This window comes from Symsagittifera roscoffensis, chromosome 10, assembly GCF_963678635.1.
Source record: "Symsagittifera roscoffensis chromosome 10, txSymRosc1.1, whole genome shotgun sequence".
NCBI lineage: Eukaryota > Metazoa > Xenacoelomorpha > Acoela > Convolutidae > Symsagittifera > Symsagittifera roscoffensis.
Window position 1 is genome coordinate 27,981,288 of NC_087071.1, and position 72,089 is coordinate 28,053,376.

The 72,089-nt window shown below is 36.1% G+C and overlaps 1 protein-coding gene across 1 annotated transcript; it reads left to right on the plus strand.

The window, feature by feature from the left end:
• The first annotated feature begins 19,537 nt into the window (after positions 1 to 19,537).
• LOC134855558 (uncharacterized) lies at positions 19,538 to 51,689 on the plus strand. The gene is made up of 6 exons (XM_063872100.1): positions 19,538 to 19,547; positions 46,028 to 46,274; positions 47,456 to 47,615; positions 47,815 to 48,117; positions 49,161 to 49,407; positions 50,905 to 51,689. Exons 2-6 carry the CDS (start codon positions 46,035 to 46,037, stop codon positions 50,990 to 50,992), a joined length of 1,038 nt encoding a protein of 345 aa, XP_063728170.1. The 5' UTR covers positions 19,538 to 19,547; positions 46,028 to 46,034; the 3' UTR covers positions 50,993 to 51,689.
• Positions 51,690 to 72,089: the final 20,400 nt, after the last annotated feature.

The following is a 72,089-nucleotide window of genomic DNA, read 5'->3' on the forward strand; positions in this document are numbered from 1 at the left end:
CCGTGACTGGCTTTTCCGTCCGAAAAAGTCGTCGCCGGTACGGTAGTCGTCGAAATAAGACTCAAAGCTACCGTTGACGTTGTTATTGATACCGCATCAAAATTCGTCACAAAAGCGGCCCCAACCAGAGCCGTCATCAATTGGCTTCAATATAGCTCTTTAATTATGCTGTTGCGCACCGTATAAAATTTTAATCCGAAACCTACATTTGGATTACTATGAGTCTGCTGTTTTACGATAAAAATAAAATGCAGAACGTAAAAATTCGACAAGCGTTCTATCTACCGGACCCGAAATGATAGAAAATATAAAGACAGAGAAACAGGTAAGCCTACATACCTGGATAAGAATATCAATACACGGCCAGTTAAATACATACCTACCTGGATACCTACCTGGATACCTACAAAATTTTTAGGAGAAAATTTACAGTTTTTCAAAACGCGTGAAAAACAGTCAAAAGAACGTATGGGTTGCGTGACTTTACTATCTGATAGAACCAAAGCCTCATATCAATTCAATCTCTTTGATTTTCTTTCAACTCCTTTTTCTTTTGCACAGGTGTTGAATTCTCAAAGTCTAGCTGAATTGATTTGCATCCTTTCTCTTTTTTTCCGGTTAAATTATTCCAAAATTGACGAGAAATTATTTCGACGAAACTGACAAAAATCAGATCAACGAAACTATCATCTGTCCAAAATTAGCCTAAAATGGATATTAAATTAACTAAAAAGGCGAATGAACAATTAATAATGAAGGCGAACCGAACCCAATATTGACCGATGCGAACATTGAAAAATTGACTATTACGGAGAAAATTGACCAAATGCGAACAGAATTCTCGGTTTCCAGGTAAAGGAAACTGCCGAAACTCAAATCAAAAAGATCATAGGCCTGTTCACGTACCGAAAGAGGCCTTTGCAAGTGTCGAGTGAGAAGCTTTTTTAGGTGTCCAGTGATAGGCTTTTTCAAGTCTCCAGTGAGAGACCCTTTAAAGTATTCAGTCAAGGTCTTTTAAGGTGTCCAGTCAGAAGCATTTTCATTTATGCCATGATTTTTGGGGGCTTTTTTACGGTGTCATGTATGGAAAGCAGGCTGTGAGATGGATGCTCTTAGCAAAAAATTTTATGCCTACAACCTTGCAAATGAGTAGGTTTTTCGCAAAAAATCATTGTGTTAATTTAAATTTTGAAGCGTTTCATTATTGCTGATTGTTGTTAACTTATTTGAACCATAATGCCTAAATGTTAATGCTTTGATATAGAAATGTGAATGTTTTACAGCTTACCCGAAAAGTGGCCATAGATTAAGCAAAAAAATCCAAAAAATTATAAGCTTTGACTCAAAGTTGAATTTTTTTTTTCAACTGGGTATATACATTTGGTACAAACGGAACCCAAACCGACCATTAGAACCCAATATAAAAAAACTGAAACTTTTAAACATTTTTTGCAAAAGTATGAAAAAATTCCAAAATTTTGAACCTCTCCTCAAATTGATTTTTTTGATGCCAACGTGATTGAAATCAAGAACACAGAATATTTTTGGAAATCTTTATTGGAGTATAATTTTGGGAAATTTTTAAGAGAAAATTTACAGTTTTTCAAAACTTGTGAAAAACAGTCAAAAGAACGTATGGGTTGCGTGACTTTACTATCTGATAGAACCAAAGCCTCATATCAATTCAATCTCTTTGATTTTCTTTCAACTCCTTTTTCTTTTGCACAGGTGTTGAATTCTCAAAGTCTAGCTGAATTGATTTGCATCCTTTTTCTTTTTTTCCGGTTAAATTATTCCATAAATGTAAGTCCCTGGTCCCTGTCGTTAGTTTGCTTTGTCACGCACTCAAAGCAAACGCGAACAGAAAAATGACCAAATGCGAACAGAATTCTCGGTTTCCAGGTGAACGAAACTGCCGAAACCCAAATCAAAAAGATCATAGGCCTGTTCACGTACCGAGTGAGGCCTTTGCAAGTGTCGAGTGAGAAGCTTTTTCAGGTGTCCAGTGATAGGCTTTTTGAAGTCTCTAGTGAGAAATCATTTAAAGTATTCAGTCAAGGTCTTTTAAGGTGTCCAGTCAGAAGCATTTTCATGTATGCCAAGATTTTTGGGGGCCTTTTTACAGTGTCATGTATGGAAAGCAAGCTGTGAGATGGATGCTCTGAGCAAAAAATTTTATGCCTACAACTTTGCAAATGAGTAGGTTTTTCGCAAAAAATCATTGTGCTAATTTAAATTTTGAGGCGTTTCATTATTGCTGATTGTTGTTAACTCATTTTAACCAGAATGCCTAAATGTTAATGCTATGAAAAAGAAATGTGAATGTTTAACAGCTTACCCAAAAAATGTCTATAGATTAAGCAAAAAAATCCAAAAAATTATAAGCTTTGACTCAAAGTTGAATTTTTCTTTTCAACTGGGTATATATATTTGGTACAAGCGGAACCCGAACCGACCATTAGAAACTAATATAAAAAAAACTGAAACTTTTAAAAACATATTTTGCAAAAATATGAAAAAATTTGAAAATTTTGAATCTCTCCTCAAATTGATTCTTTTGATGCCAACCTGATTGAAATCAAGAACCCAGAATTTTTTCGGAAAATGTTATTGGAGTAAAATTTTGGAAAACTTTTAGGAGAAAATTTACAGTTTCTCAAAACGCGTGAAAAACAGTCAAAATGACGTATGGGTTGCGTGACTTTACTATCTGATAGAACCAAAGCCTCATATCAATTCAATCTCTTTGATTTTCTTTCAACTCCTGTTTCTTTCGCACAGGTGTTGAATTCTCAAAGTGTAGCTGAATTGATTTGCATCCTTTCTATTTTTTCGGTTAAATTATTCCATAAACGTAAGTCCCTGTCGTTAGTTTGCTTTGTCACTCACTCAAAACCCTGCTTTTAACATCGCAAAAACGAATTTCTGGGATTTGCCATGCTGTTCTTGGTTTAAGTCTAAATTACAGCACAAAAATCCAGACAAAACTTGTTCATTTTTACACAAATAATTTTTGTCTAATAGAACTAATATAGTGATTCGGCAAAATCTTATCAGAAAACTTTTCAATCGACATTATAGTAATATCAAACGAGGTCTTTTGCAAATTGAAAACTTTTTACCCTGACACAATATAAACATAAAATAACCGTATTTATCTACTTTCAGATCATAATAACATCCAGATCTTACTAACATCATACAGTCGTAAGGTTATTTAAGTTTAAAAGGCTGATCAATCAGTGCAAAGTAGCCTTAGAAAAGGATATAGGAAAAGTTGATGAATTAATTTCTGAATACATTAATTTTCCGAGTAAAGCGCTGAAGACTATAACTGATGCCCAAGACAAGCTGCTGGAAGAAACACAGAATTATTTATTTCCAGTCAAACTTAGCGTTTGCATTCTGGAGATGAAACGCCTTAATCATCTTAAGCATCGAAACCTTTTTCCATCTTAATAACCGATGCGAACAAGAAAATGCAAAACTGCGTCGCGATGAAATTGAAAAGCGGAAATAGGCTGATGTTCATCATAAGCAAAATGCAAACGAGTTGGATTTTTGGAAATTGACGACGAGAATCGAAGGACGTTGATTGAGGCAAAAACTGTCAAAACTGAGCAAGAGACGTTGAGCTGGGGATCAATTTTGACCTTATTAAAGTTTTTTGGCATAAAGCAGCACTCCCAGGGTTTCTCCCCAGGTAAGAACGAAAGATTGGGTGAATGCCGCCGTCGAGGTATGAAAAAGACTCGCGACGACTGGTATGCCGACAACAAAATATACAGGTTAATTCGGTTGGTTGAATCATCTCATTTACCGGTTACAACTTATCCGAACAGTACTTCCTTCTTTGTCCCATTTTTGTTCAACACAACAATTGCTCCCACCTTAGTAGAATAGACCCACTATTCTGGAAAAACCTAGTCAGCAGAATATCCCTCCTAGTCCAATTATTCTGGAATCACCGCTTCCATCACCGCTACCGCCCTCTCCCCCGCTTGCTCCGACGAAATTTATTTCTTCAATTGCAAGAATCTCATTGAAACCTCCGCCCATTAATGCTCCAGTCAACCCACCTGGATTTCATCTCCAGTCAACCCACCATATATGTCATCTCGGCCATTGAATCTAAATTCAACTATCCCTCCGCATTCAAGTCTCGCCCAACCGACAAGATTTGCGTTTGCGTCTTTACATACCGAACATGACTAATTGGTTTGCTCCCTGAACACTTGAACTTGGTTATGTTGCCACTACATGTGCACCACAGTTGGGACCTTTTGCCTTCTTCACACCCAAAATACAGCCTACCGCTTTAAATTAGTAATACAACACTGGTTGACCTGTTTACAATAAACCACGAAGCAAGGCTAACCAGCCCAAAATATGCCACAAACATTTCCTGCATTGCTTTAGTACCATCAACCTACCTCTGATTGATAGGCGTACAGGTTTTAAAAGACGTCCTCAAGTTACTCGAAACAATCCATTGCCGCAATGGAAACTTGCCTATTTCAAATGTGATCCCCTCCAGCGGTACAAATGAACTGGGCAGTTTAAAAGTGCTGTGGAGTTACAAACTTTTTCCGATGATGTTCAATCAACATACCTCAAAACATTACATTGATCGCCGGCAAAGCAAAAATTTGCTAAAGCGCAATTTGCATTTAGTAGTGCAATGTACAAGGAGACTCTCAAGAAACTTGAGCTAAATTTTGGTCAACCACAACTAGTCGTCCATACATACCTGGATAAGAATACCAATACACGGCCCGTTAAAATTCTTATCTCCAAAATCATCTTATGTTTTGCATTTATGATATCAAGTACATTTGGTATGTTCCAGTCCAGTTGTTTTCGTACACCGCTGGCCTTCAAAGTGTCACCAAGAAGCTTTCACCTAAAGTGAAAGAGTCTGGGTCGCTCCATCTTCAATAGAATTCAACGGTGTGTCCATCTCATATACCGGAAGATAACTCTTTACAAACAAATACCGCCTTTAGAGTATTTTCAGTGAGTCGAATTTTCATTATAGTACCTATTTGCGACTTACAGGTAAGCATTCACTTTAGAAATGTAGCGTCTTCAAATCAATGAGCTAAATTATTTGCCAGGGCTTTTTTTCTTGTCTTCAAGGAAAACAGAGTTTGAGGAAAAGCCCCAAGCCGCAAAGCTGTTCAAAACTTAAATCGATGAGCCCACACAATGTGTTAATGCATGAAGTTGAGCGCATCTGTCCAGCCCGTGAGATTATTGTACAGGCAAGAACAACGAGAGATTATTGAGCAGGTTGAATTAGACTCTGATGATATCATAAACTTTTCTAAACTTATCATAAACTAATGTTCCACTCAACGACGCTATCAACATTGCACTCAGAAAACATTATGAGCGAGAGAAACCCGCCGACATTGCACGCAACACTATGGAAAGATTACTAAATCTTGCTGCAGGTCAAGTACATTTTAAGTGCATTGACATGTGGTATACAAAGAGGAAAAATTTGGCTATGGGAACTTCTCTTGCAGTCATGCTGTCTATTTTGTGGACGAAATAGCTCGAACCTAAAATGTTTTCTAAGATATGTAGATGATATTGTGAGAACTGTGAAAGGGTTTACCAGAGAAAAAACAATGAGTGGAAAACCAATACCTAGAAACTTGGACTGATAAAATTGTTTCAAGGACCCAACTCACCAAATCAAAGGAAAAGCTAACAACAGCACTGGTAAGGACCTGCATAAAGAGAGTATTGATAAAACAGGCAAACCACCCATGATGGTGGTGCAGTAACGAGGAATTGAAATCTGATATTTGCGGATAAGGTGCGGAATATAATCAAGGCACTAACTATTTTGAACATTAGAAAGCTGAAAACCTGTCTATCATCCTTAAAGTCTTCTTTTTCGCTTGAGTTAAGATTAAAAGTGGTTTACAGGATTTCATGTCGCGGATGTAACTCCACCTCTGTTTGCCAAACGGTTCCACATCTAATGACTAGAACCGATGAACACTGAACAGAGGGCTCACCCATAGGACAGCATCTAAGGCAGTTCGGAAATGAGGGCACGAGCGCGGTAAAGTCATGGAAGGTTAAAGACCAAGCTAGCACCAACGTCAAGCTTCTCACATTAAAAACACTTCACATCTAGAGAAGAGACCGAATATAAACACGCGCGATGATTAGGAGCAGGGAACTGACCCTTAAATTATAGTTCCGGAAATCAAGTTTTGGCTAATACAAAACAAATTAATTTCGAAAGAAAAAATTGACGTGTTTCGAACTTGGAAAATGAGAGAAATCAAAAAAAATTAAACTTAAGTTTAGTTAAAATAAATGGTAAGGTTTAAAACAAAATGTCTCAAAAACCTAAAACTGATGATTTAGTCATGATGTAAACTCGGCGTAAATTTCAAATTCGCAAATTTTGATTGGTTCAATTTTTATTAATTTTAATAGACATTGTCTTATGATATTTTTAAGATCAATGATCAATTCATGAAATTTTAATACTTTTACAATTGATGATCCACAAAGGTGTGAAAACGTATAAAATTGGCCTTTTTAATTCCTTCTAAACAAAACACAAATTTTTTAAGTTTGCTTTTGTAAAATTAGTTGATGCAAAAATAAAATAATTGGAAAGCAGAGGTAATTTGTTATCGTGTCTGAAGTATACTGCCATCAATTAAATTTTTTCAATCTTTCTTAAATGCAAATCCGTTTTCATAATGTCGCAACTCTATAGATGTGGAGATTTTTGATTTAAGAAAAACTTCATACGTGTTCGCAACAATGTGCATCGTCAGGATTCTTACAATAAATTTAACTGAATGACGATAAAACATCACTTTTCAAATGTTATTTACAGTATTTCACATACATTTTGGTTAAGATCATGTTAAGAAATGAGTCAACCACAGTCATAATTTCGGTTGAGACATGTACGATTTAAATAAGAAACCAAAACTGTTTCGGGAATAAGTTTTCAGTGTTAAGTCCCTACTCCTAAACTCATCGCATGTGTCCACTAGCGTTAACAGTTTTCTCTAGTTGTTTGATCTATCTATATTTGCCCAACTAAGATCTGCGCTACTTCCCTCAAGACTGCCTTGCTAAAGGCGAAGGCTGTATTCAATTCAAAATTTTTTTAAATGCAATTCAGATTAAAATTTTATGATTTTTTCATGAAGTTTTAACACTAAAAATTTAGTTCATGTATAACATGGCTAAATTTCAGAAAACTGATAGGTCAGAATCAAAAAAATTCCCAAATCGATTTTTTATAACAATGAAAGAACAAATTTCGCTGAACAAAGTTCGGGCATTTGCGCTGTAAGCGCCTTGTGAATTTTTGTTTCTCGCGGTCAGCAGTGCAATGAACAAAAAGCATTTACCACCGCCGTTTCTGGCTTTCATTCTCAGAAAAAGACTGTTATGGAAAATTGTATTGAACTATGCAAAGTACCTAAATACATTTAACAATAACCAATATTGCCTTAATTTTCCTGCTGAGCTGAAGTCAGATATTATAGACCAAACAGCCAGCACTTAAAAGCTACTCACACTAGAGGCTTTGCATATTTGGAGGAAGAGTTCGAGAAACAACACACGCGATGAATTCAGGAGCCGGGAATTAACACTAAAATTATAGTCCATGTTTAACATGGCCAAATTAAAACCATGCTAGCCATCCCTCAAAACTTTGCTTGTGACCTGAGTTCCAAAGTGGCGTATAAGCTTACATGTAGTGGATGTAACTCCTCCTATATTGGCAAGACGTCCGACATTTAGTCACGAAGGTCGATGATCACCGCAAAGAGGACTCCCCAGTAGGGCAACACTTGTTAGAATGTAATAAGGAGGTTGGCGGTTTTGCTGAGCTGAAGTCAGAGATTATCGACCAAACAGCCAAAACTCAGAAACTACTCACACTAGAGACTGCAAATTTGGAGGAAGACGCCGAGAAACAACACACGCGATGAAATCAGGAGCCGGGAATTAACACTAAAATTACAGTCCATGTATAACATGGCTAATTTTTAAAAACTGACATGTCAGAATCGAAAATATTCCCGAATAGAAATTTAAAAACAATGAAAAAACCAGTAAAAAAAAATCTCAGAAATTTAGAGGAAATTGCTATTAATGATTACGTAATATAATAATTTATTACAATTATTTGAATTTGATTGGTCAAAAAAATTTAGAGCATTCTAGACCTGTTTCTCATTTTTACAGATTTTTGATTGTTTTGTAAACCTTGTAAGAAAATTAAATCCTGATGATGCACAAAATGTGAAAAAATGTTGGAAATTTTATTTTAAAATTTTTTATGGATTTTGTGAATCGATTATATTAAACAAGTTGATATGCAACAAATTATGGGGTGTTTTCCGACTAAGATAATTTTTCTTTTGTACTTGTCAAAATTGTTGAAAACACTACAAATTGTTAGCCTCTGCTGATCGTCGAAAAAGCTTGTTTTGAAAAAAGATGTTAAAGTCTATATTCAGGTTTATTGTGAATTGAGTCGTTTTATAGAAGAGTCGTTAATTTGAATATTCAAAAAACCAATCAATTCTGAAACAGTTATACGAAAAAATGCTTAGGTACCGATATAATACCAAAACTTTTGCGGTATAGGGTACCTGAAAATGGTGTGTTTTCAGATCAAGCGGTTCACAGCTTTCAACTTAAACTACTTAGACTGAAATCTAAGCGCTTCCAATGACATAAACATTGGGAGCGCTGCATTGTAGAAAACTGAGGCCAGGGATCATCATGCGGGATGAGTGCAGGAGCAGGGAGCTCACACTTTGTTTTTAGTTCAAAACATTTTTGGCTTAAAAAATTGAACATGTCCATCAAAAAATTCTAAAATTGAAAAATTAGTATAAGGAAACGCTGAGTATGGTTAAAAATCTCATAATTGTAAGGAAAAATATAGCTTACAAACTTCTGACGTAATAATGCTAAACTTTGATTGGTGGAATTTTTGTTTGTTTGTTTAGAACCACTTAATGGTCTTTTATGATGCTTGAACATCTGTAAATCAATTTAAACTAATTTTTCAACCTGACGATGGACATAATTCCGAAAACGTTCGAATTCACATTTTACTCATTTTTTTTCTTAACAATTTTTGTGTAACTTTAGACCCCAGAAAAGTTTTTTTTTCATATTTTTAGAATGCGTTAACATTGTAATTTCAAACAAACTTTTTTGCACATTTTTGTGCATCTTCAGTTTTTAAAAAACCAATTATCTGTACAAAATGATCAAAGATCATAAAAAGGTTCAAACACGTCATTATTTCAAAACTTAAAAAATTTAACTAATCACAACTTCACAATTATTACTAAAATTTTGTAACAACTTTTATTTAAACATTGTTTTTCATAGTTTTGGGGCCCGTAAGTTATGTGACATTCGACCAGAATGTACGAAAATGCAAAGTCGGAATCATTTTGACGAACGAACGCGGAAGGGTTAATTTGGACTTTCATGTTATTTTTTAAAAATTCGTTCAAAAAGAAAGGCACGTGACAATGTCAAGATTTCGCACCAAACGAAATGGCAAAAACTTAACAACCCTTAGTCTCAGACAGAACAGCAAGAGAATTCGTGAAGAAAAGCAGTAAACGGAAATTATGTGATACTGATCGAGATTGGAGAAAGCTTTACGAAGACCATTCCGAGTTGTAACGATTGTGCCGCTACAGTCGTTACAACGCGAATCCCGAGAACAAGGAAGGGTATTGGGACGGCGTATCCAGCCTTCCTGAAAGAAATAAGGACGTTATTTCCCCGGATTCCAGAATCCGAAGGGGTCTCGGGAGAAGAACTCAAACTGTATCTTATAAACTTTTAGCTTCCTGGAGATGTCCTGAGTTGAATTCAATTAATATCTAAATTCTTTTTCAGATCATGAGAAGCTAGGAGTTAAGGGAAAGGGTTGATCCATCTTCGATGGAGATGATGATCTTTATCTACTGAACAAAAACAATAGTAATATTATAAATAAGTAGTAGCCTGGTTTTAGGACTGATCTCGTGGTCTGGGGATACTGAGACCCAGCCATGAGCTTACTATTTTTGCATGTAATTCAGTTAGTTAGAGCGTTATGATCGAAGCCGGAAACAGTAACGTTTTTGTCGACCCGATGTTAGAAAGACCACAAAAAGAACTGCCTTTGGCAGAGACGGTGAAAAGCACGTAGAGCTGTGTTTAGACGCTAGCCAGTCGTTTTAGAACCTAGCTTTATTTTCCGTCGATATGTACTTCTGGGCGAACGTTACATAGCTGTTTTTATGGCGCGGACGGGTATATCGGAAAGCGGAAGCCTTCCGGGTTTCCGTGAATAGCTTTTTAACCTAGTTAAGACCGAAAATTCACGTACCAGTAAGGGTGCGGATATTGGCCGTCCCGTCGTTCCCTGAGAAGTTTGGGACCAAAAACACTAATGATAAACAAGAAATCAAACAGTTGTATAGTACCTAAGAAAAACAAAAAGAAATTAAAAAAACCGAAAAAACCAAAAACAGTAAAAAGTTTTTTTTCCGACAGACGAGATGTGATCCGACCCTACTGTTTGTTGTTGATAGATATATTTTTGCTACAGGCATTGAAATCAGTCAGGATTGTTACGATCAATTATTGGCCCGTTTGTGGTGCTTGTACTGAGTTTTTAAGAGCACTTTACTGCTAATTTGCGCTCAATCCGGAAGGGTCTCGGGATTAGAGAAGAAGACTGATCCGGCAAGCAGTGCAAGGAGCGACAAAAAAGGGCTCAAGGACGACAGCAATCGACTGTTGGGTATCCTTAACAAATTTTGTATCCCTTTTGGTACAAAAAGTAAGATATCAATCTGTGGGGGGCTGGACAGTGACTGCACTGAAGTGACCCTTCAACAAATTGCGAATTTCCGAGTTAAGCACCTTAATTCGGGTAATGAACAAACCCAGAGGGGTAAAATATTAATACCATTGCTATTTATACAGCCTATATTAATAACCCTACACCGTTTTTCTGTAGAAAACACAGTAAGCAGACCAATTTTCAGCGATATTTTGATCTCCCCACAAATCACGATTTTTGAGATATCGATATTTTTGGAAACGGAAAAAAAGCGCAAAATTAGTGAGTTACATTGTAATTGTACTAGTATAATAGGTAGAACCGGTTGAGTTTAGTTCAGAAGTGGTTGCAACTAATTGGCTAACAAAAACCGAAATTTCTTGAATTTTGAAAAACGAAACGCTACAAAATCAGAAAAACTTTGAAATTTTTAAGTTGTTACAGTAAAAATTGTTGTTCGAACAACGTTCTCTAGTGAATCGACAGGTTTTAAAATCCGTTTGCCAATAACCATCCGGGATACAGTGAAATCGGACTCAACGTGTTTGATTTAGTGGATTCATCAATCCGGAAGGGTCCAAATAGCATTGTTTTTGACAAATTTTTTCAACTGGAACGTTTTCGATCAAGTCTTCTGCATTGAACTAGAAAAATATAGACCATTTGAGCTCGGATCAATAATGTTTAGGTCGAAAAGATAAGAATTGTGAAAAAAGTCAGGCGGGACCTATAAGAGAGAAAATTTTTTGACTTTAGAAAAAAGACGTTTTGATTAATAACTTTGGAACTACTGGAGAGATCCAGTTGATCTTAGTACCATTTGATCAAAAATATGGTGAGCTTACTCATAGAACCTTCAATTTGTCCAAAATAGAAAGCGTAAAAGTTTTTTAAGATTATTTTTTAAGCAAAATTACCAGTTAGTGAAGGTACCCTTCCAACGTTTTGTAAAAAAAAATGGATCCTAACGTTTTGTGAAAAAAAATTTTGGAAAGCCTTTATACCCCTACCAAAGGATAGTAACGGTCGAATAAGGCAATTTTACGCCGTTCTAGACAACAAGGAAGAGCTAAGGAACCCAGAAAATCATAGTCGAGACGAGACTAGGCTAGTTTGAAGACCCTTGACAGTTGAGTAGAATAGTAAAATAAGAGGCTTAACTACGATCCGGAAGGGTCTAGGGACGGAAACACACCCTTCCCAGTTAGTTCCTACAGTATAATATCCGGAAGGGTCTCGGGTGAAATTTTTAAAATTCCCGGAGAAGCTAATTTTACAAACGCGGAGGGGTCCCAATCCGGAAGGGTCCTATTTTGCCAATCCGGAAGGGTCTCAATTTTGCCAACCGGAGTTTACCCAATTTTGCCAATCCGGAAGGGTCTTAATTTGGCAATCTGGTGAGGTCCTAATTTTGCCAATTCGGAGGGTCCTAATTTTGGCAATCCGGAAGGGTCCCTATTTTGCCGATCCAGAGGATTCCTATTTTTGCCAATCCGGAGGGGTCCTGTTTTGCCAATCCGGAGGGGTCCAATTTTAGCCAATCCGGAAGGGCCCCTATTTTGCCAATCCGAAGGGGTCCTATGTTTGCCAATCCGGAGGGTCCTATTTTGCCAATCCGGAAGAGTCCTAATTTGCCAATCCGGAGGGGTCCTAGTTTTGCCAACCAGGAAGGGTCCTAATTTTGCCAATCCGGAAGGGTAAAACTTTTGCCAATCCGGAAGGGTGCTAGTTTCACCAATCCGGAAGGGTCCTATTTTCGCCAACCCGGAAGGGTCCTATTTTGTCAAAACTTAAGTAGACAAATGAAAAGTATGTAGTAAAAAATATTAGGTTATTAGGTGTCAGGCTAGAAACCAGTGACTGCACTGGTAACTTTCCTTTTAAAGAGACCAGAGTAAAACAAAACGGGTCTGAACCGGGATATTCGCGACAATAAGTCTTAATTGAATAAGACCTTGTCACTGATTTGTGTGGATTAAAATCCAAATCATTTTTTGGAAAGTGATTGCCTTGAGGATTCTAGTAGGTCTAGCTCGGGCAATCCGAAGGCAGATAGGTAACACAGGACTCGGTGCGTTCAATATACGCCCACTTGAGAAAATTACTGCCTTAAAATTTTGCTTGTTTGGTGCGGCACCGAACAGGGAAAGCTCTTTCTTTAGAAACAAGTTCGACTATTGTATTGCGACTAACTAAAACACAAAACACATACGTTTTTAATTGAAATTTTTTTATTTTCCTTCATTTTTGGTTTTAAATCAATATATCTGTTCTTGATTGGGTAGTGAGTACACTATTTTTTAAATATATTGATATCATCATTTTGTGCTAGCTTCATACATAATAACCAATACTCAATTGTTGTGAATAAATTGTCTACGCGCTGTACTGTGATAACCTACAAAGATTCGTGGTCACTATTTAAATTAATTTTTTGGAATTTTTTGTGTTGTGTTATTATTATCAGTAGTCAAACATTAGGGACACTAGCAATCGAATTGAGTATATAGGCAGTAAGAAGTGATAAATCGAAAATGAGTATGGACAAGTCAAGGATACCTAAACTAAGTGATAGCTCTAGGAAATTCATACCAGAGAAGCAAAGAAAAGCAATGAACCACCCTTTTGTGGAAAGGATCGCACAAACCCGGACCGACAAAGGGAAGAAAGTTTCAGGCGGAATGGTTAAAACCAGGAGTCGAAAGTCCTCAGAAGGACAAAAGGCAATGCTAGAAGTAGAGGTCCATCCAGACCCTGCCATGGACGAGAACCGGGAGGGACATGGACCGGAAGGGAGTGGAGACCGAAGAATTGCGAGTGAATCTGTTCCGGTAGAACAAGGCCAAAATTTTGCCACTTCCACCGGGACTCTAGACCGAGCAGAGATGTCGGAACTGTCCGACATCTCTAGTGAAAACGTTGCGACTACAAGATCACCCACAGACAACACTGTGATGCATGGTGTGATGGAGAAACCGGCAACGTCTTCCTCGTTCTCAGAAAGACTGAAGAAGACTTTGGGAAACTTCTTTCCATTTACCATGGGAACAGGTACAGGCGATGATGCAGAAACCCAGGAAGAGGAGGAGGACGATGACGAGCAAGATGACTTCGGATTTCAAGTCAGCCTCAATAGTTCGACTCAGGAGAAAGATGCATACACCAATAGAGAGACGGGCTCTATGGACCAAATTGGTGTTGTCAGGACATTAAGCAAGACAACAAATGGATCAGGCCAGTCAAGAGACCATGACAAATTCGGAAATGCGAACTGGGAAAAACAGATACACAGAGTTATGTAATCCACCTGCGGATCCAAAAGTGGATCACGAAGAGACGTCGAGGCAGAGAACTAAGACTCGAGTCTCGACCTGCACCAAGCTACCTGGAACCGATAGGGTGACACCGTCTTTTGTGACGCCATTAGTGGACAACGGAGCATCAATCGAAGAAGCCTTGACCAACATAGTGGACAGCATAGGAAAACAGAATAAACAGATGTCCTTAAGAATGAGTGAGCTAGAGAGGGTAGTTCACGTCGAGAGAGAAAGCCTGCGGGAAGAGATCAACCGCAACAGATAAGAAGTTAGCAGAAGCGAAAACGCTTGAAGGAGAGGACGGATGAACAGTTGGCCAAAAACTTGTTGCGATTGACGAGTAAAGCTGAGCAAAGAGAGTTACGATTGAGAGATGACATTGAGAAGTTGAGAATTCAGCAAGAGCAGACTCTTGGGACTCTTGACACAAAGATAGAAGCGATGATGGAGATGCGAACTCAAGCTATCATGGATAGGTTGGATGGGCTACTAGGAAACAGGAGTGGATCGAAGATTGGGGAAACAAACTCAAGAGAATCCAGCAGGAGTCGAGAGTGAACCTCAAGGAACAACCCAATAGAAGAAGGACTTGTGGATTCACTAGAGGATGTGGCAGTTCATCCAGCTATGCCAGAGGGGACAAAAGGCCGCGGGGCCCAAACATCAGAGGAAGTTCAACTGGCAACAGACCGACCTCAAACGAACGACTGACGCAAGATACACACATGCGAGTGGGAGATGTGATTCCATGAAGTTGAATCATGCGAATCAAGGAAGAAGCCATCCGAGCAATTCGAACAGAAGGGAAAACCCAGAAACTCTATCAGGGGGCAATGCTGCTCAAGCAGGGCATTCAAGGACGCAACATCAATGGCCACTGCCTTTGAACCTCTGAACAGGTCCTTGGAAACATTTCTAACGAGGTTATCTAGAACCACTGAACGCAGTGAAAAGTCCAGAAGGGTTTTTAAGAAACCAAGATGCTATAAAGACGAATCTGATGGCTGTATTGATACCTGGATAAAGGTAATGAAACTGCATTTTGAAGACGAGGACTTGACAGAAAGACAAGAATGCAGTGCGCTCACCAGTAACCTGGAAGGGACAGCCCTAAACTGCGTGATGGCCAAAAAGCAGTACCAGTGGGACACTGCTGAGAAATTTTTTTGAATCTTGTTAAATTGTTTTGGCTCAGGGTTGCCAGGACACAAGGCGATGATGCGCTTCGAGAAACGGAGGCAACGTGAAGACGAGATGATACACAAGTTTCTAGACAATTTGGAGATGCTTAGAAGGCGTAGCCAACCAGATGAGTCGAACAGGAGGATGAACCTGGCATTAGCCTCAAAAATCATCGATGGTGTGAAGAATGATGAGCTTCGAACGATGTTAGCGACACATTACACACCACTTTCAACAAATGCGCCAACACCAGAGGAGATGAGACTCAAGTCAAAGAAAATCTTTTACTGAAGCCTCCATCGAGATCTGGATTTTACAAAAACAATTATGGCAATTTTAACAATGGACCAGCAAACCAAGGTAACAACTGGTACAAACCAAGGGACGATATGGACAAGAGACGCTCTTGTCCAAATTGCAGTTCGACGGACCATCATGTGTCAGCATACCCAACCTACAAACATGGCATGAAAGCAATAGGCTTTAGCCTCGAGGATGAAGATACGTCAGAGGTCGATCATGAAGATTTCATGAGGGGAGTAATTGCAAAATTTGGCCCAAAGTGTTTCTTTTGTAACTTGGAAGGTCATTTTAAATCAGATAGCGCACAATTTTGGGATGCTGTGGCAGGCATCAAGCATCCAAGGCATGAGGAAGATTTATCGGGTGTGAAAGCCAGCAAGGCTTGCCTGTTGAGTGAAGCGGAGGCACGTAGAAAGGAGAAACCGCAAGAGCTGGCAACAAAGAAGATGCAGGCAGTAACTGAAAAAATGCGTGAACCTGAACCAGTGAAGGCGGCAGTTGACAAAAAGATTGACTATAGGTTAGCCGCGAGAGATGCTTTAAACAGATTCCAGCAGGAGTTAGTGACGAAGGAGATCGAACAAAAGGTGAAGTTCAAACTAGAGAATGAGAAAATTCAGGAAAATCTAAACGCCTTCGAGGCATCAGAAGTCGAAGAAACGAAAGCACCAAGCAGTTTGAACATGAAACTAAACGTGATCTCTGGGCAGAAGTTCGGCATGGTGCCACAAGGAAGTAGAATACAGTCAATAACTTCAGTTGCGGAACATCAGGTGGTCAGGAACCTAAGTGAACCCTCAGAGTTCACTATGATGCATTTAGATACATATGCAGATTATCTGAGACAGGTAGAGCCACGCACTGAGTCGAGGGCTGTGCGAGCGTGGTTGACAACGGGTGGCCCTCGAACAAAGAAAATCCACGGGCGCTACGTGGAAGTCTATGGACCGTATCAGGTGATGTTGATCGTTGACGGAATCAATATCTATTCTAGGACCTACGTCACAACCGATAGTGACCAAATGGGGCAGATCTATTTGGGTCAGGAAGAACTCAGGTCCGTAGAATCGGCCACGATGCCATGATGGAGCAAGATGCTGAACACATAGGGTACGAGGCAGATGTGACTGCACATCTGCTAGACACCAATGGGAATAAAATTGGAGTAACAGGACTACTGGATACAGGAGCAGTGGTAAGCTGGATGCCAATAAAGACTTGGGAAAGAATGGGCTTCACGAGGGAAGATCTAATTCCAACGAACCTCAGACTTGCGGCCACCAACCGCGGAGCAATCTACGTGGCCGGAAGGACACCAATAATGGTCCTTCACATGGGAGGACGCGATCTTTGGATGAGCCTCCTGGTTGTTGAGAACTTAGACGACTCATAGATATTTCTTCTTGGGCCGTAATTTTGTCCGGAATTTTGATGTGATGATTGACTTAAACAACGGCCTAATAAAGATTAGAAATCCGGACCGAAAGTATGTTAAGAGACCAATTAATAGAACAATAACAGATGAAAACACTGTACCATTTTTTTAGATTGAAAGATAAAACTACATTCGTTTTAGTAATTAAGTAATAGTAAACAGGTTTGTCTGGTGCGCAACCCAAATAGCCAAAGCTCGGTGATTTTAGGCCGGAGCTTTTCAGTAACACGAAACGGGCTGTGTGCCAGTGGGTTGTTGAACACACTGGGCACCACGGTTTCGATCCAGAGTGGAAAGAAACTTGGTTACGCTTTGCCGACGAAGACCGACTATGAAGAGACACAAAACTTGAAGAGATATAACGTGAAAGACTGCCCGAATCACCGAATCACGTGATAAAATTTTTTTTAAAGAGAATTGATGAATTTAAATCTATTAATAAACTGTTATCAATGAAATCCGAAACGGATGACGGTTTGTCGAGCTGCTCGAAAATTGTGGAACGCCTCTCGTCATATGAATTAGAATCCGACAAACCGGTTTTGTCGGAGATAGAACACTCGAGAGGGAAAATTGTTGAGGGAGATTTTGAATCATTAAGGGTGGTTTTAAATCGGAATACGGAAGTGTTTTCAAAACATAAGGCAGATATCGGTTGTTGCAACTTCGTCGAACACGGAATAGAATTGGAGAAAGACGCCATTCCTCATAGAGAAGGCGCGAGGTGAATGACGCCTCTTTAATCGGAAGCGTGCCGAGCGGAACTAGAAATGTTGCTCAAATACGACAAGATAGAACCCTCGAAATCGCCTGGGGCTTGTGGGGTAGTCATGGCCAAGAAGAAGGGGAGCAGCTTAGGTTCTGTTGCGACTTTTGTTACCTGAACGCAGTGACAACGAAAGATGCGTACCCGATAACGCGAATAGTTGAGAGCCTCTCGAAACTTGGAGACGCCAAGTTCTTCACCACACCGGACTTGGGTTCTGCCTTCTGGCAGGTCCCTCTGCGGAAGAAAGACAAAGAAAAGACCGGATTCGCATGTGAATTGGGGTTGTATCAGTGGAAGAGGATGCCCTTTGGTTTGTGCAACGCAACGGCCACTTTCGAGAGACTGATGGCTCAGGCTTTGACCAGAGTGACGAAGAAGTACGGGAACCTTGTGATGTCTTACGTGGATGACGTGGTCATAGCAACTCCCACCTTGGAAGACCACATTGATCAGCTCGATGAGATCTTTGGTTGCATGAAAAGAGCAGGCTTGAAATGCAAACCATCGAAATGTGAAATCCTTAGGGATTCAATCAAGTATCTGGGAAGAATGGTGGGCACGCATGGCGTAAGGCCGGACCCGGAAGCAGTGGAGGCTGTGTTGACATGGAAGGCTCTCAGAACGGACACACAACTCATGAGCTTCCTAGGGTTTGCCAACTATTACCGTGCGTTCATAAAAGGATACGCAGGCAAGGTGTACCCATGCCGAAACTGATGCACAACAAAGGAAAGAAGTTCGAATGGAACGAAAAAGCTCAAGCTGCGTTCGAGAACATGAAGCGGGAACTGTGCGAAGCGCCAGTGCTGGGCATGCCTACAGAGAAGGGCATGTATGTTCTTGACACAGATGCATCAGTAGTGGCTACTCAGGAATACTGCATCAGGAGGAGGAATGGAATGAGAGAACATTTCTCCGTCTCATTGCATATGGCAGTAAAGTATTGAGTGACACTGAAATGAAGTATGGTGCACCAAAGGCAGAAATGTTTGCGGTGGTCACATTCGAGGAGAAGTACCGCGCATACTTAGGGAGTGCTCCCTTTAAGTTACGCGTGGACAAAATGTTATCCTGGTTGAAGACGTACTCGATGGACCAAAGCGATATTGGTCGGTGGATCGTCAGATTAGATGGCTACCACATGATAATCGAGCACATGATGCGCGACAAACAACAGAATGCTGACAAACTCAGCAAGAAGCATCTACCGTAAATAATCATCTGTCTGGGTTCAGTGATATATCATATTAAAGCTCTTTTAGTCGTGATTCGAATGACATTCGAACGACGTTGAGAAAAACCAGTTTGATTTTTCGTCGAATTTTGAGCGAGTGAGCAGGCTTACTTTAGCTTATTAATGCATAATTTGAGCCTTGAAAATTTAGTTTCATCATTACGAAGTTGGTAGTTTTTGGAATTTTAGCTTCATCTTAGGAATCAAGAACATTAAAAATTTTTGGGAAAAAATTTTGAAAAATTATTTAAATTTTTTTTAAATTTTTTTGTTTTCCTTGTTATTTGTCTTCAAAAATTGTTTTCCACTTTGCATATTTTACATGGTTGACGAAAATTCCTAAGCTCTACTTTCGCTCAATTTTTTTATCACCCCAAGCCGAAAAAACGACACAAATTGGAAAAATAATTTGTTGCCTAATTGTTGTGATAAGCTTATTAAATAGTTTCCGATATGATGGATGCAGAACCAAGACACTGACACGATCAATATCGGAACCGGACTGCTCCAGCAGTGCCAAAAATTTGGAGGTGTGGATCATGCTCGAGACTGATAGGCAAAATTGACTATAAAAGAAATCAAGAAATGGTCTAACAGTAAATGGCACTGTGGATGCGACAACTCAGTGGATGCAACAACGAGTGAAGGACATGATGCGACAGGGAATCAGCCAGATGTGGAACGATGTGGAGAAGATATTGTGGACTCCCGCTGTCAATTACTCGTCAATCCGAGTGGCGGCGAAAGCGGAAGATCGGGCCTCTCACAGGCGATGGCGGAGATGCAGATATCCGACGAGCCACCAAATATGGATGACCAACATGACCATTTCGCGACGATTGCACCACCAACTCAGAACCTGGCAGCAGACACATGTGAGGATCTCCCTTCATTTGTAGAAAACAGTGCAGCGATTGAAGGTCAATGGGGTAAATATCAACAAAATACTTTTGCGAGCAAGGTCAACGAGTACTACGATTTTGCCATACACTGGAAGAGAAATGCCTTCGATATTCCACATGGAAATGCCGTCAAAGTTCTCATTGAGGAACTCACAAAACTGCTTGACATGCTCAATGAAAAAAATTCGATGCAAGGTTTTTCAATAAAAGCTTTCCATTTGCTGATAGCTTTCGTCTTGCAGAAACCTTCCAAAGATTCTAAAGCGAAAGATCATTTGAAGTATCTAGAGAAGCGTTTAGCATGGTGGAGAGACGGTGACCTTGATTTGTTGTACAAAGAGTGCCGCACTATACAAGGCGAGTTATGAAAAACCTTTAGAAAGAGTGACAATAAAATGAAAAATTTCTGCAATTTGGTTCTCCAAGGGAGACTGAGCGCTGCCATGAAAATCTTATCACAAAAGGATGCTACTGGAGTGCTACCTCCCACAGAGCACGTGAGAGTAAAGATGGCCTTGTTAAATCCGATTGGTCAAGATGTAAACCGGGAAGAATTGCTACAAGGTATTCCTCCCGAAGTCCATCCCGTGATCTTTGAGATTCTAGGTGCGAAGAGGATCTATTAGCGACTCTTCGGACTCATGGATCCTCAGGTCCATCAGGTTTAGATGCGAACAATATGAAGAAACTCTTCTGTTCCAAGAAGCACAATAGAGCCTCAGAAAGTCTATATGAGTCCTTAGCCGCTCTAAGAAGGAGAATATGCACCGAGTTTGTTGACCCAAAGTCACTAGAATCATATATAGCATGCAGAGCAATTACACTGAATAAAAATGATGGTAAAGGCGGCATAAGGCCAATAGGCATTGGAGAGATAATTAGAAGAGTCCTCCGGAAAGCAATAGATCAAATTTTTGGTGCCGATATTTGCCATGCAGCAGGATCACAGCAAACCTGCGCAGGTGAAGAAGGTGGCGTTGAAGCAGCAATTCATGCAGCCAGGGAAATTTTCCAGATGGAGTCCACAGAAGCCAATCTATTGATTGATGCTGAGAATGCTTTTAATCGTCAAACCGCCCTTCTTAACATAAGGCATATATGCCCAAAAATCAGCACTTATCTTATCAATATTTATCGGTTGCCAGCCAGACTCATTCTAGGCGAAGGAGTAGAAATTTTATCACAGGAAGGCACCACTCAAGGAGATAATAGCGATGGCATTTTATGCGCTGAGCTTGAAAAAATTTCTTGTCAGTCTAAACAAAATTGGGTGTCATCAAGAGTGGTTCGCTGACGACGCCGGAGGCCTTGGGAATTTAGTTCAACTCCGTGAGTGGTTTGATCTTTTTACCAGTATTGGCCCCAAGCTTGGGTATTTTCCGAAACCGTCGAAATGTTGGTTAGTAATAAAAAGCGAGGGTCTCCGCGAGCAAGCCAACTAGGTCTTTGAGAACACGAATATCAACATCGCAAGCGAAGGACGTCCATACTTGGGAGCGGCAATTGGCAGCCAGAACATCACAAACGACTATCTACGAGACAAAGTTAAAGAATCGTCGAATGAGTTGTCTTCGCTGGAAGCAGCGGCCAAAACGGAGCCCCATCTTGCCTATATTGCTCTCGTCAAGGTGATCCAGAGTCGGTGGAATTTTATAATGAGGACTATTCCTGGTTGTGAACTGCACATGCAGCCACTTGAAGCCAAACTCAGGAACGTTGTTTCTCTTTTAGTCGACAGAACTCTCAGTGATCTAGAACGGGACATCATAGCATTGCCATGCTCAGCTGGTGGTTTAGGTCTGATAAATCCAACAGAATGTGCGTCTCTTTTCTATGAAAACTCTGTCAAGCTGACAAAAAAAATGAAAAACGCAATTATTGCTAAACAAGATCTTATTGACTACACGAATAGGACTGGACGAGCAGAAATTTCAGGATCGAACCGGAAACATGCAAAACAAGCCCTCGAAATTGTAATAGGAACCGAAAACTGAAGCAATAAACAAAACAAAACAAGTTCGGTTACAGTTCAGAAATTGGTTGATTAAAATATATGAAGTTACGGATACTAAAAAAACATCAGTTTCAAGAATTAAGAACGAGCTGGTATTAAAACTTTACAAACAATTTTACAGATAGTCCAAACATACAGCGTATATACAGAGGATATACAGATTCTCTTTCAAACAATGTGTGAAAAATTAAACTAAATTAAAACATATAGAACTAGCAAAAACGGAAATCACGCCACCTATTTGTATTTGTACGTATTGGATTGTTTCTCAATTCACTCACGTAAAATTCTTTCAATTTTTTCTTGAATCCTGTTCTCGATTTTTTCTAAATTGCGCAAAATTATGGGCAGTGAATTCCATTTTTTAGAAGTCAAATGAAAAAATGATTTTTGTAGAGAAGCGGTTGAACAATGTTTGTCAAAAATAATTTGTTTCGTTCGCTAAATTGCGCAAAATTATGGGCAGTGAATTCCATTTTTTAGAAGTCAAATGAAAAAATGATTTTTGTAGAGAAGCGGTTGAACAATGTTTGTCAAAAATAATTTGTTTCGAGGAGGCAGAGAGATATCATGCTATACTGGCGGAAAAAATGAGTGAGAAGCTGAACTGTACGTATGCGGACACTATGAACTATATCCGGAAGAAGCTCTCCTTCACCATCCTGAAAACTGCCTTGATAGCCTTGAGAGGACACCGGAAGAAACAGCAATACACGTCCTGTAGTACCCGAGACACCGACATAAACATTTTGTGCCACAATCAATAAACATACCTCATCGAATATCATTCCAGCATAAATTGTACACTTTCAGTATTTCTCCATACTTTATACCGATGGTTAATTCAAAACCTTTCCCAAAAATTTTTTTTTTAAGACTGGTCGGAGCGGAGCATTCTGTGCTACTTGCACAGTAACCGGTTATCCTTGTTTTTTTAAGTTTTCACAAAGTGTGCAAGACCCATATTTCTTTCTTGCTTTTTCCTGGGTCCCAACTATCTCAATTGTACCCCGGTTCAAGCTAAAATACGTTTGAAATCTTTCAGAGATTCATGGTTTTTTGCAAGCCGATTTATTGATGGAAAAGTGCTTGCTTGTTGTTACTAACGCAGACGATAATAGTTCGATCTATTGTGAATTATATCAGCAATTGACAGCATCAGCTGATTGGATTGGGTCAAGTAAAGCAACACGATTCAAATGTAGTCTTTATTTGGGCGAGCGAAATGGCTTACCTTATTCTAAGCTGGCTATATTTTCAACGGGAGAAAGAGTCCTCATCAATTATTATAAAGGTAGTGATGTAATCTGCAGAAAAAGTCAACTAGCTCGAACGCTGAAATTTTTTAATCTTGATGGAGAAAAGTGGCTACCATTGTCTTTCACTGTGACTCCAGGACGCAGTGAAACAGATGACCGAATACTACTCAAGGAGCAAATGCAAAAACAAGATTCTCTTTTTATAGTTAAGGTTAGATAAAACATTACAAAGGTAGTAATAAAACAGTTAGTTGGCAAAAAACTTGTATCAATATTGCCTCAATTAAAAGTTTTTGTCCGAAGACATCAGACATCTAGAAAAATTCAGTTTGATGACAACATAAAAATAACAAAGGAAGAAAAGCCCAAAACAGTTTATTGAGGCTGTAAGAACCGGATTGTAAAAGTTAATTCTTGGAAGTTTTAGCAGCTAAGTGCCTAGTCAGAATACTTTAAACATACCAATTTAAGTGGCGATAAAACATCATTTCATGAAATATGAAACATTTTATAATGTTTTGATTTTAAACCAATGTGTAGTTTAATCTTAATTTAACTTCAATGAAAAACGAAAAATGTTAGGGAACTATTATTCAATGTTAACTATCTATCTCGTAAATCCTTTGTGCGTGTTCATGGTCTGCTTCTCTTTTCTGAAGAAGAAGAAGAAAGAACACCTGAATTACTATACAATAAAAGCCGAGGCATCAGTATAGCAAAGTGTAAATAATAAAGTTGGTTAAAGTTCATTGGTTACATCAAACAAAAACACAACATCAGAAAACAAGCAATAAACAAAACAAAACAAGTTCGGTTACAGTTCAGAAATTGGTTGATTAAAATATATGAAGTTACGGATACTAAAAAAACATCAGTTTCAAGAATTAAGAACGAGCTGGTATTAAAACTTTACAAACAATTTTACAGATAGTCCAAACATACAGCGTATATACAGAGGATATACAGATTCTCTTTCAAACAATGTGTGAAAAATTAAACTAAATTAAAACATATAGAACTAGCAAAAACGGAAATCACGCCACCTATTTGTATTTGTACGTATTGGATTGTTTCTCAATTCACTCACGTAAAATTCTTTCAATTTTTTCTTGAATCCTGTTCTCGATTTTTCTAAATTGCGCAAAATTATGGGCAGTGAATTCCATTTTTTAGAAGTCAAATGAAAAAATGATTTTTGTAGAGAAGCGGTTGAACAATGTTTGTCAAAAATAATTTGTTTCGTTCGCTAAATTGCGCAAAATTATGGGCAGTGAATTCCATTTTTTAGAAGTCAAATGAAAAAATGATTTTTGTAGAGAAGCGGTTGAACAATGTTTGTCAAAAATAATTTGTTTCGAGGAGGCAGAGAGATATCATGCTATACTGGCGGAAAAAATGAGTGAGAAGCTGAACTGTACGTATGCGGACACTATGAACTATATCCGGAAGAAGCTCTCCTTCACCATCCTGAAAACTGCCTTGATAGCCTTGAGAGGACACCGGAAGAAACAGCAATACACGTCCTGTAGTACCCGAGACACCGACATAAACATTTTGTGCCACAATCAATAAACATACCTCATCGAATATCATTCCAGCATAAATTGTACACTTTCAGTATTTCTCCATACTTTATACCGATGGTTAATTCAAAACCTTTCCCAAAAAATTTTTTTTTAAGACTGGTAGGAGCGGAGCATTCTGTGCTACTTGCACAGTAACCGGTTATCCTTGTTTTTTTAAGTTTTCACAAAGTGTGCAAGACCCATATTTCTTTCTTGCTTTTTCCTGGGTCCCAACTATCTCAATTGTACCCCGGTTCAAGCTAAAATACGTTTGAAATCTTTCAGAGATTCATGGTTTTTTGCAAGCCGATTTATTGATGGAAAAGTGCTTGCTTGTTGTTACTAACGCAGACGATAATAGTTCGATCTATTGTGAATTATATCAGCAATTGACAGCATCAGCTGATTGGATTGGGTCAAGTAAAGCAACACGATTCAAATGTAGTCTTTATTTGGGCGAGCGAAATGGCTTACCTTATTCTAAGCTGGCTATATTTTCAACGGGAGAAAGAGTCCTCATCAATTATTATAAAGGTAGTGATGTAATCTGCAGAAAAAGTCAACTAGCTCGAACGCTGAAATTTTTTAATCTTGATGGAGAAAAGTGGCTACCATTGTCTTTCACTGTGACTCCAGGACGCAGTGAAACAGATGACCGAATACTACTCAAGGAGCAAATGCAAAAACAAGATTCTCTTTTTATAGTTAAGGTTAGATAAAACATTACAAAGGTAGTAATAAAACAGTTAGTTGGCAAAAAACTTGTATCAATATTGCCTCAATTAAAAGTTTTTGTCCGAAGACATCAGACATCTAGAAAAATTCAGTTTGATGACAACATAAAAATAACAAAGGAAGAAAAGCCCAAAACAGTTTATTGAGGCTGTAAGAACCGGATTGTAAAAGTTAATTCTTGGAAGTTTTAGCAGCTAAGTGCCTAGTCAGAATACTTTAAACATACCAATTTAAGTGGCGATAAAACATCATTTCATGATATATGAAACATTTTATAATGTTTTGATTTTAAACCAATGTGTAGTTTAATCTTAATTTAACTTCAATGAAAAACGAAAAATGTTAGGGAACTATTATTCAATGTTAACTATCTATCTCGTAAATCCTTTGTGCGTGTTCATGGTCTGCTTCTCTTTTCTGAAGAAGAAGAAGAAAGAACAGCTGAATTACTATACAATAAAAGCCGAGGCATCAGTATAGCAAAGTGTAAATAATAAAGTTGGTTAAAGTTCATTGGTTACATCAAACAAAAACACAACATCAGAAAACAAGCAATAAACAAAACAAAACAAGTTCGGTTACAGTTCAGAAATTGGTTGATTAAAATATATGAAGTTACGGATACTAAAAAAACATCAGTTTCAAGAATTAAGAACGAGCTGGTATTAAAACTTTACAAACAATTTTACAGATAGTCCAAACATACAGCGTATATACAGAGGATATACAGATTCTCTTTCAAACAATGTGTGAAAAATTAAACTAAATTAAAACATATAGAACTAGCAATAACGGAAATCACGCCACCTATTTGTATTTGTACGTATTGGATTGTTTCTCAATTCACTCACGTAAAATTCTTTCAATTTTTTCTTGAATCCTGTTCTCGATTTTTCTAAATTGCGCAAAATTATGGGCAGTGAATTCCATTTTTTAGAAGTCAAATGAAAAAATGATTTTTGTAGAGAAGCGGTTGAACAATGTTTGTCAAAAATAATTTGTTTCGTTCTTTTATTGAGCCTATAATTGGCAGTCGGTAGTCTCAATGTATTTTGAAAAGCCTTCTTTTTGTTTGTAAGATATTGGTATAAGTATGTTATACACTTTAACTCAATTCTTTTCTCGATTCCAATAAACGATTTGCTAATGCGAAGAAGGGAAGAAGATTTAAATTTCGATCTGAAAAATGTTCTTTTTAACGCCCAGTTCAACTGTTTCTCTAGAGATAGCATCAAAGTAGCATTAATTTGTATTAAAAATATTGCTGAAAAATCTAAATGTGATAAAACAAGACAATGAAGCAAGGCAACTAATGATAATGTCGGCAGTTGTTGTCCAATTGTATCTATAGTTTTAATTCCTTGTGCCATTTTTTGGAGAATTGTTTTGATTTGAGCATGAAAAGATAAACTTGAATCAAAAATAAGGCCTAAATATTTGCATTCTGATTTTTTGGCTACATAATGCCCATTAATTACTATTGTATCAGTATCTACATTTTTGCTATCATTTTTTTTGACAAAATGTTATAAATTCCGATTTAGATGCATTCAGATTCAATTGGTTCTCTGCAAGAAATTCCGTTAGATTATTGAGTGTTTTTTGCAATCGATTCAAAGCATCCTGAGAAATTATCGAAGAGGAAAAAACCATACAGTCGTCAGCATATTGAACTAAAGTACAACCTTCATATAATCGCTCTTGTATGTCATTAACATATAAATTGAACAACAACGGACCAAGTACCGTTCCTTGTGGGACACCTCGTTTGATTTCAATCCAGTCTGAAAAGATTCCATTGACGTTTACTCTTTGAATACGTTTGTTTAGGAAGCTAGCAATTAAAGCATTTGCTCCATTTGAAAAACCGAGAGAAAGCATTTTTTCAAATAAAACTTCATGCGAAATAGAATCAAAAGCCTTGGACAGATCTAATAAAGCTGCATGTACGATTTTTTTTGATTCTATTTGATTTCGAATACTTTCTGTCACATAAACAAGAGCATCTTGTGTTGAAATGTTTTTGCGAAATCCGAATTGAAATGGTGTCATTATTTGAAATTTGTCAAGATGTTCTGTTATTTGGGCATGCAAACTTTTTTCAAAAATTTTAGAAAAAGCACAAGTTATTGATATTGGCCGATAATTTTTTTGCATCCATTGGGTCATCTTTTTTAAACAAAGGGGTTACGTGTGCTTTTTTCAGTTCGATCGGGAAAATGTTCTCATCTAAGCAAGTATTTATGACAAAAGTTAAATGTGGAACTATAACTGATTGACCGTCAATGATTGCCCAAGCAGGTACGGTACAAGGTCCGAGAGGTTTTCTGACATTGATTTTTCGAACTATATCAAAGCATTGCTTCACTGTAATGTGTTGAAAATGGAAAGGCGCAGATTCAGAGGCAGATTTGTTGTAATTCGGAGGCTTTTTAGCGCCGAAAAATTCGCCTAAGTTTGAAAAAATATAATTTAAATGATTGGCAATTTTTTTGTCTTGGGTTATCATTTCACTAAAGGAATTTCGTAGAACTGTAATTCGATTGTTGCCAGAACATGTACCTCTAACTTGGTTAATTTATTTCCATTTTTGTTGGATAGTGCTGAGAAGTGAAAAACAATTTTTTGAATGATCGAGTTGTTTACTTCTAATCAATTGGCTCATTTGATTACGTAAAAACTGGTACTTTGACCAATTATCGCTTGTGCTTTGACTGCGATATGATCTGAGTGAATTCTGTTTCTTAATCAACAATTGCTGACATTCTGAATCGAACCATTCCGTTTTCAACACATTTTTTGGTTTAAAATTACGAACAAATTTTTTTTCGATAGGAGCATGTTGCTGAAGAGCTTTAGAAATTAAATAAATCATCGTCGAGAACATGTTTTGTGCGTCTGTACATTGATATAAGAGATGCTAAGGAAGAGCGGAGAGTGTATTGCAAAATTCATTTTTCTGATAATTTTTATTGAAAGTCGAAATTATCCTCGGTAAATTTATGCCGCATTTTATATCCGTCAAAATAAATGAAGCAAAATGGTCGGTTTTATAAGGTGTATCAAAACAAAATTCAATGCCGTTTGTTTCATAGTCACTGATAATGTAGTCGATATGAGTTTTATTTGAGGAACTAATTCTGGTCTCATCGTTTGGACAAAAAACCTTCGTTCCATATGGAATAATTATAGAATCTAAATTTTCTTTTTCTTTGCTATCCAGATAATTTATGTTATAATCACCCAGAAGCGTAATTTTATTAGAAACTGAAAATGCTTTATCTATGTTAAGCGTTAATTGTTCCAAAAAATCAATAAAGTTTGATCTGCTTGGATTATAACACAAATTAACTAACATTTTTTCTTTACTGGAAATGTTAAATGTAGATTAGCACTCAACCCACACTGACTCATATTTTTCTTTATCAAATAAAATTTAAATCAGGCCTCAATTTCGGAGCCAATTTGGCTGGTATATATAACAAAACGCCACCGCCTTTCTTTTTTACCGCTGATTGCCTATCATATCTGAACATTGCATGCGTTCTAGGGTGGAGATTCCATAAATTGTCATTATCTTCTTTTTTAAGCCACGTTTCGGAAATTCCTATAATTTTATTTTCGCCCATATCATCATGAAATTTTTTCAATTGCATCCGTTTTCTAATAATACTTTGAAAATTCAAATGAACAAATTTAAGATTTGCACAATTTTTTGAGCAGATGCCGTAGACTGTTTCAATAGGACCAGGGTTTTTTTCAACATCCCCACTTTGGGTTAGTAACAACGCAAAAAGGAAAAGATGAGTCAGTGTGGTATCTCTCCGCTCATTTATCCCACATTTCGATGTTAATATCTTTTGATGGCAGCTTAGATAGCCCCAGTAAACAATGGTTTTTTCTATATTTTCCATCTGAGCCTTGGAAATTAGAAAATTTGCACAAAACAACCAGAAATTAATATTCAGCATAATAAATTAAATAATCGCCAAAGTTTGCACCAAGGAAAAATGCGAAACTAGTATTTCCTAAAGAATTTTGCACCGTTTTGGAAAAAATTGTATCATTTCTGCCGTTTTTGGATCTAAATTTGATGATTGTTGGGTTTGCTTCATTCTGGGGCGGGTTGTAATCTCACATGTGTTTGCATTAATATCAGAACCTCTAAAAGAATCTCTAAAACTTTGCACCAAAATTTCAACACCCCCATCAGAAGGATGCAAACCATCCGAGTTAAGCGCATCGGTATTTTGACTAAAATTTTTGTTTGTTTAAAATATCCAATTTTACTTCGCCCAAAACCTTTACATTCCGTACTAAATTAAGAATTTGCTTGTTTACCTTCTGTACATTTGGATTAAAATCTTTTCTAAAAGCGCCCCCGAGTTACAGTACATAGAGAAATTGTTTCTGGGGAGAATTTATGATTTACGAGATAAATTAGTTTTTCTGAGCTACTCACGGCTTCCTTCGCGTCGAAATCATTTGAGAGGCAGTCATTTATTCCAATTAGCGTAGTTACATGTTTAAAATGTCGCGATTTACTATTTCTCACGCGTTCCAGCAATGCAGAAATTGTGTGCCCACCAAATCCTCTCGCCAACACATTTTCCGATATTTGTTCCCCATTGATTCTGTTAACAATTGAGTCTCCCAGTAATAGGCCAGAATATTCTCCTTCTCGTGGTAAAAATAAATGTTTTCGTTGTTGCTCGAATTTTTCTTCTTGAATATTGGTTGCTTGTATTTTGATTTCTTGGTTATTCTTGCTTTCTTGGTTATTTTTGCTTCGTTTGTTCTGATTTCTGCTCCGAGTTTCATTCTTGCTTCATTCATTTTCAAATTTGTTTTCTGCAATTTTCGAATTGCCCGTGTTTTTAAAATTTTCTAGATCAGTAAATTTGTTTCCTTTTTCTTCATCTTTCGTTGATACAGTTAAGTTTTCGATAATTCGTTTAAAATCAGTAACATTTTCGATCAAGTCTTTATACAGCTCGTATTTCAATTCGTCGTTCAAATTTCGGAAAGTTTCGAGGTCAAACATGTTGGCGATTAAAAGCGAAATTAAAAATAAGACATTAAAATGAACCGACTGATCGCTAGAAATTTAAATTGGTTGTGTTTCTAATAGCCTCTAATGTCAAACATTTTATCTGGTTACATATCCACCTTGCTGAAGTGGTAAAGGACAGTAAACAGGATTGTATTTTTCTTGTCCTGACGGGTACATAGAGTAAATTAGAATAAAGGCTCTCTCGTTGCATTGCCTTAGCGCACTAGCTGGATAGGCCATACCAGCATTATGTAAATTCATCATTCATTCATTCATGGGTTTATTTTGACACCCTTTCTAGACTCAAAGGTGTTTTGTTCTTAGTAGAAATATTGTCGAAACAGGTGGGTTTTCAACTTTTTCCTGAATAGCAATTCATCCGATTCTGATTTAAGCTCCTGCGTCAGACTGTTCCATAACTTCGGTCCTGCAAACGTAAAACATCTCTTTCCATATTTTGAACGCGCCATGGATAAACGTATGGTGGCATTCCTTCTGTTGATCGAAAATCGTTGCTTTATCGATATTGCTATGTCATCAAAATATTGGGCCATTCTGTCATCATGAAGTACTTTGTGGAGAAGAACTAGAGTCTTAAACTTAATACGCTGACAAACCGGCAGCCAATGCAGTTCATGTAGAAGGATCGTTGCCGACGTCTGCCGATGTGCCTGAAACACAAATCTGGCAGCGGCATCTTGTATTCGTTGTAATTTTTTAATCAATTTGTCCGGTAAACCCAAAAACTGCGAATTACAGTAATCCAGTCGCGATAAAATAAGATTTTTCACAAGAATAACACGGTTATTAATATCCAAATAGTTGCCAACGCTGTATAATTTCCGCAGGACGAAGTAACATGTCTGCGTTACTTTGTTTATATGGGGAACCGCATTCCAGTTTTTATCAATAAGTACACCTAATGATTTCAATTCATTCAACACCCTAACTTCATATGAGCCAACAAAAAACGATGTGAGGTCCAGTTTATGGTTCGGTTTTGCGAGTGAAATAATTTCAGTTTTGTCGGGGTTTACCACTAAACCAAGTTTTTTGTAACAATCAAGCACGTTAATTATAATAGAGTGAACTTTCTCCTTGACACTGATAAAATCGTTTTCTTTGAAGTTTGCAGCAACATAGAATAAGGTATCATCTGCATAAGATTGATAAGATACGTTAAGTTTAAGAAACACATCACGAAGAGGTAAAACATAGATGCAAAATAAAAGGCGTCCCAAGATCGACCCTTGGGGAACACCGTGTTTAATATTAACTTCGTCAGAGTAATGTGAATCAATGGAAACTTTTTGGCGACGGTTACTGAGATACGATCTAAACCATTTCAATATGTTATCAGAAAGACCAATAAAATTTTTCAGGATTCCAATCAAATAATCATGTCTAAGGGTATCAAACGCACTAGATAAGTCAAGGCCAATCAATATCAGGTAATTATTCATATCCAAAAATTTACATATATCATTAGATGTTTTCAACAATGCCGTTTCTGTCGAAGCTCCAAATCTGTATGCAGATTGATTATTATCCAGGAGACCCGAAACCATAACATGTTCAACAAGCTGACTGTGTATAAGTTTTTCAAATAACTTCGAAAGTAACACAAGATTTGAAATTGGTCTGTACGATGAAAGCTGTTCCGGATCGAGATTTTCTTTCTTCAGAGTTGGAATTATCACTGCTTCTTTAAGTTCATCGGGGAACTTACCCATTTCAATGTAAAGGTTTAAAATTTTCAGGATTTGCGGTCCCCAGTAGCTCCATAACTTTTTAAATATAACTGTTCGAATTAAATCATGAGGAGCAGTTGCATTTGACATTGATAGCACAGCCTGATGCAAATCTTCAAGTTTAATATAGCTGAAACTTTCCATTAAAACTACAGGTGTAGCCTTAAACGAATTTTCTAACATATCCATACTGAGAGTTTCAGTACACAATTTCGATACTTTACCAGCAAAATAATCATGAAAGTTATTAGCCAAAGTAACTTTGCATTTATGAAAAGGAAGTACTGCTTCGGTTTTATTTTCTATAAGTTTATCAAGGGCTCTAAATTTCTTAGAATCGGTTTGAATAACCTCAATTTTCTTCCGAAAAAATTCGCGTTTCTTAGCCGCAAAGCAGTTTCCCATTTCCCTATCAAACTCTTTTAAAATCATCAAAAACTATTTTCTTCTTTCTATACTTTCTTTCTAACTTTCGTCGTTTACGTTTCATAAAAATAAGTTCAGAATCGAAGAAATCACACTCCCGAATGAGTTTATTGCGCTTTTTGATAGGCGCCATGAAGTCCGTAATCGTTTCCACAGTTTGATTAAAAACAGTTAGCAAATTTGAATTATTCTGACAAATGCCAAGACCAACATTTAAATCCAAGGACGATTCTAGAGTGTCGCCAAATTCCGTTAAATTTACATTTTTCCAACTGCGATATGTAAGTAATTTCATCTTAGTTTGTATGAAAAGAATCTGCACCGTAAATTTAATAAAGTGATGGTCTGACTTATCAAAAGGATAAATTGAAACGTCCTGTGGCTTGTTATTCTCGAATGATAAAACCAAGTCGAGAAGGTTGCCTTTATTGTGCGTTGGTTCATGTACAGATTGGTACAAACCATATTCTTTCAATAAGTCTTCAAGTAGGAAAAATTTATTGTCCCTTTTATTAAAGTGAACGTTAAAATCACCAAAGCAAATAAAAGAATGGCAGTTCGGTAGCAATTCAGAAAACAAATTACATAATTCAGTGATAAAATTGTTGAAGTTCGCCGAAGGAGGCCGATAGACTAGCATTAAGAGTCCATTAGAACCTAAGTTATTAAAAGTGAATAAGGCTGCTTCTAAATAATCGAAGCAAATATGGCGAACTAAAGATATACACAAAGACTGGTGGGCGATTAAAGCCAGTCCGCCACCACTTCTATTTTCACGCGGACAATTAAAATACATGAAGCCGGTTGGGCATATTTGCCTAATGAGATAACTTTCATTTGATGTAATCCAGGTTTCAACGATGCCAAATATATGTAGATTATTAGAAAGAATGATATGAGAAAGAGCTGTAACTTTCCGTCTATTAGATCGTATGTTGAGAAATCCGATTTCCATCTTTGTTTGTCAGTCAGAGGGCTTTTTCAATGACTTCAATCAACTTTTTGCCTCTTCATTCAAGAAAAATCTGTTAACAATGGTGTTCTGTGGGCAAAAATCCGGCGAGTCAATTAATTCCGATTTTTCACCAGCAAAAATAACGTGAAAGCTCCTCAGAGTATGATCTTCTTTAGTTATTTCCCGCATGTGTAATACCTCTGCTCCACTATTTTCGCAATGCTGTTTGACTTCTGTGGGACCATATTCTTTTGATACTCGGCCCAGGTAAATGTGGCGTCTAGGGGGAGGCTTACTCACGCCTTGAAAAGCGCCATTCTGGTTGGCTCCAGTAATATGAGTTTTCTTCCTCTGACCAGATTCAGTAGCACTGAATTTTCGTTTGTTCAGATTGGTATCAGCATTATTTTTGTTCAATTCTGAGTTAGCATGATTTATGCTAGTTTCATCAAATACTGAATCTCTCCGTAATTTTGCAGGTTGATATGATGTTGTCCCAGAGTTCCGCCTTGCCGAAAAAATACTAGCTGCAAAGCTTTTAGGCTTCAAATATCCAATTTCATTTTCCAATTTATCCAATCGTTGAGCGAAATAATTAACACCACTAAGTTTATTATCCAATGATTTCAGTAAAGAAAACAGGCCACTTAGCTTCGGTAATGCGCCACAGCTGTCGCAGGTCCAAGTTAGTTTCCCGCATGCAGCCGATGAAATATCCACACCCAGACAGACACAATGTATCACAGCAGGACAGAGAGCACATGTTATCACATGATCTTGTGATCCAGTAGAGCATTGAATACATTTGAGTAATGTGGGTTGTTACCAGTCTTTGTCACTCATCATTTAGCATTCAATTATATGAAACTATTTAAAAAGTTTCAAAACATTAAAGATCGGTTATTACATATGCGACAACAAGTTTCTTGTAAGGGGGGGGGATTGTGAGCGTCTTCTTTCTTGAGAGGAAACTGAAACAAACACTGTAACTGAATTTATATTTTACTATCAATATTTCTTTGTCTTATCCTATTGGTAGCAATTCTTATATTGCTGACTTCCCAAAACTTTTATTGGCTAGAAGGAGCCAAATTGTGAGCGGCTTCACCTTGCTATGGCAGGGAAAACAAGACTTCACTCAACAAAGTACCGCAGAATGTAAAGACGGAATCCTTTCGTGGTTTCGTAGTGGAATATGGTACCATTCAGGATGCTGTTCAGGATTAGCTAATGTTTTTTGACATCAATCAACAAGATATCTGGATTAAGATGACTATGCAAAGCCTGTGAAGTAAAAAAGGTAAATTATAAAAGGGGCCCTTCCGTTTAGGTACGGTCGTGCACAAGCTGGATAGGGCCCATACCAGCATTATATGCTAAGGGGACTAAGTGAATTTTCTGCACCATCAATCCACCGAAATTAGACAAGGTTGTGAAGCAGATCGGAAACGAAACTGATCTAATTCAGACGATCAACACAGCCATTGAAAAGGAAATTGGCAGAAGATTTACAAATCTTCAAGCAAACCTTTGACTGAAAATGAACAAAATAGTAGAACAGGTCAAAATACCAGCTGAGATTAAGACATCATGGTCAACTACTAAGTTGGTTTACCCCCCAGATCTGAGAACACTAATGAAGCAAACCCTCGAACAACAAGAAAATGAAATGCTTGACATTGAGAAAATAGAAAGCAATCTATTACTATTCAATGAACCTGAAAGCAGTTCCCACGACAAGGAAACAAGCGTAATCCATGACAGCAATTTTCTCAACGACTTTTGCGGTAAAGGACCCAAATTCAGCACGATATCATCAATTTTAAAGACCATAAGGCTAGGTAGAAACCGCGAGAACACTTATCAAACGAAAGAAGACCCAAACCGCTGAAGGCAGTGCTCGTCGATTCTTTGACAATCTGCAAAAAAATTGACAATCTGCAAGAAGCTCAGAAATTAAGACGATAAGCTCGACAGGAAAATACGTGTATCGCAAGATTTTTCAATCAGAACCAGAGAAAAGCAATGATTAAAACAGCAAAGACAAATGGTGGAGCTGAAGCAGAACATTTTGTTTACACGGTGCGTGGACCGGTTGGTCCACTCGAATTAAAGAAGAAACGAAAAACAATTAACGTCCAGGGGAAGATAGTTCACTAGCATCAAAGCATAGAGTCTTACTATATAACAAACGATAACATACGGTTGCAGTTTATAAATTGTGTTCATCTTAATAACCTTGGTCAACTGCTCATTAATGAAACTTGGCTCACTTCTGCAATTAAAAACGGCGAGCTGACGCTTCCTGGTTTTTCCATAGCGATGCCAAATAGACCAGCTACAAATGAAATATCGTGTCACGTTAGTATAATGACTGCAGTTAAAAACACGAAATTTTAAAACATTAATTCTCTATCGTAAACGTTCATTTTTTTGAGTTGTTGTAATTGCAACTACTAAGAAATGTCGTCCGAAATGTGCTGAAACAAGTTTTAAGTTTTCTGCTTCAGCATTATCGGTGCTACCAAACAATTTTGGCATGACTGGATATATGGTCTCGCTGAAAGACATACACCAAACAGGACGAAGGAACGTCAGAGTCCCTCCGTTGATAAATCCTCCAACTTAGTAGTTATTAAACATGCTTTCAACGCTTCGTAAAAAGATAGAAACGAAGGGTAATAACCCAAATGATAAAGAATTTTTTTCACAACTTGAAACCATTTGTGACGAAATGCAGTCCACTGGTGAATCAGTGTACGAGAAAAAGCTCTTTGTTGGATGAAACAAGAATTATTTTTGGAAGTAACATGAGTTATTTAAGAGTCTACTGGAAGACATTTTTGTATTGCACCATAAAGAAGCCAACGAGACTAAAGCTGAAGTAATGGATAATTATTTGTATATCGATTAATAGCGATGAGTCTTTACAGTTTTAACCACATGAAAGCAATGCGTTCGGTGATACAGAGTTAAAATAACCGAAGATCAGATGGAAAACGAGCTGAAAATCTTAATGAAAGTGAAAGTCGAGGACCTGACGAACTGCCATCTGTGGCGCCTCACATTTCTTGCCAATTTTGTTTTCTAGTATCAGAAGACTCAGAAAGTTTCCAACAAAATAAAAGCATGTTATAGTTTTGCCAATTTTCAAATACGGAGATAGGAGCGAAGTATTGGGTTACAGAACAATCACTCTCCTAAATATTAAATCGAAAATATTCGAAAAATGATTGTTCCGCGCAATAGCTAAACCGGTTTTGGAAGAAATTGTCTGATTAACAGATTGGATTTTGACCAAGGCAATCAGTTATTGTACATTTTTCATTTAGGATATCTTAAACTCACGAAGACATAGGAGCGCAGTATTGTCTTTTAATACTTTATGACCTTTGCGAAGCTTTGGATACGATATACCGTGAAATTTTCCTTAGGAAAGTCCTTCAACTTGGACTTTGACGACAGTTTTTTTTTAAATCTCGTTAAAGACTACTTGACGGCGCACGCAGCAAGTTTGAGTTCACCCAAGTAACTCGAATGAAAGAGCGATCAAATTAGTGTCCCTGAAGGTTCATTCATAGGACCGCTCTTAGTTCTTTTTTTTTACATAATTGACCTCGCGATCATTGTTTTTCATCACTAGCGTTATTTTTTTGCAGACGAACTGAAGCTTATTTTCCGAGCAAGGAAAAAAAAATTTGGAAAATTTCAGTGCAACATTAACAATTTACATAATTGGAGTGTGCAGATTGCATTACTATTCAACCTCAAAAAATATTCATTTACCGAATTAAAAAGCCCAAAGCGAAAAAATGAGTATGAAAACTTATCTCGATTAATGGTAGACAATTCTTGCAATAATATGCCAAACGATGATGGTCTAATCATCAATGAGAACCCTAAATGGGTGGATCATGTTAATTTAGAGTGAACAGCAATTAAATGTCTTCCTAATAAAACGAAGTAAATCGAAAGTTCGCTAGATATGGAGTACAGATCACCTGCATTGAGTTATCTTGAACCCAACTCTACTATGAGCCTATAATGCTGCGAACTTCAGAAATCGATTTTTTATCTTGTCCAGACACTAAATGTGAAGATTTTGAAATGGATTTGTGGTGATGTAGACTAAAAAGAAGCAATGCGCAAGGCAAACTTGTTTCCACCTCCTTACTTGAAAGTGCTAAAGAACATCCTGCTTCTGAAAAACGTCGTATATGATCAGTAAGATGGCATTTTCCCAGAAACCATCAAAATCCAAAAGAATACGCGGAAGTGGAGATATCATCGTGTAGCGCCGAACTATGGAGGACAACGCGAAAATCTTTGGCACAGAACTGGACTGAGGGTTCATATCTGCTGTCCTGCCGGTGCAAGTAAATAAAAGCAGGCTAAAGCTTTTTTCATCGACTTTCAACTCTTCCTGTTGGTATTTGGAGATTTTGACATATTCATGTTACTTAAATGTGTTTTGGAGAATTCGAGGCGATGCTTTTAGCGACTATTTTCTTGACTGCGGATGAGGCCGCTACGTTTGAAAGGCACAGCACCTCAGCATGAATTTCACCAGATGCAGGGTGGCCACGGTATCAGAGTGGTCAGTGCGAAGCGTGATTGTTAATGCCAACAAATTAATATCAGTGCAAAAAAAATTGCTCACTAAACCATTAAATATGGAAGCAGTGTTTGCTCAAAATTTTCCCAAGTTTTTGGCCACAATGAGATGCTCTAGCTCGCAGGCTAATGTACATGTTATGCAATGTCTTTGGTAGATCATAGAGAATGAACAGCTGTGGTAGATGAACGAGAATTTACCAGTTTGAGATGGTATATTTGTTACGGGTCCATTGCCATGCCACGAAATTTGAACATCATCTCGGCAAAAAGTTTGAAGGTTACATGGATTGTGTACATGTTATGCAATGTCTTTGGTAGATCATAGAGAATGAACAGCTGTGGTAGATGAACGAGAATTTACCAGTTTGAGATGGTATATTTGTTACGGGTCCATTGCCATGCCACGAAATTTGAACATCATCTCGGCAAAAAGTTTGAAGGTTACATGGATTGTGTACATGTTATGCAATGTCTTTGGTAGATCATAGAGAATGAACAGCTGTGGTAGATGAACGAGAATTTACCAGTTTGAGACGGTATATTTGTTACGGGTCCATTGCCATGCCACGAAATTTGAACATCATCTCGGCAAAAAGTTTGAAGGTTGAGAGTGCATTTAAGGTGTTGCAAAATCATTAGGGTTTGGGGATGTTTAAATTTTTGAATGAAAAAATTATGAGTTTTTTTTTACTACAGTTCGAGTGTTCGAAGAGTGGCTTGAGTTCGGTAGTCATTGAATTCAGCCATAACAGTGACTGCACTGAGGCGTTCAGGTTTTTAATGGATAATTGTTTCAAATAAGTCAAGAAGGGGTTCACCGCAGTATGAAGGGATTGTCACCCAAACGGTACTCGAATGGTTTGATATGTTAAGTATGTTGATATATTTGATATGTTAAATTTTCGGTTAATTTTTGAACAAACAGCGAGCTATCAGAAACCTGGTTAAATTTGACAAATGATTTTCAATTAGCAACAGAATGCTTGTAAGTTTGCCTGTTAGCAAATAAATGGTATGAGGTGCCCCTTCATATTGCAATCGATTGATTGGACTCCTCTTATTGTCCACATGCGTGCCCCTATTCTCACTGATTTTGCTCAAGTTGCCTCCAGTTTTCGAGATCTTGTCTGCGAGTTCCAGCACATCTTTTGATGTTCCAGTTATTTTCCCATTTGCACTTGAAATTCTACTGTTGCCATTTTACTGTACAACATATAGGGTCGAGGTTTCGAGCATTGAGTTTACCTTGCATTTTTTCCAAATGTTTCTTTTTGTGCTCTATACCATCGTTTTTCTTCTGATTGATGCTATTTTAACTATAATTAAAAGTCGTTGTAATTTGGGTCATCGAACTCCAGGATTTCTCTATGATTACTCGGCTTATTACAATAGCGATCAGCTTAGTGTATTATTACGAAACTTTTCTAACCTAACTTGCAAATAAAAGTGTTCATTAAAAGTGTTCACCTATTTGAAAATTTCACATATTTGAGTGGCTAGAGCGTGAGATTCATAGTCTCTAGGTCTCAGTAGGTCGTCGGTTTGTATCCGAGACGTATCTGAGTTTGAACTAATTCAAAGCTTTTTTTATATATTTTTTTCTGATTGCTTTTTATAGAGCTGCTTTCGTGTTCTCGCTAGTGTTTGCCAAGCGCAGCTTCGCCTCTGTGTTTTATGTCGGACTTTTAATCACCTATTATTGAATTGTTTGAACGAAAAAAATCCTAACGTTTCATGTTTGCCGAGGGGAGAGTTTCAAAACTTATGAGATTTAAACTTTCGATGACATAATGGTTTCAGCTTAAATGGTAGCTAATTAGGTTTTGTTGGCGTAGTCGCCGGCCGCTGAGTGCTTTTGAATGCTTATTTAATGGCAGTGGTTTTGTTTCTTGACGTCATCCAAGACAAATATTATGTATTCCATGCTAAGGCAAGTACCTCAAATAATCATCAGAATTGTCACACCTTCGATTTGTGCCATAGATTATTTTTTAATTATTTGCGTAGTTGAATGCTTTTACGCAATATCCAGAAGGTTCTCCTTGTACTGCCATCATCATCATCATCATCATCACATATGTTATTTCGACACCAATTTCTTGAATTCAAAGGTGTTTGAGTTTAATTAAAAACCAGTTTTGTCGTATAAATAATCAGTCGCTCTGCTAAAGATGAGTTCGTTTCTGTCGATAGCCGTACCCACTCTAAAATGAGCTGGGATTTAAACAGAAAATGTTCTTTGAAGATGGTTAAAAATCGGACCCGCTCTAAAATGAGCTGGGCGTTTCATCGTCGTCGCCTTCTTTGCCTTCGTTTCACAGCCATTGGATTTTCTATGCTTCTGAAGGCGTCATAAAAGTCCTTAGCAAGTTCGCGCACGCCATTTGCTGTGGGGTGAAGTCCATCTGCGCAAACATGCCTCCGATAGCTGAACTTTACAGTTTTAAAGAGCGGGATTTTATACCATGCCGTTAGATTTCTGTAGCATTTATTCACTCTCCTGATAAGAGAGCGTTCACCTTCCCGGCTAATAAGTGACATGACGCCAACTTCGAAATTGCAGTCAAGGAGTCTAAAAATAGCACTCTCCATCTCCTCGGCTACTTCAGTCGCTCCCAATGACTGGCGCCCTGAACGGTCAAACAGGTTGTTTGTTCCTCCCATTATGAGCACTGTTTGTACATCCAAGTTTTTCATATCATTGAGAACCTGATCGCTACAAAGGGTTGAGAGAGTTCCACCAGGGCACGAAACTGTCACTGAATCTGGCAGAAAAATCCCATAAACTAGCGATGATCCCAAAACAGCATATGTCACTCTCTTGATCTTATCAGAGCTCAATATTATCCGTCTTTTGGGGAGAAACCTGGTTTCAACATGAACATATCTTAGACGCAAGGTTTCGTTTAGCTTTTGAATTCCAACCTTTCTAGTTTCAGTCATTTTAGCAACCTTTAACTGAAACAAGTCTCATAGTAATACTGGTTAAACAAATACGTTTTCAACTGTTTACGAAATTCAGTTTCATTTGGTAGTTTAAGGTTACATGGTAAACTATTCCAATGGTGTGCGGCAGCAAATCTAAACGTCCTTTTTCCATAGTTCGTGTTAACCAGTGGTTTCTTAATGACCATGGTCCTTTCACTGAAACGGGAGGAACTTTTTTGTAGTGAAAAATATTTACTCAGATAAGACGGAACGATTTGAGGATTGAAAATGCATTTGTGTACGATTGTCAAGACTTTAAAAATCACTCGAGATTTTATGGGCAACCAATGTAGATCATGTAGATAAGGAGTAATACTCGTTGACTTCTTCAAACCGAAAACAAATCTGCAGGCACTATTTTGGACTTTTTGCAACTTGTAGAGCAGATAATTTGGTAAGCTCGAGTACAAGCTATTGCAGTAGTCTAATCGACTTAAGACTAGCATTCTTGCCAACATATTTCTATTTTCAAAATCAAGGTAGAAACGTATGCTGTATAGTTTCCGGAGACTGTGGTAACTGGCGCCACACACGGAATCGATCTGTTTTTTCAATGACAAGGATCGGTCAATGAGGCAACCTAAAGACTTCACAGAGTTTTCTGTTGATTTCATCAGCTTAACCGTTGAATTTCCAATGAGTATTGAACCGTTTGTTAGACCTTTTGACTTACTAGTGGCTAGGTTAATTACTTGGCTTTTTGATTCATTTAACATAAGCCCCATGGACGAAAACCAGTTCGAAATAATAACCAGAGATCTTTCTATTTCTGCTACTTCACTCTCATTTTTAATTTCACAGTATAAAGTAGTATCATCGGCATACACTTGGTATGAAAATTTAGTTGAGCCAATAATATCGTTCAATGGTGTCAGGTAGATTGAGAACAGGAGGGGTCCCAGAAGAGAACCTTGAGGCACTCCAAATTCGAGTTCTTGAGAATTCGATAAAACATCATTGATAGCAACAATTTGAGTCCGATTCTCTAGATAGGAAAGAATTAGATCCACTGCATCATTCGTCATTCCAATCCGATTTTTCATGATCTTTCTCAATGTTTTATGATCAATGGTATCAAATGCAGCTGAAAGGTCAAGGGCTATCAAAAGGACCTGTCTGTTGTTGTCGAGACTAGTCAGTAGATCATCTGTAGTTTTTAGCAGAGCCGTTTCAGTTGAAAAATGCTTCCTGTAAGCAGATTGGTGTTCATCTAGAAGATTATAGGAGCTAAGGTATTGATCGAGCTGTTTATATAAAATTCTTTCAAAAACTTTACTGATAAACATCAGATTCGTTATTGGTCTATAAGAATTTAAAACGTTTTGGTCAAGTTTGTGGTCTTTAAAGAGAGGAGTTATCACCGCTCTCTTGAGACACTTTGGAAATTTGGACTGATCGATGCAATTGTTTATCATAATGATGGAATAATCTTTCCACGAGTGTGCGATTCTTTTCATATCTATAGTTTTCAGTATATCTTCTCGTGAGTTCGCGTTTGAAACCATTCTTACTGCTTCTTCTAGTTCATCTATAGTCACATATTGGAATTGGAAAGAAGAAACTGCAGTGAAAGCAAAGAGTGGCGGCGAGATTCCATTACTTTTCACATTTGCCACTAAATTTCTAACCTTCTGAATGAAAAATTGGTTGAAGTTTTCAGCTAATTCATAATCACTGGAGTATATCAGTGGTAGAACGTTTTGTTGTTTTTCTCCAGCAAGGCGTTTCAATTCACGAAACTTGAGCGAATGGCTATTTGAAAGCTCAAAGCGCCTGGAAAAATATATCAATTTCTTCTCTCTAAACAGATCTTTACATTTCTTTAAATACTCCTTGAAAGCTGTTTCGTTTTCTAATCCAGGATTTACACGCATTACGCGTTCTAATTTTCTACGTTTTCGTTTTACGTCTGCTAACTCTTTATCGTAAAAATTACAAAATCGGTTTTTGACAACTTTGGTCTTAGTTGGCACATAATCAGTTTTCAGCAGCTGCAAAATTTCGATAAAATTCTCCGCCATCTCGTTCGGGTCACTGGTGTTCAGATTCAAGATTAAATTCTGATCTATTTCCGTCTCTAAATGTTTCCAGTCTGTATTGTTCCAATCATAAATAGTCAATCTGGTTTTATCCTTCCGTTGAATTGCGATTTCATAAGTGAACGTCAATAGATGGTGATCAGAGTATTCAACGTGCTCATTTCTAACGGGTGAGCACAATTCCGGGTTTGAACAAATTATGAGGTCTAGAATTTTCCCGTATTCGTGAGTTGCTTTCTTAACAATCTGTTCTAGGTTATATTCCAGTAGAATCGAACAAAATGTATTGGATTTGGCACAACGTCTGTTTTCTAGATCCAAATTAAATGTTGTTAAGAAAGACGGTGTTCTTTTTTTAAGTCAGCTGCAGAAATTGTTTGCTTAAACTACTCAAATAATTGCTTTGCAAAACTACTCAGCTATCTTATCAGTTTTAGTTGTAAATCGTCGCTCATGATTAAAAGGTCTTCAAAATGATGTCCTTTTGAAATTTGGCGAGCCTTCCTTAATTTATTGGAAATTGCATGCAGAAAAAATCTGCTTGTTAGATTCGGGTATAAATTAAATATGATGAGTTATTTATTTGCAAAACCAAAAAGAGTTAGTGTTGTTGTTTTTTTTAGCAGAAAAAAACATCATTTTAAAAGAAAAACTCGAAAATAGTGACGATTAATTAAGAGTCGAGGAGCAACGCAGTTCAGACTCTTACAATACTGGACAAAATTATACGCAAATATATGCTTTACTCTCTTAAATGCCTTCAGGATAATTTTTGGACACTATTTACTTACAAAACCTTTTAGATTTTAAATTTACCTTTTACATTTTAAATGTTACCTATTAAATTTTACACCAAACCTGTTAGATAGACCGACTGCAATTGATCTAACTACCCTCTCTGAAAATCTCAATTTATAGTTTGAGATTTTTACTTGAGTTTTTCCTGGTCTAAAAATACCAGTTTTCTTCATTTGTAATATGTTTTTCCAACAGAAGTGAGTTGAGAAATTTCTGAACAATGTCACTCTGGATATTGAATTTTTCTTGTTCAAAATGTTTCGCATCGCATGGTCAAATGTTTTACTCCCCTTTTTCGAAAAAGTGTTCACTTTTCAAGAAATTCGAATACAATCGATGTAATCTGTCATTTTCAGATCTGGAAAAATGAAGTAATTGCTTCGAGCTAAAAATTGAGACTATTAGAGGGTAGTTAAGATCATTTGCTGTCGTTGGATTTGGAAAAAAAAACATTCGTTTCTTTTGTTACAAAGAAGGCAAATTTCATTGTTGAATAGCAAAAGTATAAAGGTCACGATAAACGTGATCGACTTATAGCTTCGAATGTGGAGCTTAATATTCAGATTTCCCAGCGAAGAAAAAACTTTTTGATTCAATTTCTCAAATTGAGTTACTTTTATCAAAAATTGTCAAGCATAATTTGTTCTAAAAATTAGAGTTTTTTTATTTTTGTCTTCGAAACTCATTCATTTACTTTTTTCGAACTATCTGTGGCCATGTTTTATAGTTTTGCATATGGTAGCATGGAAAAGAAAACTTTAATTGGATTGCTATTCAAGTTCTTTTTTGGGTTTCACCAATTTTGGTCTTTAATTAAGGGGTTTTTATAAGGCACTGATTTTAGGCAACTTCTGGAGCAAAGGGCCAAGGAATACTCATATCGGAAGATTTCGAGGAAATTGTCAGTTTTGTAGAAACCAAGAAATCCAGTCACGTGGTGCAAAAATACATCGAAAACCCCTTGTTGTTGCCCAATGGGAGAAGAAAATTCGACATTCGATGCTGGGTTGTTCTGACAAATGAGTTTGAAGCTTTTTTCTACAAACCCGGGGTTGTGAGAACGTGCTCTGAATCGTACGATTTGACCAATTTGTCAAATACATGCTCACATTTGAGTAATCATTGCTTACAAGAAGAGCTGTCTGAGAAGTTTGGAATGTATGAAACAAACAACGAAATGTTTTTCGACGAGTTCGAGACAATTTTGAATGAAGAATTTGATATTCAGTTGAAGACAGTAATTGAATCTTGTGAATCAATTGCAGCTAAATGTTTAGCTTGTATAAAGGAGAAATGTAAAGTTGAACCGTTTGAAAAAATGCAACATTTCCAAGTGTTTGGTTTTGATTACATGTTGGACGAATCTGGAACTGTGTTTCTATTGGAAATTAACGGCGCACCCGCTTGTGCGCAACGATTAAAAGTTCAATTTGTGAAAGATCTGATTGCATTAGTAATCAATCCTTTCTTTGGTATCGAAAAGCGACATCAAGGCATGATTTCAAATTTCGATCATTTGGTGCTACCTAATTTTTGAAAAAAGTTTTTGTTAGTAAAAATTTTGGCGTATTGGAATTATATATTGTAAATTTGTAAGTATTTGAAATTTAATTTCGTTCAGTTAGTTTGCTTTCTTCATGATAGAATTAATCTGACATAAGTCTAATGCACGTTTTTTTTTTCAAAAAAAGTAGTTAAGTTTGCCCTTTTTTTTGAAATATTTTAATCGGTGTTTTGAACTCATTCGGTGCAGTTTTTTTTAACAACCGCGGACCAATTTTACAACCGCAGATCGCAGCCAACGTTTTTTGATCTCATTTCAGGTGTGATGATGATGATGATAAGACTTGATGATCTGCTTGTTTTGTTTTCTGTCTCCCTCTTTCTTCTCTCCATCCCCCTCTCCCTCTGCGACTGTGAACTGAAGGGGGGCTCAACCGACGATGGAACAGGAACAGTGTACATCAGTGGGGATATGCATAAGTTGTTGGAGTCTGTGGCGACTGTGTCTATGACGACTGAGAGTAAAGAGTATACGTTGGATTTGTGTCCATCTGTGGCTGATAGTGTAAGGCCAAATTTAACTTTTCAGGGTGGCCTATTCAGAGTTTTAAATATTTAAAGAATCACCATTCATCATTATCGTTGAGTTTTACACCATCTTCTGGTATTTGACGGTGAGTTTAAGAAAAATAAAAATGTTGACAACTCTTTAAAAACATGTATTAAATCAAAATTTATAAGTTTATTGAAGACTATTTCATCCCCAATCATTGTCTTATAACCTTCTCATTGATCACAGAAAATTTTTTGACAAGTCAACGCTAAGAAAATACAGATATAGCTAGTTTAATTTGGATCATTTTATGCTGATACTGAGACAAATCTACTCATAGAAAAATAAACTTTCATAAACATATACAAATTTTACGATAGTTAACTGGCATTATTGAAAAGAATAAAACGACGAGCAGAAAAAATACAGCAGTGAAAACTGAAGCAAATTAGAAAACTTTCAAGGAAAGGCAATTGCAATTTTTTTCTCTACGAAAAGCGAGTATTATAATCAGTTTCCAGAATTAGATAATACGGAGCGCAAATTTAGATCAAATTTTGCTCTTGTGAACTGTCGGAAGATACAGCTAGTTTAAATTGGGATCATTTTTAAGCTGATTATTGCAGAAAAAGGTTAACGATAATCCATAATCACGTTTGAGTTGGTGCAAATTCTCAACCAGTTTAAGACAAGAAGTTCTTGCGTAGAAACACTCGGAACACTTTTGAGTATTGAGAAAAAGTGTATAAAGAGGCAATACAGTGCAAAGAAACCTCGGACATTTACGGAAAAAATAAAGCAATTCACAAATATTAACAAGAGTAGCTGTTTCATGTCATAGTAGCCCAAAATGTTCACACTATAAATTTTATTCAGTAAAAAAGCAAGAAGAAATTGAATCATTCAATTTTTTCTCAAGGTTTTTTCACTTTTCTGGGCAGCGAGAACTGCCGAATTTAGTCTTTGATTAATTTAAATTAATGCTGAGTGAAAATAGTTGTTAATGACTCTTCCTTCTTACTCAAATGTTAAAACGTTTTGCGTCTTAAATAGCGTAGGAAAAACAACCCTAAGCCTGCTCCTTCCTCGCCCTATCCTCAACACGCTGCTGGGCTAAAAAAGTTACTTATAATTGCTTGACTGAACTCGGCCTCAATCAAAACGGTCACAGCGACAGTATGTGGTTTATTTAGACAGCTGTAAAAGTCGTCACGAACGACAGCAAAGAAACTAAACTAGGAATTTCGAGCAAAGTGCAGTCTGCGTTCAAAGGATGCAATTGGGCACTAATCTCATTCGGATCAGACGAGAACTACACGGAGACCAGTTGCAAGGACCACCCGAGACGATCAGGTAATTTTTCATGTCATTATCGGGAATCTATTCGGATATCGGAATCTTGTACAGTAGTGGGTTCCTTCCCCGCAATTTGGGTACCTAATTTTTCGCAAGAGTTTCCCAGGGTACAATTTTAAGACGGAAATTTCTGACCGACTAACTCTTAAAGTTTTATAAATGAACATTTATTTTCAAAAGGTTTCATTGTGTTTAGTCGTACATATCACATGTAACGCCTCACTGGAAACAGACAACAAATTGAGGCATGCACAAGACTTCAGCCACACGGGCGAGTGTTACTACTTGTTCGAAGTGGAATCGAAATCAGCCCAAGTTTGCCCAGACGTCAACGAACAGTCAACACCAACTAGTTCGGATTCCCCCAAAGATGCAAGTGAACAAACTGACCCTAACAAGGGAAAGGAAGAAGAGTCCAAAGCAACTAATTCGGATGCAAAGCCAGAAGAAAGTGAGAAGAATTCTAGCTCGGATGCACAAACAGGCGGAGCGGGGAATGGTAGAGATGGCCATTATTTAAAATGACTGACTACAGTGCTGATTTAAATTAACCGGACAAAACGCGTTAAACTTGAAATGTAAAACGCGTTTTTCTCAAGTTGGGTTAAGTTTAGGTGAAAACTTAAGAGGACAAAACTATCAAAAATTACGCCAAAAATACCCAGACGATCACAGACATATTTATATCAAAGTGAGCCCCTTACGTAGCCCAACAAACTTTAAGAAGGGTATAATCTCCAAAATATTGTATAAGTTAATTTATTTTTGTTTGATAGACAAAAAAGGTCATTTTTACTATGTAAAATACCAACTTTTTATTTAAAAACAATTTTTAAACAATATGCAATTTTTTTTGGAGAAAATACCCTTCTTAAAGTTTGTTGAGCTACGTAAGGGGCTCACTTTGGTATAATTATGTCTGTGATCGACCGGGTATTGTTGGCGTAAATTTTGATTAACTAAGAAAAGCCAAAATGACCCATTTTTGGGGTAAAATTTCGGACCCGAATTTCGCAAAACAAATTACACCATATTAATTCTGCTAAAATTCTAAGCAAGTTTTGTCTTCATAAGTTTTCACCTAAACTCAACCCAATTTGAGAAAAATGCGTTTTAAATTTCAAGTTTAACGCGTTTTGTCCGGTTAATTTAAATCAGCACTGTAGTGTACTGTTTTTGAAGTGAATCATAACAGATCTGAAAGAGCTTTTGAAATTGAAAGATTTTTTTTGTATGATTTGATAGACATTTTATCCTTTGAACTCAATAGTTGAATCATGTCTCAAAAGTTGGATTATTTTTGTCTTAAGCTCATTGACTTTTTGAAGCTGTCTGTTGGCTTCAATATTTTTAAATTAATCTAACTTTGATATGATGTTGGGGTGTGCATGAGCAATGAACGAGGTCAATGTAATTGTTTTATTTGGTCATGATTTTCGTCAAAAACAATCCCGGAGATATAAATTAAATACTCACTTCTCTTTTTGAAAAAATATAATCTGCTATGATAATAAGTCTATCAATGGCCATCTCTGTGAACAGAACTGGACGCACAAACTCAAGAACCTAGTTCAGGCGGCGGAGTTTCTTTCTTCACCGTCCTCTTCATAGTTCTCCTACTCGGCGTCTTCTTCTACTTCGCTATCGGCATTCTCTACAAGAGGATAGCCCTGGATGCAAGGGGGTGGGAGCAGTTGCCTAATTCAAATGTGTGGGTGGGGCTTGTGGATAAGTGTGTAGGTGTGCTTGATAGACTCAGATATGGAAGCAGCGCTGGACGATCTGACAGGTGATGATCTTTTTTAAAGCGGAGCTGTCCCACTATTTGGTGCTTTCTTACGCATGGACATTTCAATGGACAGTTACTGTCATAACATCGTTTTTGGCAGGTTTTCTTCATAATTTCTGAGTGAAGCAGAATGCATTTTTTTTAAAATTAAAGATCGCGAAAAAAGCATATTTTCTGGGCGGAATAACTATGCCAACACAAGCGTTATAAGAAAGGGAAGCTATAATACTTATATTTTTTATACGTTAAGACGGAAATTGATTACTACCATTTGAGATACATCGCACGGACCGAATGCGACAACTGGCAATAAAAGACATTATATTCACCACTGCAGTCGAGCTAACATGTTGCGAGCGTGCCAACATAGGGTAGGACTTAAGGATAAATAAGAGCCGGTTATCGGTGTATTTTTTTACGAGTTGTCTGTTGCATTTTACGAGTTGTCTGTTGCAAGTTGTCCCGTTACCCCCAAAGACATTCTTGATTAAACCTGTCTGAATTATTTTTTGCTACGCTTCGTATTTGGTTCTTAGTTTTCATTTAGTTTAAACTATCATATTGGCCACTTTGTGTCAAGGTTTTTTATTGGTGCGCAGGTATTTTTGACGTTTTTTTTGAATACTTTTTTTCCGAACGGCTTTTATTTCTTAACTTAAATCGAAGAGCGATCCAACTTTGTGCATTTTTTGACCGTGATAAGCTGTTTCTTTGGCCATGATATGCTTGAGTTGTTCGCCTGCTTGACCACCGTCTTGTTTATTAAGAGTCGAAGTTTAAGGCAACCTCCACTTATCAAACAGCAAAAGTCTAAAGGTCACGAAAAACTTGATCGACTTGTAGTTTCGAAAGCAGGTGCGGATCTAGGATTTTCTCGGGGGGGGGGGGGGGGGGGCGGGTTGCGGATGTTCAAAAACTTTCGAAATTTTTTTAGGTCGACCCGAATTGATTTTCCGAGCTCTCCCAAAGCACTAAAAAGACCCTGTTTTGGTAAAATTTTCTGCGTCGCAGGCAAAATTTTGAAAAACAGGCCAAAAAAGCCGTTTTTGGGCACTTTTTAGAAAATTTTGACCAATAAAAATTGTTTTTTTTTTTGGCGCGCGCTCCACCCTTAGAGTAAGTATATATTGGCACCGAAGGCGCCTGTAGAAAAGTTTTAGGGTCCGTCACCAAATATCGATATCTCAAAATAGTACAAAGGAGGGTCCCTTTGGGTCGGCAGGGGGTCGAATCGGCCCCTGTTCGAAAGTGAATTATTTTTTCAGATTTGCCAGCGAAATTAAAATTTTACCTATTGATCGAGTTTTCTCAAATTGAGTTAATTATATCAAAAGAGTGTCAATCATACTTTGTTCTTGAAATTCAAAGAGCTGTAAAGCCATTTGTTTTTTACTTTGAAAATTTAAATTGTTTTTTTTTTTTTCAAAAAACGAGTATTTTTTTTCTGTTTCCCTGCGTTCATTGACTCTTCTCCAACTGTGCGTTGGCTATGTTCAGGTACTACAACAATATAGACACTGGAGCTCCTCCATTTGGGGAAGAGATGGGACCAGAATCGACCGACGACCATCTGTTGTCCATGTAGAAAATAACACAATCGAGAGAAGTGGCGGAGCAGGATGAACGCACGGAGAGGTCACTTTTACAATCATTGATAGAATTGAACAGGAAAGAAAGTTGTTACAAGAGTTTACTTTCATTGGTCAAGACTTAAAATATCAAACAACTATCCTATGATCTGTAATTCATCTATAGTAAAACAGCAGTGAAAATATTACGGCAAATCATAAGTTTGCTGCAGTTACTATTTTGTCAAGTGGTAATGCGCCTTGAATTATAATTGTGAAAATTAGATGAGTAGTTTGCGTGGCAACCCTGAATATTCAAAAGTTAAATTTTGAGGATACCTTTCATTAATATCATAAACTTATCGGTCCCAAGTCTTTCCCAGTTCCAGACTCTTTGAGGAGTATTGTTATTTTTGCAAATTGCGATTGGAAAAATGGTCATAGCGGCATGGGATTGGTTTCCATTATAGAAACTTTCGTTTTTAAGTCGGTCATTGTTAGACTGTAACTTAACGCATCTGTAAATTATCATTATTTTTGTATGAAACGGCGCTATGTACATACATCCATTCAAAAAAGTCATCGAAGTGTCACAAGAGCTCCATTGAGTTCGAATAAACAATGTAAATAAATGCAAGTATATTTACTTCTAAATCTTTCATTTTTCTTTTGTATTTTTTGCTTCAATCAGTAATTGAAAATTTTTGTATCCGATATTTTGTATGTAATAGACTCTGACGAAGGCCAATATATTAATAGTAATTTTTAGTGTCGATGAACAATGTTCAGACACTTATTGAAATCGTCAAAGTTGTCATAGCCAGCAACCAGCGCAAAAGGGTCTTTCAAAGTTGACAAAATATGCAAAAGATCAGGGGCGGATCTAGGATTTTCTCGAGGGGGGATTTAAAAATTTCGAAAATTTTGTCGACCTTTTTTTTAGGTCGACCGAAAATTTTGAAAAAGTACTCCAAAAAAGGCATTTTTAGGCACTTTTTAGAAAATTTTAACCAAAAAATCGCGTTTTTTTTCGGCGCGCGCTCCCCTCTCAAAATTAGTATATATTTGCGCCAAAGGCGCCTTTAGAAAAATTTTTGGGTCGGTCGGCCAAAAATGGATTTCCTAAAAAGAACCCCCCCCCCCCTCCCCCCCCCTAAATCCGCCCCTGCAAATGATAATCAGTAATTTTTTCTGCTTTAAGTTGGACACTTTTCCAACTGTTGTCTAGGTTTTTTCAGCTGAATATGAAAAAATTTACTGAATCATCTCTTCAAATGATGTATCTGTCTGTTGGCTGTTTTTCAAATTCAATCCAAACTCAAATGCTAATAACTTTGAGGTGGATTAATCTCAGATTTTACTTACATTTTTAGCGAAGTCAAACCGCGAAAAAAAACTTGAGCATGAAAATTTTTTGTTAACTTTTTCTTTAAAATGATTCCTCACTTAAGGGGCGGATCTAGGCTTTTCTTGAGGGAGTGGGAGGAGGTTTCGCTACATTAGAATATACATAAATATATATATATGCGCCAACGGAGCCTTTGAAAAAATTAGGGTCGGTCAGCAAAAAATGGAAGTCTTAAAGTAGTTCCGCAAGGGGGATCTTTTGGGGCGACAGGAGGTCGAATCTCTGAGAGTAGAGGGGGCATCCGTTCCCGCTAAATCAGCTCATGCCTCACATGGTTGTTTTGTTTGGTAACATAACCTATCTTTACTAACATTGACACAATTGAAATTGTCCAAACTTTGTGTAATTTTAAGTACCAATATTGACGCTTTTGGATCGCTTGTTTTTTTGTCTTGGTTTTCAGGAAAAAATACCCAAGCTCGACTTGGATTTTTTTTGGTTTGACTTATTTTCATGTGCTAAAAAGAAACTTAATTCAATAAGCTCCCTTGAGTTTAATCGCACTTCAGCTTTTTGTTGGCTATACCGATATTTGAAAGGTCAATTCGAAAATTTTAACGTGCAATTTTTGCAAAATTTTTAATTTGAGGTTCAAGAAGTAAGTAAGTTATTGCTGGTAAGTTTGTCATTCCAACTCAGAGAGACAAAATTTCCGTTATGAAGAGCATAGCCGTGCGTTTTCAAGTTAGTTATGAAATGAAGCTGCGGACAAGCTAAATCAGTGAACAGTCAAATTTAAACGTATTCGAGTTTATCGTTTGTTATAAATCGACATCCCAGATATGCTCAGAAACACCACTTTCATTGTATAGTAAGAAAGTTACTAGTTATTTACCGTTCGGATTTTCATTCAAATTTCAGCTTCTAGCTTTTTATACTCCATTATTAGAAAGATAAGTGTTTCGGACTAATCAATCATCATCCATAACAAAGCCCTAATTGACCAGTTTTAGAGGATTTGAAATTTTAAGAAAAAAAGTAATGTCTTCTTAACTTTGTATTTTTCATTTATTCTTTTCTATCTATTGAGTTCAAGGAAATCAGAGTGGGATTCAGATCAAGTTTAGACTGAAAATTTGTACGAATATATCTGACACGAAAGTAGACTCTCATGCACTTTCCCACCCTCCTTGGAACGAAACTTGGCATAGTTAGCAAACTTAATTTCGAAAAGGATTGTTTTTCATACTTTACATCGTACCATCACAGTTTTAGCCATGGTACCTCGTATAACTACTTTAATGATTTAAAAGACGAAAAGAGCCCGAAAATAGATAGCATGATAATCATACGGTGCACTTAATCAAGAACAATTTTATGAGATATTCACAAGCTCTAATCGAGCAGTTCTTAGGTGACATCTTATTTGGATTTAATAAAAAGTAGAGAGAGTGAACATGGGTATCAGTTTGGATGTTTTGGTCATGAAATTAAAAATTGTCAACTAATGGTATATGCCACCCACCAAAGCTTGATACATACTTGTCAACGGGCCGGGCCGGGCCAGGCCGGGCCGAGGTTTTCACTTTTGTCAACGGGCTCCAACGGGCCTTACTTTTATTGACTAACCAATGTTGTTTCAGCGCGCACTGCACAAATGGGTACAAGAACAAATATGTCAGTTAAAACCAAATGCAGACGAAGAACCATCTGTTACCTGACGCCGAGTAGAGCCAACAATTCCAACTCAACAACAAGATTTTTTTTCTGATATGCGCGAAACTTTTGCTGAAGATCAGTCAATTCCTGTGGTCGAGATAGCATATGACGAGCGGGCTTTGCGCATTTCCGGTACAGAAGAGATAGAAGTAAACAAGTCTCTCTCAATTGCAGTTGCAGATTGTGATGTTCTTCAATTTTGGAGAAAAAACTCTGACAAGCTTATTACTCTGACAAGTTTTACTTTATAATTAAGTAAAACAATTAATTAAAATTGTTTTGAAACAACTTTGTTTTTTTTTACCAAAAAAGCAGCAACGGGCCCCAACGGCCCGATATTTAAAAACATCTCTGTTTATTGGGCCGCCAACGGGCTTGACTTGAATTATATTGGACCGGGTCGGGCCGGGCCTCAATTATGGCGGCCCGTCAACAAGTCTGGCTTGATACAAAATTACATGAATGATGAGAGCATTTTTAAAAATCTAATGGTTCGTTTTAAGCTAGGAAAATAGCCAGTATACTTCTTAGACTAACCTCTGAAAATTCAAAGAGATTCTGATAACTAAAAAAAATCTTTCGAGTTAAAATTGTAAAATCATTGATATTATTGGGGCATCTAGTAATTTTTCTCAGTTCAAATTAATTTTTTTTTGTTTTTAGTTTTGATAAAATAGATTGTTGTTCATCATATTTTGCTCAGCCTTTAATTGCATTTTGGCCGAAAGTTTAAACTCCAAAAACAATTGCATGAAATTTGATTTTACTCAATGAAAACAGAAGACAATCTAAGACTCAATTGATGATTTAGTTTTTCCAAATTGACCAATGTCGTAATCTGGTCAGGGAAGCTAAGATTCTGGGATCGCTCGAAAAAATCTGACAGAAGGACATTGAAACTTTTCACATGCAGTTTAAATAGCACAAAATGTGCACTAACAATTATCAGCTTGTATGACGAGGGCTTCTCAAAGATTATTCCGGGGTTTTCCGCAAAAAATTGCCGAATTAACGGGATTTTCTGCAAAAATTTACAGAAAATAATAGACAGTATTATTGATTATTGCTCTAGTTTCCTAATGCTCTGGTTTCCTAAAGCATGCCCTGGTTTCTTGCAGTTGGGGCCAGGCACGTTATGATAGACGTTTTTATATAATACGATTCCAAGGATATTTGATTTCCTGGTAGGGCTGCTGGAAGGCTCCTGCCCAAAAGCCCAGGATTCAATTTTGCTATCTAAGTCAGTGACAAGACGTAACATGTTTTCCCCTGGCAAGGAAACCTTGGTCATTGAAAAAAGTCAAGTTATAATAAGTAGCAAAAAATTGGAACAGACAGAAATAATTTGAAAAAGCAATTGGGCAATTTTTGCATGCAAGTTTGACTTTTTTCTTGACCTTTGAGGCTTTTTATTAAAAAAAAAAACTTCTGCCCGCAAAAATTTTCAATTCTGTATATATCAAACTTCTGCAACTTTTCATTTTGCAGAAAACTGAGCTGTATTTTGTCCAAATTATTGTCAGTAAAATCAATTTTTGTATAGAATGAGTGTTTTCAGTATTCTGCTTCATTGAAACTCAAAAGATTTTATCAACGGATTTTGCGAAACATTTTCAACCGGCATCTTCACGCAGTTAGTTCAAATGTGCTTTTCAGTTATTTCATTGAATTGTGTGATAGGGGAGTCTAGCATCAGTAGTTATTGCTTTATAGGAGATGGAAAATTATTTCAAACGCAAGAAACAATAATTTGGTGAAAAAAAATCGAAAACTGGTTAAAATAGGAAGACACTGCAAACAGAGCAAATAGATAGACCACCAGCAAAAATTGACTGAAGAAAAAACAGATGAGAAAAGAAAAAGACATAAACCGGAAAAAATGCAAGTTGCTGGGGACCAACTGAAAGCAGCCCCTGAATAAAGTAAAAAATTATATGATTTTTCTGGCAAAATTTTACATAATTACCATAAGTGAACCGCCCCCCTACACACACAAACCACATACGCATACACATATACACACCAAATAGAATAAGTTAGAAAAGAATCAAATTGATATCGCCTAAATTACTTTGGAGGGAGGAAAATAACCTGATCTTTTTTCCTTTTCGAAGCTTCGGAACTTCGCAAATCTGTTCCATTAAAAAAAATTAAAGCAAGTTCAAGCAATTTACAAAGGTTTAAGTCTTTGAACATTTTGAAAAAACTGGAACATCAAACAAAAATTATTGCAATAGATTAAGGAAAAACGGTTCAGGGTTGACCTCCCCACAAAAAAATCGGCTATTCCTACTCTTTCATTCATAGAGTTATGTAAAAAAACTGTTCTCATACAATTTTTATACCAGTTTCATACGATTTTGATTTTTTCTGGTCTTCAAAAAATGTTTTTATCGTGTATGATAAGCACTTTTCTCTAAAATTGTTTCCCTTTTTTTTTGTATCGCAAACTAACTTCTCAAAGAACAATTTTTTTAAATACATGCATTGTTATACGTCTATAACGTAGCTCAGGCTGAAATTTTCAAATAACTATCCAAAAACCACAACTGAATGTCTATATTCAGCCACAATTAGTATAATTTGTTTTTATTAGTTCAGATAAACCTAAATTTGTAAGAAAGACTAGTCGATTTTTTGACCAGTTAATTGTTCAAAGTATACAATTAATATAATTTTATCTATAATTGTTCTACAAAACGATATGCTGTTACTTTTTGTCTTAACTAGTATATCTGTCATCAGCTTCTGCGAAAGCGATCAATTTATAGATTATGAGGTACTGAATAAAAAAAGAAAAGTTTCTTTTTCCATGGGTTGCCACAATATACTCGAACAAATCTTACTGCACCATACTTAATAATGTAAGCTATTACTATTACAATTATTATATAAAAAACACACACAAGACTTATAAAAAACAAGAAAAGTCATTTCATAAAACTCTCCTAACATCAGGAGATATCCACCCAAATCCGGGACCCTTCATGGAATTCATTCAAATAAAGAAAAAACTGGAAAACTACAACAACAACTTAAAAGTACTACATCTTAATTGTAGAAGTTTAGCTAGAAAGAGTTCAGATCTCAAACAACTTATCAAAACTTTTAAATGATAATACAATGTTTGGATTTTTCGAGACATGGTTCAATGATACAAATGACGGTAAACTATGGGTCATAGACAATGACAAACATAAGTTGTTCCGATTTGATAGAACTTATGAATCAAGTAAAAAATTGAAGGGTGGAGGGGTCATGTTACTGGTTCCTAAAAAGTTAAACCCAAAAGTAAGACATGACTTAAACAACATGCACAAAAAGTATGATAGCATCTGGATAGAATTTAAAGCCGGACTCAACAAAAACGATAGAACCACTCTATCAAACCTAGCTTACAATCCAAATAGAAACAACAAAACAGACTTCTTAGAAGATTTAGCCAAATCAATTGACCATGCACAGTCATTTAATTCAAACCTAATTTTACTAGGAGATTGCAATCTTAAATATCTCAACGAAGACGACAAACAGTCTTTAGATACAATTCTAATACCATATAAACTGGACGTCACTAACAAATTAACACCTACTCACTCAAAAGCACTATTTGACTACATTATCATCGACCTAGGCATAAAAGATCTAACAAATGATTCAATAGTATTCACACCACCAATTAAGACCGACCACCAAGCAACAGCATTCATTACAGAACTTAAGCTGAACAACAACGTAAGACCAATCAAACGTAAAATATATGACAAATCCAATCACTCCAATTACAAATTCAATCAAAAACTATCAGCTTTAAATTGGAGAAGTTTCTATAGCAATAATAATCCCGAAATGAAGCTCGACATCTTCACATCTAACATTGCTGATACCATTAAAGAATGGGCCCCACAGAAGACTATTTTCATTCGCAACGACAAACCAAAAGTAAACTACGAAGATGATAAATTTATATCCCAACTGTTTAACTCGAAAAAAGCGAACGCAAAAAATGGAATATAATAAACGATACAAGAAACTCAAAAAAATCTTCCAACCTCATTACATTACTCAAAAACTCCTTCGGCGATTTCATAACCAATAATTTACAGATGGCGAACCTGCTAAATTACAAGTTCTCAACTCTTGGATGCTTTTATGAGAAAAATTCAATAATCAGGCAAATTCAACCGACTTCTACATGCAACATTCGAAATAATAATAAATTTTCATTCCAATTCATCACATCAGCTGAATGTAAAAAAGAAATACATAATTTAGATTGTCGAAAGGCACCAGGTCCATCCAAAATTCCAGCCTGGGCATTGAAGGATGGCTGCAATGAAATATACACACATCTGACATTTCTATACAATGAGTTTTTGAAAAACAAGACATATCCTTGCAAGCTCAAAAAAACAATTGTCACACCAATATACAAAAAAGAAGATCCAGAACTACCAGAAAAATATAGGCCTATCTATATAACTGGGGCTCTCTCAAAAGTTTTTGAAAATTTCTTATACAAAAAAATCAACGAATATCTTATATCCCAAAAATTACTAAGTAATACCCAATTTGGGTTCAGAACATCATATTCAACAATCGACGCTATTCTTTATTGCACTGAAGCATTCAGAAAAGTAATAGACAACAACAAAACTGTAGCATGTTCCTTACTGGATCTCTCTAGAGCATTTGATTCTATTGATCATACTTATCTTAAACAGAAACTAATGGGTTAACTATTCCGAAGAAGCTATAGAAATGGTCAATTCCTTTACCACCAACCGAAGCCAGAAAACAATTTATAACAACACCGAATGCGATTGGATTGCACTTGAGCAGGGTGTCCCACAGGGCACTGTCCTTGGCCCTTTAATATTCAATCTCTACATTAACGATCTCAACAAACAAATTGACAAAACAAGTAAAATAGTTCAATATGCGGATGATACATAAAAAAATGATACATCTGTGAAAATAACGATCCACAAAAAGCTATTAAAGCACTCGAAGCCAATTGCAGTCTGTTGTCAAATTATTTTTAAGAACACTCACTTCAATTGAAGGCAAAAAAAAACAGAATTCATTGTTTTCAGCAAAAAACATTCAAGGAAAAAGAATGAAAAGTATACTATAACTCTAGATGATAAAATAATTGAGGAAAAAACCAATGTTAAATACCTAGGAGTACTTTTAGATTAGTTTCTCACATTCCAAGATGAAAACAAAAATATTCTCAGGAAAATGGCATGCGGAATAAAAACACTTCAATCAATTAAAAAGTCATTGCCAGTAAAAACAAGACTTGATAATGCATGCACTGGTAATTAGTCATTTGCATTATGCAGCAATTCTTTTAAGTGGAATATCCGCTAACCTAATGATATCTCTGGAAAAACAGTTAAGCTGGGCAAAATACGACTCATCTTCAGACTTGAAGCTAAAACACAATATATTGCCAGTAACAATGTTTCTAGACTATAAAATATTATGTCACTTTTGGAAAATACAACATCAATTATTACCAGCCTATTATAACATTAAGTATGATAACCACCAAATAGATATTAATACAAGAAACAAAAAATTATATTTTGGCGACAGATACAATGGGCAATACATAGAAAATTCCTTCTTTAAAAAGTCTGCCATAGTCTGGAACATACTAACAGATGATAAAGTCAACTTTAAAGACATACTAACATACTGAAAAGCAAATATAAAATTCAAGAATTATGATTTATTATTAGTTAAAGAAGACCCCTTTGTGGCAACTCATGGTAAAGTTTCATGGAAAAGCTTCAAGTTTATATAAAAACATTTATATATAAACCACCTTGAAGCTCTGAGGTGAAAAGTAATCATCGATAATTGAAATAGATTTTGTTTTGTTTATTGTTATTGTAAATATATGTATCAAATGATGTTATAATATATTTATGAATTGATAGAAAAAAAAAGAAAACATTTGACATACAATTGTGTTATGAAATTAATTTCGATGTGCAATTAAAGTGTTTTTTTTTGTATAACTTTTCCTAGCCTTAGACAAAATGTTTCACTTTTTATACTCAGATCTGCGTGAACTGATAATAATTCTAGTTTTGATAGATGGCATTCAAATCATTCTAATTTTGATGGATGAGTTTCACGCAGGCATTACGTGAATGAAACTTTCGAAATGTAGGACGCTGTCATTCGAAAACTATTTTCTTTCAAACTCTTTTTTTTTCTGATTTATTAACTTCAAGAAGACTCCAAAATTAAATTTATATATTTTAGTTGTCAGTAACTACCGATCCGCAGGCAGGGGCGGATCTAGGATTTTCTTAAGTGGCGGGGTCTGTTTAAAAAAAAATTCGGCCAATTTTCAGAAAAAACAGGCCAAGAAAAGCGTTTTGGCAACTTTTTGCAAAATTTTGACCAAAAAAAAAATAAAAAAATGAGTTTTTTTAGGCGCGCGCTTCCCTCTGAAGTTTGTTATATTTTGATGCCCTTAGAAAAGATTTAGAGTCCGTCGGCCAAAAATTGATATCTTAAAATAGAAAAGTGGAGACCGAATCCTTGAAGTAAAGCGTCCATGCCCCTAAACTAGCTGGTTTTTGCAGGTATTGACAACTGTAAAAAATTTAGTTCAGTTAATGCTTGCAAGTTTTAGAAAAAATTAGATTAAAAAAACAAAATTGTTACGTAACTGATGCTAATACTATTACAATTTGGATCAGAAATCGAAGAAACTTCACTATCAAATTGACTAAAAACTTGAATTCATTTTGAATTTTTATATTTTTTTTCAATAGAAAAATACACTTTGTTCACGGAGAGTCATTTTTCTGAGAATACATTTTCTCTCCCGATCGCATCCCGTGGTCACTCTCCTCGTTTATTGCTTCCAGCGGAGGAACCTCCGGAATAGCCGTCTTCTCCTCCTCCTCAAACGCCAGCTCGGCCTCTTCCTGTAACCTCAACTCCTCTTCCTCTTTTTCAAGTAGTTTTTCCAGTTTTTTGGATCTTTTCCAGTCTATAGTGCAAATGACAATGTCTGCTATGACTAATACCAAGTGTGATATGCAACAGGTCAAATTAGCCCAAGCTGGTCCCAACTCATTGTAGAACACCTGATAATAAACGAAAGTTCTGAATCAAAACAAAACTTTGATTCACTGAAACGATCCTCAAGTTTATTTCAAATAAAGACGAAATTTTTTTTTGTAAATTTCAGGTTTTTTGTATTTTTTGCTCGCACAAACTAGCACAAAGCTTGATTTTTTAAACAAACATTTGGTAAAACTGTTTTTTAACAGTTTTTATTATTTGAATTTGAGAAGGTTCAACACAATTTTTAAGTTAAATGTTTTGGATTGATTTAAACATAGCCAGAAGACAACTGGAAACCCGCATTTAAGAAAAGTGAAAACAAATCGATTTTAATGGATTTTTGTGGTCTAAACTGTTGAAAATACAATCGATTCCCACGTTACGTTCAGACAACAAAATTGGACTAAAAATGGATTGAAATCCAGTTTTTCTCGCCCAAACAAGATGCATTATAATTCATTTGGAATCCATTATAATGGATCTTATAATAAGTAGGAAATCACATTAAAATGGATTTTTTTCCACTTTATTTTTGTTTAGCTAGTCGTGCAACATTTTCCAAAAATTTCTGCATTTATCAAGTGAGTTATGCGGACCATCTTCAATCCCGGGGGGGGGGAAGGTTTGTTGTAAATGGGCAAACGCTAGGGGGGGGGGGGGGGTAATGGAAGGGGGATTAGTCCACCTCCAACTTCATCCCACCCAAAGTTTCTAGTTCTTAACAAAAATGTTGATAGGAACAAAATTCAGTTTTTGAGTAACACGAAAAATTAGCAAAAATATCAAAGTTAGGCAGAAAGAAATTAAATTCAAAAACAAGTAACCAACGTAACCAACTTTAGTTTAAAATGTAGAAAAGACTTTATGTGCTTTGAAATTCGCATCTCAGTAAAGTGGAAAAAAACGATTATAGTTTAGTTTCATTGTCAGTGTCCTCAAAAGTGAAAAAAAAAATGATTATAATGGATGAAAAAAGGATTTTGCTGCCTCGAAAAATAGTATTATTATAATCCATTTTTAATTGATTATAATCGATTTGTTTTCACTTTTCTGGACACTGACAAGAAAACTCAATTATAATCGATTTTTAATCATGGAACTCTAATGCTGGAAAGAGTCAATGAACATAAGGAAACCAAAAAAGACTTACTTTTGAAAAAAAACTTTGTTTTATAGTAAAAATTATATGGTCTTCAGGCTCTTTTAGTTTCAAGACAAATTTATGATTGATATTTTTTGAATGTTCCGACTTCCACTATTTGCTCCCAAATAGTTCGAGGTTAATGAAATAATGTCAAACTATGAGTTTTAGCCTGATAATATAGAATTTTAAAAATCAAAACTTGAGACGTGTATGGAATTAATAAAACCAAGTAGCTGCTCAATTGCTATTCAATTTGGAACGATTCATAGAGTGGATTCATAGAAAATTGTTTCTAACACTTTCAGAATCAAATTATACAAGGATCAATTTGTTTTCACTCAAGCCAGATTAGTGAAGTGGCGTGCGACCGTGGCGGGGCCCTTTCAGAACCAAGGAAGGATCCCCCGAGGAAAAAATCTTTTACAAATTGGTCTTAATACAAAAAAACGACCCCAAGTTTATATTTTTCTAACTTTCTTCAAAATCGGAAATTCAAGACTTCTCGGAGGGTGAAGCCCTAATTGTTTTGACTGCTTTTTGAGCACTATCGAATAGTGATAGCCTTTAAAAAACGATAACATTTTCAAAAAAAAACTTTTTTTTTCAAAGATTTTTTCGAAAGCTATCCCTCACACGCTATCTAGAGAACAAACTGATGTGTTTAGCAATAATCAAAGTATTAAATAGACCAAGTGATCTCAAACTTATTTGAAACGATTTCAAAGACGAAATAAATCCTCGCTTACTCGTTGATAGCACGAAATATATCTTGCGTTATTTATCCTAGTTTAGGCAAAATTGCAGTCTTTAAACCTCCATATCTTTACTTAAAATGATCACAGGTGAAACATCCTTTTAAATTTGAGGGAACAATATTTTTCTGAAGGTACAAAAATTTACCAAAAGTTGCTAGATAAAAAGTCGAAGTTTGGCTGCAGAAAAAAAAACACCTCGAGCACAAAACTCCATCATTTTCTTCGAAAGTCGAAATAATGCAGCCCAAAATTTATTTCCGGTGGAATATCCTAAAAATGAATTCCACTTTCGAAACTAAAAATTGTTTGAAAGTCGATGAACGTAGTTCAGACTCTTATGTAGCTAGCGATGATTTTTTTTCAGCAAAAGTCTTATAACTTGTTCAGCCTCAAGTTTGTTTTCGCGGTCTGACTTTTGATTCTTCTTATGTTCACTGCCTTTACTAAAAGGAAATAAAACTCAACTATCGTTCAGCAAAAGTGTAATTGTCACAATAAAACGTGATTGACTTCTAGTTTTGAAAATTGAATTTGTTTTTCAGATTTTCCAGCGGATTATAAAATTCACTCAGTTCTGAAAAAAATTCTGATATTGTTTTTTTAAACTTTGAAAAATTTTGAATTATTTCAAAAACAGAATTCTTTGTTCTTGTACATTTTCTCTGTCTTTTTTGGCAAAAATTTTTCCTTGCGATTAGCAAGGGTGTCGCAATAAGGTACTAGACTTTTTTCCCGTGAATAACTTTGTTCCCAGATTTCGCGCGTGAGAATGTTAGACATGTTTGTATTTGCTTTATTCTAAATTCAAGGAGCAATTGGTAACACCAATGCTTGAGACGACAAAATCTAAGAGTTCGATTCCAGTTGAAACCTGTTTTTTTTTTCGACTCAAAAATTTTGGCTATTTTAAACTATCGGCTGTTTGATTATTTTTGTCGGCTTGCTTCCCGCTGAAAAGAAGGATTTTGGAAGGTTCGGCTTCTTTCTAGCAATCCGAAAGCTCCTTGTGAGAATAGAAGTAGATGTTATACCGCCTCTACTTCTGTGATTAGGTAAACTCTGAATAAAGCTATAAACATCGAAAGCTTATTTAAATAAAACACTTTGAATCGCAATTTAAATGCATTGTCTATGTTTCAAGTCTGGCTGATACTGATCTGGAATCATTTGAGAGACAGTGTCTTTAGGAACTATTAGTACATATAGCGTTACGAAGGGTAGGCGCAGAAAAATTTTAGGGTCAGTCAGCCAAAAATGGATATCTCAAAATAGTTGAAAGAGTTATCCTTTGGGTCGGCAGGAGATCGATTCACTGAAGAGGAAGTGTCCCCCCACCCATCTCTACTTCTGCTGCCAAAGTGCAATCATAAATGCATTATTAAGTTCGAATGCACATCTGCAGTTATCAGAGCATTTAAAGATTTTTTTCGAAAAAAAAAACGAACATAAAATCACCAAGGGTTGTATAAGCGTCTTCACTATGTTCAGTGACTCTTAAAATATATATTACCTGTAGCAGGATAGGGCATATACACCTTCCGAGGTTGTCGGCCAAGTTCAGTAGAAGACATGCACTCACGAACAGCTCCTGGATGACGTAATAGCGAACAACACACATCGAGAATATTCTAGAACAAGATATGATCTCTCTGAAAAACTGGATTAACCGAGGCTGTGGCCAGCTTGATAAAAAAACGGCACATTTTTTTTTCAAGAGTTAATAGAACTTTGAAAAAATGAAGTATGATTCAATAAAAATCAACCTGGGTTATCTAGGAACAACATTTTTCAATCGAAGAACTATCTTCAGAAAATTGGTCTAAATATTTCGATGAAGTTGATAAAATTGCCACAAACAATGCAATAATTTGGCTCAAAGTGTTTAAAAAGTTATTTTTATACAAAAATCGCAGTTCTCACCGGAACCCAGTCCAGTAAAAGTCCAAAAGATGCTCAACTGAAAGCGAACTTGAACTAGTGGAACCTGATCTAAACTACATTTTATGATTGGATAAATTAAATGTTTTACCAATGTAAAGTATTTAATATTAACCAATCATGATCCATCTAACTAACAACCCACTTATTTGTAAGTGCTGAAGTTACTTGTAATTTCAGCACCAGAGAGATTTGAATTTAACTTAGAAATTAGTTGGACTCTCCCGAGCACTTCAGCAGCCGCAATAAACCAGTATACCCTAGATCTATTGAGCCTAGCAGAGACTAGTTAAACAACCTGAGACTAGATAGTATAAGAGTAAGATTAGGATCGGTATTAGACTAAGAAGTTGCACGAATCTATCCGGCCGAAAATAAGATAGCGTGACGAGCAGACGGTGTACCCTATCCGAAATTACTCTATGAGTTAACCAACTCGGACATAACTCATCTGGTGCGACCATAAGTCTCGAACAAGACCTTAATAGCTTAGAATTAACCAATAATAGATTAGAAATTAGACAAAAACATTTACAAAATGTTATACGACAATAATTTAATCGAAATGTCTCTACGACTCAATAGATCAGAGCCAATATTCCGAACCATAACAGAACTACCCGGAATTGGAAGAAGACCTCGAACCAAAGACGACATACGACAAAGTAGAAACTTGCCGTATAGTTATATGATAGTTCGGCAAAAGCCAGAACAAACTTTTATATTTAGAGTACTACTGGCAATGAATTTAGATTTTCATTTGCAAACATAAAACCTTGAAGTTAATCTTCAAAATCATTTCAGGCGCTAAACAAAATTATTAATATACAATAACGATTGATAAAAAGATCTAAGATCGTTTTCCTAAAACTCTGCAGTAATATACAAAACATGTTTGAAAAATATTTATTGAAAAATAAAAAATAAAAATTAGTAGCATGACAATAAATGGTTAGTAATCATAAATCATCCTGTTGTTCCAGCTCCATCACCTAAAACATAACAGCAATCATAAACCCACTAATATCATCAAAACACTAAATCTTTCCTTTACACACATTTAAAATTTTATTAAAACTTAAATTCACTTAATTTTAAAACCAGATCATCAAGGCTTATCCTTGGATCTTAAATCATTTTCTACTTAATTAAATTTCAAATTTGATCATCAAGGCTTATCCTTGGATCAAACAGAACAACTTTGTTCTCCCCCACCCACTTAATTAGTGTCTAACGACCTCAAACGTCGATTCACTACCCAACCCTTTCTAAAGACCTAAGACTAATAGAAATTTTTAAACAAAACTAATCATTCAAATTAGGATAAACAGTGAAGAACTTCGGTTATTCATCCTTCACTTGACCCCCCCTCTTACCAGACCCAGGATAAATCTTAGACTTAGTAAGTTTAAAATAGTATCTAACGAACTACTCGCGTTCTAATTATACCTGAACCTTGTGGATCGATTTACTATTCTCCAACCCTTGAACACAATCACTACCCCTAAGTAAGATTAAGTAAGTTAACACCTTAACTTATACTAGCCACGAGAAAGTAAAAAATCATTCTTCGGAATCGATATACTTTTCTTTCCAACCCTGAACAAATAGACCCAGGTTAAGCTAACCAAAAAATCGTAAGAACTAACAGTTTAGGAAAATAGAAATCATTTAACAATCTTTTGCATCCGTCATTCTAAACCTTATGTCATTTAAAAACCTAGGAAATAAACAAACAATCGTTTTACACAATTGTGAAATAGATAACAAAAAATACGACCTTGTAATCACACCTCATACACAAACAGTTGGATACATTCGAACAAAACGACAAACACTAAAGAGAAAAATAATAACTAAACAAAGACAAATAACACGAAAAAGATTTTCAAAAAATCGAAACGCATTTTCAGAATCAGAAACCAATAGTTTAGACGAACTTTACAAACTAAAAGAATCAATAGATAAAAATTGCCCACTTCACGATCAATTATATTTTTCTGACTCAGAAACAACTTCAAATTCATCACAAAGAGGAAAAAGAAGAATAAAAAAACAGTACAAACACAAACCAGTACATTTATACAATTGGAATCAACCAATTCGACACATTAATAATTACATATTAACAGTCATCGAACGAAAAAATGAGCTCAACGCACACTCCAGGTGAAGAAAGTCCAGATGATGATGAAATCTTTCCTTTTATAGTAGATGCAGATACTGATAGAGGACAACACATATTTTGTCAAAATTTACTCGTAAATTTATTTGAACCCGGAATCAGTCCATGTAAAACAGAGTTCCCCGATGTAAAAATCAAAAGACAAATCATAGATCACTATCTAAAAGATATATGCAACATAACACAACAGTATGGAATCTACTCCATAGAATTTACCTCACCAAACCATAATAATAGAAAATATACAATTCAAACAGACGACCTTGATTTAGAATTTTCAAAAGTTTTTTCAGAATATATAAAAAGCATCCAATATCATAACTCACAAAGAGCAAACTCCATATTCACCAATGAAGTTTTCGCAATAATATATAGTTATATTTCGATATTAGAAAACGAAATCCCAATAACAAATGTCTCACCGACAGAAACATCTAAACATTTAAGAGTACGACATGAAATCACACTACTCTCTAGTTATTTAAACATCATTAAAGAAAATTTCACGAAAGACGATGTTTCACAACATACAAAACACGATCTACAAAAAATTTTGGCATGGTTCATAATAGATTATTTCACACACAATATTGATTTAATTGCACAAGCAAGAAAAAATTTTAGACCCCAAAATTCGAACGATGATACCGCTATCACAGAACAATCAGATTATGTTTGGGACCCCGAATGGTCTCATCCCGCATTTATAAGCTTTCCACAATCAATCTCAAGTCAAGCAATAGGTACAATATCTTACATAAGAGATTATGTAAGAGTAATACCATTAACAATTGATGCAACACCATTAAACTATAATACATTTTTACCCGATACACAAAATAATAGTTTAAACTCTACAGTTATACACAATGAAAACCTCAATGGAACTAGGAATCTTACTCAACAAGATATCCAGACACCATCACACTTCATAAATGAAGAAATTGTACACACAACAACTACACAACAAAGTATTTCACCAATACGCCCAAATTTAACAACACCAAGAAATACAAATCCTTCACAAACACAGGTAACCTTACAATCAACCGTTAAACCTTCGGTTGCCCCTAAATATTCACATATGGATTACCAAACATACAGACCCATGACAATACCATCAAAAACACGCAAAATATTCACTAGAAACAACTTTGCAGACCATAATTATAATTATACACATCCGTCAAAAACATATAATCAACCACAAAGAAATTTTAACCAATATACAAGATCTCGAAATTGGGATAACCCAATGACCCAACCTAATTCAATAAATTTCCAAACAAATCCTCCACAGGATCACAGTGAAAATTACCCATTTTTTCAACAAAATAAAAATAAAAAACAGACATCTTATCAAATGGATTATTTATCCTCAGATGATGATTTCTTACAACCAGATATATTTGCACAAAATACTCAAGAATATCGTAGACAAGGAATACAGAGAACACGTACAAATCATAGAAATTTTTCTCCACAACCAATAGATGCACAACATCAACAACCAATTCAACAACAAAATCCAATTAATACACAATCTTTTCAACCAATTCAACAACAAAATCCAATGACTGCACACTCGTATCAAGCATCACAAATGCAAAATGAAATACCACTCCCATATTATCTCCAACAACATGAAATAACAAGAAACCAACTTTCAAATTTTTCTCAAATGCCAAATGCAGCAGAATCATTACAAATGACAATGAATCCATACCTTATGGGTGGATCATCAATAACATCAAACAAACCTTTAATGGTTTTCACAGGAACAGACCCTGAATACTCTGTAGAAGATTATTTAAATGCAGTAACAGCAAACCTGATTTTAAATATTGGACCTGAACCAATTAATACGCCACTACATCAAAACTGGATACATCGACGTACAGCGTTAATACAAACAACCTTAGATGGCGCAGCCCAAAAATGGTTTTCAGTACTACCTCTAGAAATAAAATCAAACTGGAAAAGGTTTACACAAGAATTTTCAAAAATGTTTGACTCCGAAAGAAACAAACAACAACAAAGAGTTTTATGTAATGAAATTCGCAGATTACCAAACGAAACCATCAAGCAAATAGCAGTACGAATCGAAACACTAGTTCGAAAAGCATATTCATTAAATACACATGACTATAAAAACACAAAGATGACAGAAATCTTAATGATGACCTTAACACCACAATTAAGGAAAATAGCAATAAAAAAGAGAGCATCCCATCCTTCTTCAGTTCGAGAACCCGATTTAGATTTTCGAAAACTAGTAGACAAATTAGAACAAGCAGAAATCACGATGAAACTAGAAGAAACGGAAAATCTGAAATTACAATACGTTAATAGAATTGAAACGACTCCCACTAATATTAATAATATACAGGAATCAGAGACAGACCTCGTTGAAAAAATCACTGAAATACTCAATATTTACGAAAAGAACCCGAACTTTAAAGGCAAACCATCTTTCAAAAAATGGTGTAATTATTGCCGACGATACGGACACAGTATTTCCGAATGTAGACAAAAACAGCAAGACAATCAAAATAAACCTCAAAAATATAAAGAACCAAATAAATCATTCTATCAATACATGAAAAAAGATCAAAATCTACCGAACAAAACAGTCTACAGCAACAACAGTTCAGGAAAACCACTCCCGAACAATACAAATTATACAAGAAATCAATCACCATATAACTCAAGTTATAGAGGAAGATCGCCAGAACGAAGAAATACACAAAATTCATCACAAAATCACTACAATAGACCAAATAGTAGAAGTAACTACTCCAGATCAAATTCAAATACACAACGATTTGTTTCTAGATCTAATTCCCAATCAAGAAATAACTACTACCCAAACAACCAATCACGAAATTCATCATACAATAGGAATAGAAACTACTCCTATAATCGAAATAGAAGTTATTCAAACAACCGAAACCAGAATTACCCGAACAGTCAATCAAGGAATAACTCATATAATAGATCGAACTATAACAGACCAAACAATAATTACCAAAACAGATCGCAAAATAATTCACAAAATCGACACTCAAGTTATAATAATCGTTATAGAAATTATTCCCAATCACCACACCGGAATAATAATAACTATAATAATTCTAATAATCGCCACAGAAGTAGTACACCTAAACATCAAAGACAAATCAATCAAGTACAGTCTAACCCAGAAACAACATCAGACCCTCCAGGTATTGATGACACAGTAACTGATACGTTACAACTCAATCAAATAAACTGTACATCATCAGATTCAGAAAGTGATACTGAAAACACTCTTTCTATCAATATGATAAAAGTCGAAAATGACTATGAATCTGTCATATATGAACAACCCTTTCCATCACACATATATGAAAATCAATCAGAATTTCTTCAAAATTATTACACTACACCCATAAATTCCACACCAACGACGCAAGAAACAAACGAGATTAACACTACAGATCAAACCAATAAAAATACCAAAACAAAATGCTTGAATACAAACCACATTTATCAAAATATACAAAAAGAACAACCCAAAGAAAAAATTTGGACAATACCATTTCTCTTAGAAAGCCCAAGAAATAAAGAATTTCAACCACCAGACCTTGAAATAGATTTTTTAATTGATTCAGGAGCAGAATCAAACATAATAAACATCCCCACATGGAATGAAATAAAAACTTTACACCCAAAGCTAACACCTCTTGAAACCTCCAGTAAGTTAGCAACAGCACAAGGATCAACATTGATAAACTACGGAAAAATCCAATTATTTCTCCTCCCCACCAGAACAATGGAACAAAGCAAAATTTTAAATAAGCCATTTAAACAAATATTCCATATCACTGACATTAAATATAATATCATTGGAATACCATTTATTTCGAAGTACATACCAACAATTAACATACTAAATAGTAAAATATTAATCAAAGATAAATATACAAAAACAAAAGAAACATCCTTAACATTTTTTCAAAGATTAAATAAACAACCACCATTCTTTTCAAAATTCTACCCGATATTTAACCAACAAAGAAAACACTTGAAACCACTATCAGGAAATATCTATAATTTTTCAATCAAACAAGTTCACCAATATGATAAAGAACAAAACAAACAAAAATTTTATATGTCAGAATTTGAATTCAAACCTATTCACAAATTTTTCAAAATCACAATCTCATCCATAAAATATTTGAAAAATTCGAATTCCGATATCATTTCCTTACATGTCTATAACAACACACCTTACCAAGTAACATTACCTTTAGGACTTTTAGGATATTGTGAAACCAACGCTACAATATCACCAATACACGAAAAAGCCTATCGCGTAAATAACATACTCCAATTACTAGATATTTGCCAATCTACAATTCTTAATGAAGAATTATCTATGAATAATATAATAAGTAACGAAAACAGAAATACGGATTATTTCACAAAAACTCCATATTTCAAACCTACATTCAACATAAGTAACTACACAGAGGACCAACAAAAATTTTTAACAATGTTTAATTTCCAACATTCACAAATAACACAAGACGAATTCGAAAAATTAGCCAAACAGCTAATTAAATATTCATCAGTCTATGCAACATCAAAATTCGATGTTGGAAAAATCAGTTCATCACTACATCTCCCGTTAAAACCAGACGCAGTTTTCAAAAAACAGAGAGCAAGTAAAGTACCAATTCACTTACATGATAAAGTGAACAGATTACTCGATATTTTAGAACAATACAACATTATATCACCAGTAAACAAAGAAGAACAACCAAAAGGCAACACATTTATCAACCCTGTTATCATTCTAGCTAAAGGAGAATCATTAAAAATCGTTCTCGACGCTAGATACCTCAATTCACTCATAGATGAATCAAAATGTAATTGGCCCATT

Bases quoted from the DNA above. Each gene is read 5' to 3' on its own strand.
- LOC134855558 (XM_063872100.1), top strand. From the start codon at position 46,035: ATGATGATGATGATAAGACTTGATGATCTGCTTGTTTTGTTTTCTGTC. The intron at 47,616-47,814 runs GTAATTTTTCAT...CATTGTGTTTAG, and splicing joins GGACCACCCGAGACGATCAG to TCGTACATATCACATGTAAC. The intron at 48,118-49,160 runs GTAGAGATGGCC...CTCTGTGAACAG, and splicing joins AACAGGCGGAGCGGGGAATG to AACTGGACGCACAAACTCAA.